The 71,158-nt window shown below is 50.7% G+C and overlaps 1 protein-coding gene across 8 annotated transcripts; it reads right to left on the bottom strand.

Moving 5' to 3' along the window:
- Nucleotides 1-22,896: 22,896 nt before the first annotated feature.
- RAMP3 (receptor activity modifying protein 3) lies at nt 22,897-48,512 on the bottom strand. Of its 8 annotated transcripts, XR_012432472.1 has the most exons (6): nt 48,417-48,512; nt 39,999-40,157; nt 33,898-34,030; nt 28,149-28,308; nt 24,832-25,248; nt 22,897-24,475 (listed from the first exon to the last, which is right to left on the bottom strand). XR_012432472.1 is itself a non-coding variant. In XM_065541996.2 (5 exons), exons 1-5 carry the CDS (start codon nt 48,472-48,474, stop codon nt 25,243-25,245), a joined length of 516 nt encoding a protein of 171 aa, XP_065398068.1. In that variant the 5' UTR covers nt 48,475-48,512; the 3' UTR covers nt 22,897-25,242. The 8 variants fall into 8 exon arrangements, 6 of the variants coding, with proteins under 6 accessions (XP_065398068.1, XP_073891151.1, XP_065398067.1 ...); XR_012432473.1 differs by lacking the exon at nt 39,999-40,157; XM_065541996.2 differs by having other exon boundaries at nt 22,897-25,248.
- Nucleotides 48,513-71,158: the final 22,646 nt, after the last annotated feature.

The following is a 71,158-nucleotide window of genomic DNA, read 5'->3' on the forward strand; positions in this document are numbered from 1 at the left end:
CCACTAAATAAATGGCCTAGCAGACAAGAAAACAACAACAAACTCCTGAGGAGTAGAGATCAATACCCAGATCTACTAGAATATATTACCTAAAATGTCCAATTTTTCACAAAAGGAATATGAAACTTCAAGAAAGGAGTGTAACGCATACCCAGTGAGGATGGGGGAAGAAGCAGGCAACAGAAACTGCCTTTGCCTTTAAGGGCTTCCAGGTGTTGGAATTTAACAGACATAAACTCAAAGCGGCTATTACAAATGTGGTCAAAAACCAAAAGGAACCATGTTTAAAGAATTAAAAGAAGGTACAATAATGATGACTCACCAAATAGAGAACATTAATGAAGACATAAAAATTAGAAACAATTTGTAAAGCTAAAAAGAGCCAAATTGAAACTCTGGAGTTGAGTACCATAGTATTTTACTGTTCTTACTGATAAGCAAAGCTAAGGGAATTCATCACCGGCAGACCTACCTTACAAGAAGTATGAAAGGAAGTTCTTCAGGCTAAAAGTAAGTGACACCAGAAAGTAATTTGAATACACAGGAAAAATCATAGAACTCAAGTAAAGGTAATGATACAGGTAATGATAAAACAAAAAGTAATTAAGTTTTTCTGTATTCCTCCTCTTAGCTAATGTAAAAAAATTGCATAAAATAGTATCTACAAAATTGCATTATTGGGCCTGTAGCAACAAGAATGTAATACATTTTACAATAACAATACAACAGAAGGAGTGAAAACGAAAGTGGCGAAAGGGGTAGAAAAGGAAGTGGCATAAGAAAAGGAGAGCATAGGAGGAAATGAAAAGAATCGGAAACGGTAAAAAATAATGTAACTATTTTTAAAACCCAATAAATCCATTTGTGTTCTTTTGTCTCTTAGCTTCTTTAAAAGACATGAGATCATACAAAGCAATCATTACATCAGTGTATTGTTGGGTTTGTAATATACACAGATGTAATATGTATAACAGTGATAGCACAAAAGAGGAGAGAGAAGGGAGCAATATAGGAGTAAGTTTCTATATCTTATTGGAATTAAGCTAGTATAAATCCTAAATAGATTCCACATTAAGGTATATACCTAAGCCCTATAGAACCAAAAAGAAAATAACTCAAAAATACACTTTTTTAAATGAGTAAAGAAGTTACAATATTATATTTAAAACATCCATTTAAGACAAAAGGAGGTAGTAAAGGAGGAATAAGAAATAATGCAGTAATGAGACAGAAGTAAGCAAAGAGCCAAAAGACGGAGATAAAACCGATCATATCAACAGTAACATTGAAGAAGGAAAAGCAGGGAGACCGAGTCAGAGAGGAGCAGGAGCTGGGTGAGGTTTGGTTTTCTCTGGCCATTTTAACTCCCAAGAGCCCTGAGGAGGCTCTGCCCCACCAGGCATGCCCTGAGGCTTCATACACATTTACCTCTTGATAGGCCTGGAGAGAGACATTTGCTTTCATTACCCTTGGGTAATATCCTGAGTGCTGTTTTTAGTTTCTGTTTCTCTTGTATAGAGTCTAGTCTCCAAGGAAGCCTGCAGAACTTTCTGAGTGTTTAGTTTCTCTACATTGTTGCTGTTCGGAAGTACACTTCAGCCTGAACTGGGAAGTCTGATGATGCCATCTTCAACTGTCTTTTCCTTAGTTGGAAAAGACACAAGGCTTGGAATTCAGTGTGATTATTTGTGAATACCGCTCCCCTTGCTTTCCAAGCTTCCTTCTTTCTCAAGCCAAATATTGGACAGAGAGTTCTTATAACAGCTTTGTCCACTCTATACTGTCCTGAGCCTCAACCTCCCTACCCCTGGGGAGCAAAGTATACCCTGAACCAGAGCTAGAAACTTCAGGGACAGACACATCAGTGTTCTCCTGCTGCCTCTTTTGGAGAAGGGTGTCAAACTAGCGTACCTAGCCAAGATTTTCCTCTCCTCCTGAGACCTATGTGGACCCCTGTTCCCATGAGTGGGCTGCTGCTGCCCTGGACTGTGGGGCTTTGGGAGAGCTCTGGGTTGAGGCACATGGTCCTACATGGGCAGACCCCAGACACTAGGAATGACAGCAGCCAAGCCAGAGAGGCACGCCTTGGCCAGAAGTTGCTCTGGAACACGCATTATGGAGTGCCAATCAATAAAGGGCGGGAATGCTGATACTGCCCGCCCAGTCTGGGCACCAGAATCTCGCCTGTAGCCATCAGACAGGACCCGTCCTTCCTGACCAAGCTTCCGGACACTTCCTGGAAGAGCTCTTTAATTTGGCTCAAATGAAAACAACAAAAATGTTCCATGCTGTGAACTGGGCTCTATGCAGTTTACCACACACAGTTAACACAACCAAGATTATTTCCAAAAACCACAGGAAAGGTAGAGTGAGATTCCTCCCCCATCAGAGTTACTGGAACACGACACCAGCCATGACTACAGAACTGCGTGGGTCCAAACTAGTGGGAATTCCTCTTCTGGCCTCCCTGGTTCTTGTGTGTTCTCATTCCCAGCTTGTCAGTGCTATGTTTGGGTCTCTCTCCATCAGCTCCTCACAGTCTGCAGACCACTTAGAGTGTTTACCCCGCAGCGGCCCCAAGTTCTCTGTAAGGACTGAAGCCTGACCTGCCAACACCTGAAAAGGCTGTTTTGTGCCAAAGCCCAAAATGCCACTTGCTGATTATTGATCCCTAGAGGACAAAATTAGGTGACAGAAGTTTAGAGAGAACTACAGTTTCCTTCTCATTTTACCATGTCTATATATTACTTTAAAATTTTAAAATAACTTAAGAGGAACAGATGGGAGCAGATGGGGACGTCCACATTGCCTCTGAAAGTCACTTTCATGTATTTGTCAGATGCTCATCGACCGCCCACAAGCCAAGCTCGTCCAGGTTGAGAGATACAGTCTCCAGGCATCTTCCTCACAGGCAGCTCATCACAGGAGTCCCTGCCTGGCTGGAGGCTGTGCGGGATGCAGCGAGAGGGTCCCCCTGGTGGGGAAACAGTAGGTGGGGCTGCAGGGAGGAGGAAGGCCTGAGTATAGGCTCTGGGGAGGAGGAGGGACGGGGCCTGCAGGGCCTGGGTGACCAGAAGCACCAGGTGGCCAGAGGAGCTGGAGTTGCTGGGGCTGGGAAAGCAGAGACAGAAGGCACAGGCACCAGCACCTTGTCCAATTGGCACCATAAATCCAGGACATCTAAGCGCAAGAGTGCCTTGGCCACCCCACCATTTGTGAGTGAGCTGCTGGGGCCATTCCCTGGTTCAGTCAAAGGCACAGGCAAGGAGCCAGGCCCTGGGCCTGTGGGGCTGGAGAACTCCTTACACCACTGCTGCCCATACTCCTTCCAGGACACTGCCCTGTGTACCCCAGGTCACCTGAGCTCATGCACCTCCCTGACATCAACATCTAAGGCATCACCCAGCAGAGACTGGACACCACACTCCCCGTTCCCCTGACCCACCACAAGCCAATGTCCCAAAGTGCAAAAATGTCCTAAAATGGCTTTTCTTTGAGAGCTATTTAGACCATGCCTTTCCCATCCCAAACAGGGACTTCTTAAAAAATCATAATAGATTTAAAGATGTGGCGTTGGTAAGTCCCTGGCCTTCCCTCGCCCCCAGTGTCCACCTCCCCATCGATAGCATGCATAGAGGTAGGGTTGAATCTACCAGTAATCAAAAAATGTCCTTCCAACTCTGACAATTTGGGGTTCATTGGCCTTGAGGAAGCAGCAGTTGTCTTTTTAGATGGGGCCCACCCCATCTTACCTCTCAGATAACTCAAGGGTTCCAACTGGAGCTCACAGGATGAAAGGCAGCATGTCCCCAGTGAGCCAGGGAGACTGAGGGCTACCCACTGCCCTCCTGAGAGAAAGAGGGTCCCTGAAGAGGGTCACAAATCCAGGCTTCCACTCAGTAATAAGAGCAGGCACAGTGACCACACAGATACTCACCCTTGAACTGGTGATGGAGATGAATATTCTGCTCTAAACTGAATACCAGGCCAGGCACAGTGGCTCCCACCTACAATCCCAGCATTTTGGGAGGCCAAGCCTGGTAGATTGGTTAAACCCTGGAGTTTGAGACCAGCCTGGCCAACATGGTGAAACTCCATCTCTATTAAAAATATAAAAATTAGCGGGGCATGGTGGCATGCCCCTGTAGTCCCAGCTACTCCAGAGGGTGAGGTGGGAGGATCACCTAAGCCAGGAGGTCAAGGCTGCGGTGAGCAGTGATTGTGCCACTGCACTCCAGCCCATGGTTGGGAAAAGCTAACCTAGACTTAAATGAGATGAGAAAAGAGGCCGTGTTCTAGAGAAAGAGTCCTGCCCTGGAAGATAGGACGCCAGGAGCAAAGTTCAAATCTGCCTGGGCCTAAAGTGGACAGAGCCCTGCCTATTGAAACCACCTTTGCAGAATTATGAGTAAAGAGAGAAATCTAACACGACTGACTCCATCTTGCTTCTGACCTCACAGGCTAAATGGGTTTGTTTGTTTTTTTGTTTGTTTTGCTTCTTCTCATGCAGAGGCCAAGATAACTATGAGAAGAATTTAGTTTATAGTTAAACTTTGAGGCAAGGGAAACTGATCCCCCTCCTTGTTTAGAGACTGAAGCTGCATTCGTAAGACAAGATTAGAAATATGGTAGGGGCTTGAACTTTGCTAAAGCATGGGCATCATTAACGATGACCTGCCATTGCCTAGTTTGTTTTTCTACAGGATGCTTCTTGCCCCAGAGTCAGGCAACCAAGGGTTGCAAGATTTCTAACTTCTCCAGGTACTTCTATAGAGAACATCACTATTGCGAAACCTAAACTCTTAGGCCTGGTGCTGTAGCTTACGCTTGTAATCCCAGCACTTTGGGAGGCCAAGACAGGTGGAGCACTGGAGGTCAGGAGGTCAAGACCAGCCTGGCCAACATAGTGAAACCCCATCTCTACTAAAAATACAAAAATTAGCTGGGCGTGGTGGCACAAGCCTGTAATCCCAGCTACTAAGGAGGCTGAGGCAGGAGAATCACTTAAACCCAGGAGGCAGAAGTTGCAGTGAGCCAAGACTGCCCCACTGCACCCCAACCTGGGGGACAGAGCAAGAATCCATCTCAAAAAAAAAAAAATTGCTCTTTGAGATAGTTTTCAGATTTAGCATTTTGGTAGAAAAAGAGACACCTCCTTGTCCAGAGACCACCTTCCCTCCTGGGAACTGACTCAGTTGCCCAAAGACAGTTTTAGCTGCCCCTGTGATTTCATCCCCAGCCAATCAATTGTCTCAGTTCTCCAGCCCTCTGCCTGCCAAAGTATCCTTAAAAAACCCTAGCCTCTGAATTCTCAGAGAGGCAGGTTTGAGAAGTTTCTCCCATTCTCCTCGCTTGGCTTGCCCTGTGATTATTAAACTCTTTCTTTGCTGCAACCCCTGCTGTTCTCATTGGTTTTTTCAGGACAGCAGGCAAGAAGGACCCGTCGGGTTGTGATACTATCTCACAGGGTCGGGAGAAGGGATCCCAAACAGAAAACTCATCCAGCTTTCTACCCACAAACGTTTACTGAGCACCTACTTTGTGTATTATACTCGTTGCTGGAAATACAGAAATTAATCCCTCCAGAAGCTCACCCTTTAACAGGCTCTGCCTTTGTCCCTTAAGAGTTGAATGGCCTTGGGCAAATGGCAGCCTCATCATAGAAATGGAGGTAAGAGTAGAAACCTACTTTCTAAAGTTTTGTGAGGATTTAGGGAGTTAAAGTTCGCGCAGCATGCCAGGAGCTCACCGCTGGCCTCTATGACCATCAGTAGGAATGACAGATGTTATCAACAGGTCCTTACAAGGGCCGACAGAATGTGTTGAGATGGAGCTGAGAGCCCTGAGAGGAAGGAGGGGTCACCATGGAGGGCACAGGGGACACTTTGAGGGGGACCCTTTGAGGAGTTAAAACAAGAGAGAGGAATAGATACCATGTGTGGAGACTGGGCCTGAGAGAGCCCCCAAGTGTGTGAGGTAAGAAGGGTCATAAGGCTGAAGTTGGCCAGGGCGGTGTGGAGAGGAAGGCTGGGCAGGTCATGGAAGACTCTGGACCATGCTCAGGGTATGGACTTCTCTTTGTAGGCCATTGAGGAGCTGGAGGGAACCTCTACACAGGGGGTGTGACATTCTGAGACTTGAGTTTTAGGAAGCCAGCATCAGTTGCAGGTGAAGGATACATACAGGATGCAGATCTCAGAGCAGGAGATGAGTTAGGAAGTGGGATCCGAGTTACACTCAGGTGGGACGCTCTCTGAACACCTGCCAGAACATTTTTGTTTGTGGTTTGTGGGGAGGGGGCGGGAAGTCCCTAAAAAAACAACCGGATTGTTTCTACCTGTAAAGACTCAACTTGTGAGTGGGTGGGTTTGCAGAATGTTCATTGACATCACTAGGGCCCCCGGTCAGCCGGTGCAGACACTTGACCAGCCCACAGAGACAGGTGCCTGAACCAGAGCCAGTGGGTTTATCCACAGTGACAAATGGGGCTGCCAAATGGCTGGCATGCCACACCTCAGGCCAGTGCAGCCCATCCCAGGGGAAAGTCTAGGTGGAAGCCAATGCTTCCCAACTCAAGCTGATTGGCGAATGCAAAGCCAAGTCCAGAGAATAGGTGGGGCCATAGCCACAGCCAGGGTCCCTGAGTGGCTGCCCAATCCTGGAGAGCTCCACCATGGGGATAGGCCTGCGAGTAATCAGCTGTCCACCAGTTCCTACAGACTGGTTCACCCCGAGGGCTCCTACCCTAGAACCCAACGGAGACGACTCCCTTTACTGTTCACCATAAAGACGTTCCCTTCTGCTTCCACTTTGCTGAGAGTCTATCATAAATGAATGTTGAGTTTAGTTGTCCACATCTATCTGAAATCTTACCTTTACTCTCTGAATGTGGTGATTGACATTTATTGACTTTTAACTTAAAACCAACTTTTCATTCCTGGGATCAAACCCACTTGGTTGAGGTGTATTATGCTTCTTATATATTGCTAGATTCAATTTGTTGATATTTTGTTAAAGACATTCACATCTATGTTCATAAAGAATATTGGTCTATAATTTTCTTTTCTTATAATTTCCTTGTCAGGTTTTGGTATCAAAGTTATGCTGGACCCATAAAGTGAATTAAAAAAAAAAAAATTCCTGGGTGGGCCACAGTGGCTCATGTCTGTAATCCCAGCATTTTGGGATGCTGAGGCATCCAAAATAATAATAATAAGAAGAAGAAGATACAAAAACATTATTTCCTCTTCTGCTTTATTAGTTAAATAATGGTGTTTTTTTCTTTTCTTAAATGTTTGACAGAATTTACCAGTGAAGCCATCTGGCTCTGGAGTTTTCTTTCTAGGAAAGCTTTTTATTAATTCGATTTCTTTAATAGCTACAGTGCCATTCGGATCTACTATTACTTCCTTTTTTTTTTTTTTTTTTTTTTTGGAGATGGAGTCTCATTCTTTTTCCCAGGATGGAGTACAGTGGCGGGCGCAATCTCAGCTCACAGCAACCTCCACCTCCCAGGTTCAAGAGATTCTCCTGCTTCAGCCTCCCAAGTAGCTGGCACTACAGGTGCACCACCATGACCGGCTAATTTTTGTATTTTTAGTAGAGATGGGGTTTCACCACGCTAGCCAGGCTGGCAGGCTGGTCTCGAACTCCTGACCTCAGGTGATCTGCCTGCCTCAGTCTCCCAAAGTGCTGGGATTACAGGTCCTTAGATAGAGGATGTTGAGTGATTATCAAAATCAATATATTTATCCTTACTAGAGACATAGCAATAAGTAAACAAGGGCTGTTTCTTATATACCACTAAAAAGAAGCAAATGTCTTCATATCAAAACACAAATCAGCCCCAGAGATGCCATTAATAATACCAGAGAGTCTTGCTGGTCTGGTGTAATGAAGGTAGATCTTTGGATATCGAGAGGCATAGATGTTGCCTTCCAGCAATTCTTCATAAATATTGCATCTCTCTGCTACAAGTGGATAGATCTGGAACTACAGTCAGTTTAAGATCACTGGTCAATCAGGGAGCCATGTCCCAGACAGTTGATCAAGCTTATGTCTTGCAACCAGCGATAGGATGCAGGCAGTGCCAGACAGTCACACATGGTGAGGACAGTCCCCCTCCTCATGCCAAGAAAGCTGCAGACAGATTAATGCCCAAGCACCTAGCCAGTGGGTTTTTAAAATGGGGTGGTTGGGGGACATCATAAGTAAAGACTTGAGCATCACGTACAGAGTTGTGGGAAATGGAGTCCGGGATGGGCCCTAGCTCCGCTGCTGCTCCCTGTGCAGCCTTAAATGAGTCTCAATACTCTGTGCCTCAGTTTTCCTACTAATAAGTGATCGTGAGGGTGGGGACACTGGACCGGACAATTCCCCTGTGTCTCCCTGCTTAACATCTAGGACGATATCAGAGGAAGTGGGCAAGCTTATGCTCCAAGAATGCTCCAGCAATTCAAAGACAACCCCCCTCCCACCGCCCAGCTGATGGTGGAGCATATTACTGCGTGTCCCATGCAGGCTGGAGAGGCAGAGCCTCTCAGAACTCAGCGGATGCCCAGTGGAGGGGAGGCTGAGCTGTCACTTTGTCTGTCCAGAGGCATTTGTGATTCTCTCATGCCCAAATCAATTCAGGGGTGGTTAAAAGCCTAGGCATTAGGGATCAGATAAAACCAGGGATTAATCTGTTCTCTACTGCTAACCAGCTGTGTGGCCTTGAGGATGCTACCTAACCAAGTGAAGCCTCAGTTTCCTCGTCTGCAAAATAGCAGTAAAAAATAGAATCTGCCTCAGAGAGTCGTGGCAAGATTACAGGCTCTAAGACACTTGCATAGGGTTCCCAGAATGCAGCCAACACTCAGGATTTGCTATCGTTGGTTCCAGGAAGCCAGGATTCCAAGTTCCTATTCTAGTACCTTTATTGTCAGGAAACCCTTTAATTTCTGGTTAAAGAGGCTGCCAAGATCCCTTTCCCATCCCCAGACCTCACACATACCCCTCTTTCTCCCTCCCTGCAGGCCCAGGCACTCAGCCTGCTCCCCTCTCCTGAGCCACCTCACTTCCTCCATTCCGGGAACCGGTTCATAGGAATGGAAAGCTGTCTTCCCAACCCTGCTTTTTGGTGTCCTCCAAATGTGTCCCATGAATTGAAGAATTCATTTTTAGACAAGGAGCAAGAAAAAGAGAAAAAAGAGAAACAGTGAGTTTGGAATATCCCCAGCTGCTTGGCATCTTTATCCCTGACTCCTGAGCTCCTTCCAGAGGGTCCTGCTGCTGGCTTCACCTGAGGCTGATTCGAGTCAGGTAACAACTGGGATTAGGGGAGTCCTCCATCCCTTTCTAACCTTGGTTCCTAACTCCTACAGCAGGTGCTTAGGTCTCAAAAAGAATTTATCTCTGTCCATTGAGTTCTTCAATTATCATTGGTGTTTTAGTCATTTACTCTTTCTTTAAAGAAAAAAAATGGGGCTGGGCATGGTGGCTCACGCCTGTAATTCCAGCACTTCAGGAGGCCAAGGTGGGCAGATCACCTGAGGCCAGGAGGTTGAGACCAGCCTGGCCAACATAGGGAAACCCAGTCTCTACTAAAAAATACAAAAACTTAGCTGGGCGTGGTGGCACATGCCTGTAGTCCCAGCTACTCGGGAGGCTGAGCTGGTAGAATCACTTGATTCTACTCGGCAGGCAGAGGTTTCAGTGAGCCGAGATCACGTCACTGCACTCCAGCCTGAATGACAGAGCAAGACTCTGTCTCAAAAAAAAAGAAAAAAGAAGAGGAAAAATGTTATGAGCACCATCCTTCGCGAAGCTTCTGCCGTTGATCTTTATCTATTTAGTGTATGGTTCCTTATATCTTACCACCAGTTACGGGCCATGAGGGGCAGGGAATACTCCCTCTGAGTTCGGGATTCCCGAATGGAATGCACTTCTCGTGTACAGCACATCTATCCTGCTGTATTGCTGAAGAAGTAAAATCAGAGAGGTACAGTGACTTGTGCCAAGGTACCCTACAAGTTGGCCATGAGGGGGACCAGAACCTGGCAGTGGTGGTGGAAGTAGGAGGGGAACCCTGCTCTGCCTAAACAGCCCACTGTATCAGCCCCCTAGGGTTGCTGTAACAAATACCACAGACATTTACTTCCTCATGGGGCTGGAGGCTGGACGTCCAAGATCAAGGTGTCGGCAGGCCTGGGATCTCCTGAGATCTCTCTCTTTGGCTTATAGACAATGTCTTCTCCCTGTGATCTCATATGGTCTTCCCCGTGTGTGTGTCTGTGTCCTCATCTCATCTTCTTATAAGGACACACCCTAATGACTTCATTTTACCTTAATCACCAAATACAGTCACATTCTGAGGTCCTGGGAGGTAGGACTTCATCATATGAATTTGGTGGGGATACAATTTGGCCCATAACACCCAAACACCCTCGTGTAAAGGCAGCAGCAAAGCTACCACCAGCTTCAGACAGTGGATTATTTTCAGCCTGCTTGGTCTCCATTCCCAAGGCTAGACCCCCACCCTCTCCCTTCCACCTCTGGCAAGCCCAGATTAAGAGAAATGAAGCGAATCTCATGAATCTTGAGTAGGTGAGCACTTCGCTGTGGAGTTACCTGGATGACCCTGTGCTCTTGGGGCCTGCATTACCAGCTGGTGACACCGTAGTCCTGCAAAGCAAGCCATCCAGGGCTGTGCAGCTCAGAGGCCTTCAGGAGCTTAGATCCAGACCTCAAGGTGCTCCTGGCCCTGGGGTCCACTTTTGGGAGCAGCTCCGCCCAGAGCAAACCTCTCACAATCCCACGTCCACAGTTTCCATTTGAGGCTGGTCTCAGTGGTACAAGTTACAACGATTTCTATAGGTGAAAGAGATGGTGAAACCTGTTGCTAGTCCCCCAGGACATAAATCAGCCAGGTGACTGACAGAATGTTCCACATCACTGGAAGGTTTAGAATGTTGGTCTGGCACGTGCTCCCCATTTTCACACACATACTCTCATCACCCCCTAGCACATGAAGGGAACAGCCATCCCATAGGTCTCATCCACGTCCCTGGTGTTCTTGGTGGAGTCCTTGATATATCCATTGTCTCAGTTGTATGTTGCTAAGGTAGAACCACATTGCCTCATTCTGTTGTATTTTTAGGCAACTATTATTGCATTATCTTGGAGTGAGCTTTTGATTGATTGTTTTGTTTTGAAATTGACAAAAACAACAAAGGTGTCGCTGGGGCTGCAGGTCATGGGGTCAGCACATCTCCTGGGGTGTGTTCTGGGCACACCACTCAGCTGGACAAAGTGAGGGAGGAGGACCATGAGACCTGGAGGAGGCTTTGCACTTCACCCCCAGGAAGCCAGGAGCTGGGCAATGGGAAAGTCTCTATGGCATATGAAGCGACAGCAGAGCACGTGAGACCAGGTGGGAGAGGCTGCTGGGGTGATGCAGGGGCAGAGCACAAGTGCCAGACAAGGCCACCACGGGGCACTCAGGGGAGGGCAGAGTCCAGAGCATTCTCAAAGAAGAGTGGACAGGGTTTGGGAACTGGCGATAGCAGGTGGTCACTGGCTATACAACACAGCCTGGATAAGCACGTTGGCATTCTGTGATCCCATTTCACCCCAGGAAGCCATTGCATTCTGAGTTCAGAAACAACCCAACAGCTGGATGTCTTCTATTTTCTCACAGAATTCAAATTTAGCCCCGAACATCTATAAACAATAATCATCAGAAATATTGTCATCATAGTACACTGCAACTCTCTAATTCTAAAAAATCCTGGGAAAGTATGCAGTAGTAGGTAGATAGATAAATAGATAGGTAGATAGATAGATAATGAGAGAGGAAAGAGAATGTTTATATACACAGTGTCATGCCTAGGTGTAGAGTTGGAGATGATTTTTATTTTCTGCTTTATATTTTCCTGGTTTTTCATAACTTTCTCCAATGAATGTGTATTACTTATAAAATAGAAAACGTGTTTCCATTTAGCTAAAACAAATACATCAGCACTTTATGTCTGTACCAAAAAGGGTTGCAAAAAGACAAGCAATTGAGATGGAGCGGGGACCCCTCTTAGGGGCCTCTGGGCCCCTTAAGGATGGAAAGAAAGGAAAATCTTGAGTTTCTTCAAGGGAAGTTCCAGACACCTAGCTAACCCTGAGAAGTAAATAAGCAACGTGATAAGCAAGAAGATAATTGTAGCCTGAAACAATAGCCAAGGAAGCCAGAATCAAGGGAAGTTTGGTTCTCCACAGAAACTAAAAATAACGTCTTAATATATGTCTTGAAGTGTTTTTCAGTAACTCAGACCCCCACCAAATGGGTTCACCAGCACAAAGACTTAAGATAAAGGGGAACTGGGGACTGAATTCTGACTTCTGTTCTTTCTTTTGTTTTTTTTGGAGACGGCATATCTCACTTTGTCACCCAGTCTGGAGTGCAGCAGTGCAAACTCAGTTCACTGTAACTTCCACCTCCCAGGTTAAAGCAATTCTCCTGCTTCAGCCTCCCAAGTAGCTGGGACTACAGGTGCACGCCACCACACCTGGTTAATGTTTGTATTTTTAATGGAGATGGGGTTTCACCATGTTGGCCAGGCTGGTCTCGAGCTCCTGTCCTCAAGTGATCCGCCTGCCTTAGCCTCCCAAAGTGCTGGGATTATAGGCATGAGCCACAGCACCCAACTGTTCTTTGTCTAAATTTCTTCCTGAGGGACCTGGAGAAAGTCACATCCACAAGCCAGAGGTGACATTTTCTTCTGCTAATCCCAGATTCTTAAACAAAGCTTCTCTTGCTTAACCAATGGCAAATCAGAAAATTCTTTGAATCTATCTGTGACCTATAAGCCCCCTCTTCAAGATATCCTGCCTGATACGGTTTGGATATGTGTTCCCTCTAAATCTCATGTCGAAACACAACCTCCGTGTTGGAGGTAGGGCCTGGTGGGAGGTGTCTGGGTGATGGGGGTGGATCCCTCATGAATGGCCTGGTGCCCTCCTCTTGGTAATGAGTGAGTTCGCTCTGTGAGTTCACCCAAGAGCTAGTTGTTTAAAGAAGCCTGACTCCTCCTCCTCTCTTGCTCCCGCTCTCGCCATGTGATGCTGTGGCTCACCCTTTGCCTTCTGCCATGATTAAAGCTTCCTGAAGCCCTCACTAGAAGCTGATGCGGGCACCATGCTTCTTGTACAGCCTGCAGAACTGTGAGCCAATAAAAACCTCTTTTCTTTATAAATTACCCAGACTTCACTATTTTTTTTATAGCAATGCAAAAATAGACTAACACACTGCTTTTGTAGGCCAAATCAATGTATAAACTCCATGTATTGATTTACAATTTTGTCTGTAACTTCTGATTTCCTGAAAGTTATCCCTGCCTTTAAAAACCCCTGTTTGAAGGGTGGGGAACATCACACACCAGGGCTTGTCAGGGGGTGAGGGGTAGGGGGAGGGATAGCATTAGGATATATACCTAATGTAAATGACGAGTTAATGGGTGCAGCAAAGCAACATGGTACATGTATACCTATGTAACAAACCTGCACGTTGTGCACATGTACCCTAGAGCTTAAAGTATAATAATAAACAAATAATAAAAAATAAAAAGTCCTGTTTGCAAGCTATGGGGGAAGTGAGGTCTTAAACATGAGCTGCCTGATTCTCTTTGCTGGGCACCATGCAAACAAATACCCTTCTTTCTCCCACTGCAAACCTTGATGTGAACGTTTGGCCTCACTGCACTGGGTGAACAGACTCAGTTCAGTTCAATAACACCTCAGAACTGGACTCCTCATTCTGATTTCATGGAACACTCTCATCATTGGTGGTGCTGGCTTCAGTTTATTTAGTGGTTTTGTTCTGTAGTTACATGCTTTGAAGAATGTACTAAGCTCCACTCAGACCAAAGCCAAGCCCCTGTCATGGTCATCCAGCCCTCCACAGCCTTCCCTGTTTCCATTTTTTTTTTCTTTTTTTGTTTGTTTTTTGTTTGTTTGTGATGCAGTTTTGCTCTTGTTGCCCAGGCTGGAGTGCAACGGCGCAATTTCAGCTCACTGCAACCTCCACCCTCTGGGCTCATGCGATTCTCCTGCCTCAGCCTCTCAAGTAGGTGGGATTACAGGCATGCACCACCACACCCAGTTAATTTTGTATTTTTAGTAGGGACGGGTTCTCACCATGTTGGTCAGACTGGTCTTGAACTCCTGACCTCAGGTGATCCACCTGCCTCGGCCTCCCAAACTGCTGAGATTACAGGCATGAGCCGCCACACCTGGCCTCCATTCTCTTTTTATATTTTAGGTTGATTGTAGTTTTTTGTTTTGTTGCTGTTGTTTTTGTTTTTTACAAGCCAGGATGTGTGGTCCCTCCTGCTTCCTTTTCTTGGAAGCTGTATCCACGAATTTACAATGTCAAGAGGAACAGGAATGCACCTTAGGACCTCACTGTGCACCTAGTTCACGGGGATGTACATCACAGGATGTACACCTGGGCACGGGTCCAGCTGGACACAAGCCCGACTCTTCAGAGGAAGGGAACCTGCGTAGAAAGCAGCTCCTCAATAACCATGATGACAATAACTGAGACATCCTCTCAGAACCAGCACAACGTGGGCATCCAGTAAACATCACCCAACACAGTGATTGAAACTGACTCATTCCCACCCACATGGAAACCCACGAATGAAAAGAGCAGTCTGAGCAAGTCCTCTTGTGTCATACAGCCCTACTCACCCCTCCACCTAGTTCCTACCATAGCACAGTTCAGTTACGGGTGGACATCACTGTTTCCCCTACCGGATGTGAGCCATTTGCAAATGGTAGACAGGTAGATAAATGACAATGAAGAGGCAGTGGCTTTTTAGGAAAAGTCCTCCTCACATCCTTAGGTAATACCTCCTCACATCCTTAGGCACCAGCTGGCATATGATAAACTATTACCTTGACCTTCAAGCCATGATCTGACCTTCAGGCCCCGGTTCACCATTTGGAGCTGTTTATCAAGGAGCTTAATTCCAGCAGAACATCTTCACAGACAAAACCCCCAGAAACGCTGCATTCTCCCATCAAATTCAACGTTACCCGAGCATCAGAGACAGCAGTAAACCCTGCCAGACCATCCTTACCCAGGGACCAAGAAGATGACATCTTTATGATTTAAGAGAACTAACCTTAGACCATCTTTTTGTCCCTTTTATACTTGAATAATTTTTACAATAAATGGTATCTTAGATCCATGACTACTGCTGAATAGGACTTGCTGGAACATTATTCCTAAACCAAGTTTTGTCCCAGAAAAAAATCATTTCTGAAAAGCTGCAACACAATGAAATATTCTTCAACATTGTTATAAAATTCTTAAGACCTTTACAAATGCACACATGGGTTCTGGAGGCTTCAAAACTAGAAGCCCTGACTACTTTTATTATGATTCAAAAAATGGTCTGAAACTACCGCATTGGAGATAGTTTTATTTTTAATTAACCCTAGAACAGTCAATCAACTATGTTACCCTAAATACCACTCTGGAGTCTGAGGACCCACTATTAAATTTAAAGGTACAGATAACTGTCCAAACTATGGATGCCTCAATGTGGAGTCTGGAGCTGTTAACGTCATCTCTGTCATGTCCCCCTCTCATTGTTTTTATTGTTGCAAAGTTGGAAGTAGGGTGAGTCATATCCCTCCCATTCAGGGGCCCTGTCCTCATCTGCAGCACAGACTCTGCAAAGGCATCCAGCAGGTGCGCTCTAATTCTGCAGGTCCTGGCAGAGGGAAGGTATCTCACACTCCATAGACTGTCCACCCAGACCAGAAGTCATAGCACCCAGTGAGCTCACTGTGGGTCACCTGTCTTTTCACTGGAGCAGTCAACCCTAAGAGGAAGCTGCAAGTCCATCATGCACACACAAGTCCAGCGGGCTGCAGCCAAGCACTCCATGCAAAATGACAGCCGACTGACATCCTCGAGGGAGAAAGGATCTCTCAGAAATTGTGCAGCTCTTCTGCCCCCTCCCTCTAAGCCAAGCCCCCGCATTCACCCACTTCGGCCTCCACTCAAGAACAAGGGCCTCAGCCCCTCCTGTCCCACTGGCTGCATCTCCTCTTCCCAGCCTCAGGCCTCAGCCCCAAGTGAGCTCTGGGCTCTTTAAAGCCCATGGCTTTAAATGTCCACATCCAGCCCAAAGCACCCTGAAGTCTAGACTCAGCTGTCCACCTGCTCTGCTGGCTTCCCTCACTGCCCAATGTCATCACATCCTGTGGCTGGAGCACCTTCCGGACTGGAAGACTTCTGTCCAGTCTTCACCATCTCAGAAAAAGCAAGGCCCAGGAGACAACCTTCATCCCTCCCTCCTCCACCATCAACCCACCCCTCTGCACCCCCCACTGTGACACCAGCATACCTGTTGTGGTCTCCCCTGGACTCCCTGAGATCCCCCCCCAACCTCCTTGCCCTGCATTGCATCCTGCATTCTCCACAGGGGTCACAGTGGTCTTCTAAAGTGCAAATCACAGAGGCTGAAACTTGCAAATGCTTCTCCCCACACTAGAAAATAATCTTGCCCACCCCATCCCATCACTCGCCCACCCCTCACCCATTCCTTCTTCAAAGGCTCAACCCTCACCCTCCTTTTGGGGACACTCAGTCCAGGGTGAGAACTGTAAGTCTGCAGTAGTTCTCAAACTTTAGAATCACCTGGGGAGCTTGTAAAAAAAAATACTGGCTGGGCGCGGTGGCTCAAGCCTGTAATCCCAGCACTGTGGGAGGCCGAGACGGGCGGATCACGAGGTCAGGAGATCGAGACCATCCTGGCTAACACGGGGAAACCCCGTCTCTACTAAAAAATACAAAAAACTAGCCGGGCAAGGTGGAGGGCGCCTGTAGTCCCAGCTACTCGGGAGGCTGAGGCAGGAGAATGGCGTGAACCCGGGAGGCGGAGCTTGCAGTGAGCTGAGATCCGGCCACTGCACTCCAGCCTGGACGACAGAGCAAGACTCCGTCTCAAAAAAAAAAAAAAAAATACCAACTTCTGGGTGGCTCTGCCCCAGACCAGAAAAGTGGGCACCAGCCAGGTGGACCCCGGACACCCAGCTGAGCTTGATACCTGCAGTCATGGAGCCCGGTCTGAGGCCCTGAGGGCCTGAGGGTCCAAGGGTCCTCAGTCTTAGTCCTACTAAAGTCACCTGCTCACACTGGGGCGCCACACACTGAGATTTTGATGTAGTTGGTCTTTGGGGATAGGGCCCCAGACTGGAACTTTTGCAAGCTCTGCAAGTGACTCTAACATGCAACCAGGGCCGAGAACCTCACTGCTGTGGACCACTGGTACCCAAACCTGAGCCTCAGGACCCCCTGGAGCACTGTTAAAACGGCAAGTGCTGGGCCTGCCCCAGAGTTTATGGTCCAGTGGTCCGGGTGGAGCCAAGAATCTGTGTTTCTAACAAGCTCTCCAGCAATGCTGCTGGTCCACAGACCCCCCACTTTGAGAAGTGTTGCCCAGATCTTTCCCATTCAGGCTGTGGCTCACACTTGAGCTTTTCAGAAAGGCCCAGCCACCTTAGCTGAACATTGGGATAGTTTCCAATCTGTTGCTACAGCAACAGTGCTGAAGGGAACATCCTCATACATGTGTCTTACACTGGAATATTTCTCTAGGGCTGCTGGTTTAAACAGAATGCCTCTCTTTTTCCATAGAGACTGCCAAAAGGTTCACCAAAAAATAAATTAATTTATAATCAAACCAGGACCCTTTCAACACACCCCTACTGTATTAGTCTGTTCTCGCACTGCTGTAGAGAAATACCTGAGACTAGGTAATTTACAAAGAAAAAAAGTTTAATGGGCTCATGATTCTGCAGGCTGTATAGGAAAGCAAAGCGGCTTCTGCTTCTGGGGAAGCCACAGGAAACTTTCAATTATGGCAGAAGGCGAAGGGGAAGCAGGCACATCTTACATGGCTAGAGCAGGAGAACAAGAGAGAGGCGGAAGGTGCCACATGCTTTTAAACAACTATCTCCCCATTGACTGGTCAGTGCCCTTGTCGTGGTCATGCTGGGTGCTAGATACTTTACATACTAATCCCTTCACATATGTATAAACATATCTCATGTATTTTGATATAAGGCTGGTGCTTTTCTTATTATTAATTTGTAAACAGTTTGTGGTTTCCATTTTTATTTCTTCTTGAATCCAAGATTATATAGAAGGCTTTTCTAAATTTCCAAGTGAAAATGAAACCAGTCCAATCGTCCCATAGAACTGATGTTTTTGGTTTTTTGAATTAAAATAGAAATTGACTGTCCCAGTCTTAAAAATTTGAGAAATGTACATTTGTCTTTCCTGAGTTTCTTTCTCAGAAAACCAACCATCAGGCTTCCCAGATAGTATCAAGGACCTGAAACTCAGCAGATCACTGCATCTGGACAATGAGACACCAGACCCCTCACACATCATGATTGTTGATATGGTTAGGCTTTGTGTCCCCACCCAAATCTCATCTTGAATTGTAATCTTGATAATCCCCATATTCCCCACGTGTCAAGGGAGAGACCAAATCGAGGTAATTGAATCATGGGGGCGGTTTCCCCCATACTGTTCTCGTGACAGTAAATTCTCACCAGATCTGACGGTTTTATAAGGGGCTCTTCCCCGTTCGCTCAGCACTTCTCCTTCCCGCCTGGTAAAGAACATACCTTGTTTCCTCTTCACCTTCCACCATGATTGCTAAGTTTCCTGAGGCCTCCCCAGCCATGTCTCACATTAAACTGTGAGTCAATTAAACCTCTTTCCTTTATAAATTACCCAGTCTCTGACAGTCCTTTATAGCAGGATGAAAATGGACTAACATAATTGCCTAACTGACCACCTGCTTCCTGTTGACCAACTCCTCTTCCTTAACCCTCCCTAATTCCTATTTTCCCACACATAGTCACATTTCTTCCCTGCTCTATAAACCCCGAATTTTAGCCAGTTGAGGAGACAGATTGGAGACTGCTCTCTCATTCTCATCAGCTGCAGCACCCAGGTAAAGCCTTCTTCCTTGGCAATACTCCATTGTCTCAGTAATGGGCTTTCTGTGTAGGCGAGTGGCAGGACCTAGACCAAACCCCTGGTGTTTCAGTAACAAAAAGATTTTTTTCTTTTGCCTATTAGTCCAAGAATGTGGCCAGCATCATTTTAACTTTTGTCAGTTTCTCATGGATATTCAAAAACAATGAATATTTCCCTTTGGGGTGTGTTGACAGACAAATGGAGAGATAGATGATAAATATTAGATATATATTATATGAAGCTTATTATTCAAAACTTATATATACCTACTTTTTAATGTGTGTTTACTTAATTCATTGATCTTTTGATTCCTGAAAGAGATCTGTTGCAAATCTCCCATGGTGGTTATGAACTGGTCAATGTCTCCTCCTGTCTCCAACAATCCTGCTCTGAATCCTTTGAAGCTATGATGCTATACGTAGCTGCTTCTCTGCATCCTCCAGTCCTACCTATCAGCTAAGACCTGGCTTCAATGCCACTTCCCTTGTGGGCTCCTCGAGGGCACGGAGCTGAGCCTAACCTAATCCTCCAAGGACGCCCTCTCTCCACCTACCTCTCCGAGGGACTGGCCTCATTCTGCTCCGTAGGGAGTGGTCTGTGTACAAATCTCATCTCCAAGGCTCCAAGACAGACAGCCTTTGAGAGAAAAGCGGGTGTCTTTATAAGCCTCTCCCCCTCACAAGGCCAGGCACTTGTTTAATTGGTGCTAGGTAACTTAAAGAACATCCGTACTTCCCAGATAGCTAATTGATCATACCTAATATCTATTTGCTGCTGATCCCTTAATTGAGAACTCAATCCTCCAACTATAAAGTTAAAAGAGTGCCCCTAGAGCAAAGTAAATCCCTATAACAAAGAGGCTTCCATGAATGCAGCGTATTGTGAGCACAGTGCCTGACTTTGCTGGAAAAGCAATGATAGATTGTTTTATCCTGTGATTATTCCGCCACCATGAACCAGTGCAGCTGTGGAACAGAGTCCCTTTCACATCCTTCTGAATGAAACTGCTTGGAAACAAAACATATGGAGCATAGATGCTTAAGGCAAAGGAACATCTTTCTCTCCAGTTGGATCCATTCAACATTTACTAATGTTTAATTTTAGGCAAACCCATGGAAGGCATTGGTGGGTAGAGCAGGAGGGTTGAGTGAGGACGAGGGGCCACAGGCTGAATCCAACACAGTGCCTGGAGGCAAGCGGCTTGAGTGCATGTAAGTTTACAGACCTACGGGAGGCTCCTAGCAGTGCCTGGTTCTTCATGGGGCTCGGCAAATTTTAATAGACATGTACTGGAATAGGGACATGTTTGATTCACTGAGGAGACCCAAAGGAAGGTTCTGGGCCACACAGGGTCAGCAGCCCCAGAAGCAAGGTATACAATGACGTTGGCATGCAAGAGGAAGATAGATGCCTCCAGTCAAGGTGGGAACAAAGGGTCCAGGCCCCTTCCTGTCTTCCATTCTGAGTTCCACAGGCTGTCACAGCCAGGGACAGAGAAATACATCAGAAAACCTAACTGTGGACAAGCACGATCGCCCCCCAGGTGTCCATGACCGGCCTGCCGGTTCATTACCATGTTGATAATACCCGGAGCCCCAAAGCCCAGGGGTCACTCTGCCAGTGAGTGTAGTTTGTGGAAAAGCAGCCATAGAGGATTCCAGACAGAATGAGGGTGTCTCAGGGAAGGACAAGAAGGGTGGGGTCCCAGGATGCACTGAGGCCCCCTGGCAGATCCACTGCACAACTGACAGGAAACTGAGATGGGACAGGGGTGTGAGGGGATTTCCTGCAGCTCCTCAGCAAGTCAGGAAAGGAGCCAGGCCCCAGTGCTGAAGCCAGCCCAGTGCGTGGCCTCCCAGTCCTGCGAATGGCTGGTGGCCTAAGGCAGGCTCCCTTCAGGAGGCGCAGGTTGGTGGGGTCCACATGTGGCCAGCGATGTGCTTGGTACCAGTAGGTCAGAGGTGCCAATTCTGGCCTTTTCCGGTCATCTCCTCCACTTTCCTGGACAGCTCCTTGACTAAGGCCTGCACCTTCAGGAGGCTTCTTCCTCCCAGTGGCCTGTCCTCGCCACCCAGCACTGACAGATCACCCTCCATTTGCTGGATTCATTTCAACGATATTTCAAGTTGACTGAATCCAATTTTAACTGAATTTGATTTAAAAAAAAAAAGATAAAAAAAGAAAAAAATGACAGGAAGATTTTTTTTGGTTTGGTTTTTGTTTTGGTTTTTTTTGAGGAGTCTTGCTGTGTTGCCCAGGCTGGAGTGCAGTAGCACGATCTTGGCTCACTGCAACCTCCACCTCCCAGGTTCAAGCGATTCTCCTGCCTCAGTCTCCCGAGTAGCTGGGACTACAGATGCCCACCACCACGCCTGGCTAATTTTTTCTATTTTTAATCGAGACGGTGTTTCACTGTGTTAGTCAGGATGGCCTCGATCTCCTGACCTCGTGGTCTGCCTGCCTCGGCCTCCCAAAGTGCTGGGATTACAGGCATGAGCCACCGCGCCCGCCAGGAAGTTCTTTTCAACCAGCTCTCTCCTCGACCTTGCTTCCTTGGTAACCATGGCCAGGAGTGGGCCTCCTGAACATCAGGCGGTTTTCTGGTGGGCAACAGTGCAGGCCCCATGCTCCTGCGGTCCTGCTTTCCTTCTTCCCTTCAGTTACCCCAAAGCAGGCTCTACATATTCGGCCCCCACTTCTGCTCCCTAGTACCAGGTCTTGTGCGCCCTCCAGGGTGGCTGCTCCATCGCTGTGTCTCGGCATGTGCCAGGCGTGTAACCAAAGCTGACATATGCATCACAGGCCACCTGGACACAATGCCTGTGACGCACAAGTGCAGGCCAGTCCAAGCAAGGACACGGAGAGGAGGTCTGTAGGGGCTTGCAGAGAAAGGGCCATCAGGGTATTAAGACAGTACCTTGAAATGCCAGCTGGCTTCTCTGTGTGAACAGAGATGGACACAGAGCTCACAGCCCTGGCAGCGGGGGGTCAGGACGGAACATTCTCCCACTCAGTGAAGAAGGGTCATGCTGCCTCGATGGCCAATAGAGCAGAAACCACCAAGAGAGGTGGAGGTTGGCCCAGGGCCTGAAGGAAACAGAGATGCCTGTGCGGGGAGGGGCCCTCCATCCCCTGACAGACCTATCAACAGGAAGCTGGAGTTGAAGAGGATGCCCCCAGATCCCTGCCACTGTCCCCACCCATGGGGTGAGGTGGGGCTGGTCCTTCTGCCCAAGACCCCTCAAGATCCTTGGCTTCTGCCATGTGCCGCCCCCATCATGCAACCTGCACCCCTAACACACCCTTCCCATATTTCCCGTTGCTTTCTATAAAAAGGCCTGGGCCAGCAGCCTCTGGCCAGCCCACTTCACTCCTCAGCACCCCTCAGGAAAATCCAGGCCCCCACCCTCCAGCCCACTCCTCTCGCCCATGAACTCTCGTGCTTCCTGGAACCTTATCCAGTAGTCTCACGGAGGTGGGGGATTTGAGTGTGTGCTGGTGCTCATGGTCTGCTGTGCCAGTGGGCATCAAGACGGCCAGTAGCTGCCCAGTGCATGGCTCTCAGCAGGCAGGGATGAGGCTGTAGACAAGGAGTGCCTCGCCTTCTCAAGGATCTGTTGGAAGCCAACTCCTCACTCCTGCCTGGAGCTCGGTCTCTGCAGCGCAGAGCTGCGGTGGGGGTGAGCAGTGCTGGCAACCTGCCCCTCTCAGGGGCATCGTGTCAAGATGCCTTGTTTGGGAGCTGGAGAGAGGGAGCCCTGTCTTCTGGGACTCTGGGATGGGGGCGGGGAAGGGCAGGTGAACCAGTCACAGCTCCAGTGCTACAGATGCTCCTGTTCTTATCCAGATTTGACACATTTTCTGTAGTAAATGTTTCATTTGCTGTGTAGCCTTAAGACAATTTCCAGAGACTTTAAACAGTTGTCTGGGGTTTTTTTATGATTTGCACTAGGTATGGTTGTTTGGTCCATGAAGTTCTCATGTCATTTCAGAAGCAGTTCCTCTACATTGTTTTATATTCTACTTTTTCACTTTATATATATGAGAAGAAATTCCATGGGCTCTTCAAGCCTCTCCAACCCACTGGGGTCTTAAAAGTGCACAAAATCCCATCAGTTGAAAAAGTCAAAATCTATTTCATCAATAAATGCCTCCCCCAGTGAGTAAGGACAGGAGGGCCCTAAGTGAGCATCACTGGCCACGTCCTCAGGGCTGAGTCTCAGCGTGGACTTGAAGCCTGTTTTACAGCACGCTGTACTCAGGCCTTCAGAAACCTGCCAGACAGGGTCAGAAGATTTCCTTCTCAATTTCGCACAACCACTCTTCAGATGGAAGTCAGAGTCCTCAAGGACCCCGTTCACAATGCAGCTGCTTGGCCCCCACGTTGTCTGGACTGCCCCGGGTGCCATGAGTAATTGCCAGGGCCTGATGGAGATGCAGGTCTGTGTTCTAAAGATCTCCCCTTTTGGCAACATGACTTCTGCAGACCCTGGCAAGTCCACTCCTCAATGATGAGAACTGGCTTGCAGACCACACATGGGGCAATTGCAGGGAATAAAGGTCACCTGCTCCTTAACAAGATGCTCCCATAGGCTCAGCCTCCAGTGAATGAGGTCAACAGCTGCCACCACAGTGACCTCAGTGGCAGGTCCCATAGACCCCCGCAGGATATCCTCTGCCAAGGATAAAGGCAGCTACCCTCTAAGAGCTGCCCTCAGTACAAACCCTGTGTACTCCCAGGTTTTGTTTGCTGAGTAGTCAGGGGTGAGGTGGCCAAAAAGAATTCACACTTCCATTGACGACCCTTTGCAACCCACAGAAGTGCCTCTGCTAAGGCCACTGTACAAACAGCAGCTGCTTGTTCCGTGTCGTGTTTTGATATGGACAGTCTCTCCCTTTCCTGCAGGGCAGAAACAGCGGCTCCCTTCCCACTGTCTCCCAGAGCCTTGCATGGCACCCAGTGCAGAGTGGTTCTGGAATCAGAATGGGCTGGAGGGAGCAAGTTACACAGAGGCCCCATGAGAGAAGCCATCAATGACTTAAATAATGTGCATTTGCAGACACCTTCATCCCCAAACCATCCCCTCTTGCCTCCCCAAATTGGGCCCTGCTCACATTTTCAGTCCCACCTAACCCACACAGCCATGTTCTTGCACATCACTGGGCTTTTGCTCATGACACTCTTCTCATGCAGTGGAAAACTCCTACTCGCCCTTAAAGATTCAGCTTAAAAACCCTCTCCATCAACCATCAACATTCCTCAAAGTCCCCGGAGGAACCTACCTCTCATCTGCCTCACTCACTGTGCACACTGCATTTGGGCCTTGCATAGCTGCCTCTCCAACAAGTCTGGGAACCCTTGGGGGTCAGGCTGTGCCCTGTATGTCTCTGTGATCCCCACAGCTCTCAACACAGTGGTGCAAAAACCTTGGCGGACTGAAATGATTAAAGACACACCCCACCCCAGCCACAACAGCCCCCATGAGTTGCTGGCATTCACTCTCCTCTCTTACAAGTAGTAATGTTTTCACGTGACAAAGGGTATGGACTGTGGCAAATGTGTACAACCCACACAGGGCTCAGCCATCATCTGGCCGTAGTTGCCAACACTTTGTACACACAGTCACACACACACTCAGGAATATGCACTCACATGTACACACATGCACACTAATGAACATATGCTCACACATATACACACAAATATACACTTTCACACACACTTATATACACATGCATACTCATGGCGTCTGCTTCCTATGAGCAGTCATTCCCACACGAATTCTAATCACCTTTGACAGCCAGTCCAGGCCTGAAGCTGAGCCACAGGGAGCCTTTCAGGGCTAAGGGTTGATTCCTTCTTCAAGGGGTGAAGCAGGTGGGGTCTTCCAGAAAAGGAGGTGGGTGTGTCCAGAAAGGGAGACCTGTGGGCCACAGCTGGGTTTGCCCAGAGAAAAGACTTGGGGAAAAGTCCTCCACCCCCATGAGGCAGGGCTGTGGCTGCACTCCACCACAACCACCATGATGACCCGAGTACTAAGGCTGCACCAGACTGAGCGCTTGGGCCAGTCACCCTGTTAGAGGACCCCGGCAGCCTTCTGCATGCCCGAAACTTGCCACAGTCAGGAAGGGACCCGCTCTGGCTAGAGGAAACTCATGCAGATCCGGGGTCCAGAGGGGCTCCTCAAGGCAGTTGTCACCTCTCAGGGCTGGAGTCAGAAGGGCAGCAGGCCGAGAAAACAGAAAAGACCACTCATCAGCAAGTCCCCTTATATTTCTGAGCCTCAATTTCCACATCTGCAAAATGGGGCATTAATAATGATTGTGTAAACTGATGAAATGTAAGAGATTTTTAGATAAGGAAGCTCCTAGAATACACACACTATCCCTGCCTCCAATGCACACTCACATGTACACACCAACACACATACACCCTCACACACACGCTCACACACATACACACATACACCCACACAAGCACTTTCCCTTTATGGGCCTGGCACCCTAGATGCTTCGTGCCCTGGAGAAAACACATGGAGAAGTAAAAATTGAAAGAAGATTCAGATAGGAAACACGAATAGATACCCTCTTACTCCCTAAATAATTACTTCTCTTTCACCTGATCAAGGCTAAGTGAATGTTGATGTCCCTTCCTTCCTTGTGAGCCTCTGCAGGGTTATGTGGACAGGCCTCCTGGCTCCCTATCCAGCTCCTTGATCTGCCCACACAGCAGTGTAGCTGCACCCACTTGCCCTGTCCCTCGTGAGGGAGCTCGAAACTCCTGCCAAGTTTGGAGTCTGCATAGCAGAAAAACACAAGCTGTCTCCAGAGTGCATTCCACAAGAGCAGCATCTGGCTGAATTAGGGCCTGACGCTTTACCTAGCCTGGAAACAGTGTTTGAGGGCCCTGCCCTGGGACCTCCCAGCCTCTAGGACACCCCTTATTGGACCCTCACCCCATCCCCAGGAATCCAAACCCTCACAGAAATCTCACCAGGCCCCCCAGGACCCCTGTCCCTAGGGAGGAGGTAGCAGGTCAGAAGACAGTGCCCAAGAGCTTGGGAGGTGGCCAGGGTGTGACTCCAGGCTCACTCCCTACTCGGAGCAGCTTCCAGGACTTGGGTTCCAGGGCACCTAGGAGGTAGCTGCAGGTGTCCCAGTCCGCTTTGCGGGGGGGGGGTTCCATCAGCACATTTCAAGCTTTTCTTCAAGGATGCACAACCAGGAGGTGCCTAATGCGAGCCAAGGGGCAGGGCTGCACCTCTACCATAGCAGCCTGGACCCCAGTATCCACTGAACACAGACGCACCACTGCAGGCCAGATGGCCTGACACCTGTGGGCACGCTGACCTCCCAGGCTCCACACAGTCACCACATTAGGCAGATGGTGTCCCATCTCAGAGATAGCTGGCCAAGGCTTGGGTGGTGGGGATCCCAACCATTCATGCCTGGCCGAGGCTGCCCCAAGAACGTAGAGTAGACTCAGATTCTGTCCCCCACACTGTGTTCCCAGCGGGGTCAGGCTCGGGCCACCCACCCAGACCTCCAGTCCAGTGGCATCCACCATTCAGGTCCCCAGTGCCAGAACCTGCCTGCCTGGGCATCGAAGGGGAGCTGGTCCTCTAAGGGCAGAGGAACTACCAGGATCGTATCTGTCTCCACTCACAGGGATCCAGCAAGAAGATGCTGGATCCAACAGCCCACATGCAAAAGACGCAAGTCCACAGAACTGGAACCTGGACAAGACCCTGGCCAGAGGCCTGGGGATAAAGCCTCTCCACCCGCTTGAGGGACCCCCAGGACCAGCATCTGCCCCCAGCCAGACCTGGCCAGGGCCTCTCGGTCCCCAGAAAACCCAGGCAGGGGTCCTAGCAAGCCCAAAGCAGTTGCAAAGAGAAAACAGAAGAGAAAGAAATCTTCCCCATCATCCTCAAACCGACGGGTCAGGGGTGGGAAGTTCCCAGGGGGCTGCCAATAACTAGGCAACTTTCTCCTCCTGACAGGCCCCTCTCCTATTGTAACACCCTCTGAGCCCCCAAGCACTGACATTTTGGGATTCCGGAACCTCAGGAGTTCCCTATCTGTACAATATGTACAGGGGACTCATCAGACCCAAGAGACGCACCATCTCTCTGAATAACACGAAATAAAACAGGAAATTCCAGAAGTAAGGTAACTTTACTCAGATAAAATGCAGATGGTAGCAGATAGAGGCCACAAGCTCATGGTATGCCATTCCAGAGGGCCCCTCACCCACAGAGGAGCCCCAGTAGGAAGGAGGCCCAGGCCCCATCCACACAACAAGCCCTGGTGAGGGGCTGTGACACACCCCCACTCCAGCCTCTGGTCACGGACACAGCCCATAGTGGGCACAGCATCATGATGGAATGGACTCTGCAGGCCACGCGTGGCTCCTGGGAACCCCCCAGCCCCTCCCTTCTCCTCCCAGCCTTTCCAGCTGTCTTCCCACCAGGAGGGCCCGGAGTTCACAGCACGGAACATCTTCCACAGCATGGAACGTCTTCCAAGATCCCCTGTCTTTCTGTCTGGATGTAGGCAGGGGCCGGGGCTGGGGCAGAAGCCAAGGCAGGAACCGGAGATGGGGTCAAGCCAGGAGTTCTAGTCTAAGCAGGACCTAGACTGCAGCTAAGGCTAGGCTGGATTCTGTGCTAAGAAATGGCATAGAAACCTCCGGGCAGAGGCTGCGGCCCAACCTGCGGAGCACAGGACACAGCAGGTGATTTCTGCGCCCAGCACATAAGCTCTGGCCTTATCACATTTTCCTTCACTGGCCCTAGAATGAGCAAAGAGCTTGGGCGGATAGCCTGAGCCTCGGCCAGGGAGCAGGCTGGCCTCAAGGGAGCAGGTCAGCCCAGGAAGGGAGGGGTCTGCCCATGACCACGTGGGGTGTGGCCACGGTAGCTGGAGATTGGCAGCACCCATCCGTTCTCCCATCCCCAGGGAACTTTCTTCCAGCTTGCCAGGTGTGCCCCACTCCATCTCACCCAGACCCTCACAGCAGCGTGTCGGTGCGCTTGCTGCGCCACACCACCAAGCCAGCCATGGCGACAGTCAGAACAACAGGGATAATGATCAGCGGGATAAGAACCTCATCTGGGGGGTCCTCCAAGTGGACCTTGTCCATGGTGCAGTTGGAGAAGAACTGCCTGTGGATGCCGGTGATGAAGCCCTGGGCCAGGGGGTTGGGCCAGTAGCAGCCCACGATGTTGGCCTCCATCTCAGTGCAGTTGGTGAAACTCTCATAGTACCTGCAAAAGCAGAGGGAGTGAAAGCCAGGCTCTCGCCATCCCCCCTCACACCTGACCTGACCTGAGGCCAGGAAGATGGGTGGGGTGGTTTGGGTCCAGTCCCATTTGACCATGACTTGCTGCCTTTGAGGCCATGAGCTCCCAGGATCCAGGGTCTCAGCCCAGCTCCCCTGGACCTCCAAGCACTACCCAGGTCTGCCCAGAGGACACACCAAGCCACGCTTCTCCAGGGTCAAAGGGTGCCTGGATCACGGCCGCTTGGACCTGCAAAGTCTTCATCATCCAGGATACCCTAAGAGCCCAAGAGGAGGTTCTCTCTGAGGCCAGGGGCAAGCCACCTCCTGATCAAGTCAGCCTGCCCTCATGTGCCAGGTGGTGGCCAAGTGGGAGTCACACCTGTGAGCCCCAGTCCCTGCCTCTTCATCTCTCAGAAGTTGCCTCCTTCGCCCCATCTAACAGGATATGTGGAGCCCCCTTCTGTGGGTCCCCCCTGTCCATGAGATCAAAGATGGGAAGGGCACTCAGCAAACCACCCATGATGCTCCATGTCCACCCAGCATAGGCTCTGGACAGTCCTCATGCTGACCAAGGGCTATAGCCACAGAGACCCAGAAGTCAACTCAGCATAAAGGACTTCCCAGCCACCACCTGGTCCAATGGGCAGACTGTGGAGGTGATGACCTCCCTGTCATTGGGGTCTGCAAGGCCTAGAGTGGCAGCCACTCATTCAGGATGTTCTAGAAGAAGTTAGATGAACTCTTGCCCAGATGCCAGCCCCTCTGTCCAGGGCCAGCACTTCCCCACGCCTGTGCTGCATGAGGACAGATGCAGGAGTGTGAAGGGTCCTGCCTTGGCTTCCCCATGGGAAAGTAGCCCATCTCCTCCTTCCTGTGCTGTCCCAGGAGGGAGCCACTGATCCGGCCCATCAACAGGAAAGAGCTGCTTCCTGCATGGAACATTATCTGGGCATAGATTTCCCAAAGCATTAGAAAGCGGTGGGAAACGGGGACTCTGACCCACTCCACCCAGGGTTCTCCTGGTCTCCCAACCCCATGCCCCAGGAAGGGTCTGGTGAGCCAAGGTACAGTTACTCAGACCAACTCCTGACTGATCCAAGGCTGGCTCTCAGCACCTTAGAATGTAGGTCAGACACACACCTGTGCCTTTCCAGGTAGTGTCGGCAGAGAACAGCCAGAGCAAAAGGAACAGCCTCGAATCCAAGTACAGAGCTGTTGGCTATCCTGGGCCTCAGGCACGATGCAGCCCCTAAAACATGCCCAGGCTTTAGAGGCACCTCAACAGCTAGGTCCATGGACAAACCCTCATCTCCCCTGACCTGCTTCTCCCACAGGGCCTCAGATTCAGTGGCCTGCTGTCCACCCCAACCCCCTGCCAGCGGATCCAGGAGCTGGGGAGCCATCTAACAGCACCGTGCAACAGCCTTCACCTTCTGAAGTTCCCAGCATCTATGTGCGTGATGAGAATCACATGCGGTAACCTCTGTGCCTCCGAAGTCATTCCACTGAACTGCTACCCAGGAATGCCACCCCCAACAACCATCCCCAGGGCTGAGACGAGCCAGACAGACCCTGGAGAAGACTCTCTGTGGACAGCGAGTCTACAGAGCAAGAGGAGTGATGTGCAGCCCCAGAACTGTCCCAAGAGGAGGTGAGGCAGGGCTGAAAGCCCTGCTGTTCCCAAACCCTACTCCCAGCCAAAGCTAGGCCATATGGAGAAGCCCACGGAGCAGAGGTAATCCCAGAAGACAGCATGGACAGTGGCTCCAGGCCCAGGTTGCAGAGCCAACGTGACGGGGCCTCTCCAACTCCAGCTCAGCCACTCACCATCTTTGTGATATGGGCCATGTCATTTAACCTCCCTGGACCTCAGTTTCCTTGTCTGTAAGTGGGTTTAATAACACTTACCCAATCAGGTGGCTGAGAGAACCAAATGAGTTGAGGTCCATGTGCCCCAGCAAGTGCCTGGCACAGAGCAGGTCATGGGGTGAGCCCACCCCAGCTGTTAGGTTTGGGGCAGAGCTGAGCACAGCACCCATCTCTGTGGATCCACGAAATCTGCATGTTTGTCACATTTCTAGAGAAGCCCACACTCAGTGCTTCTCTAGAAAACCAGGAACTATTTATGATTTATTCATCCCCTGGATAATCTGGGGCCTCCCCACTCCTCCTTCAGTCCGGCTCCCGAGAGCACTCTCTCTAAAAAAGATGCACCACAACCCAGGATGGGAAGGAGAGGAACCCAGTAGACTGGATGCCGGACAAACCCCCCAGTCAGACTCCCTCTCCCCCGACCCACCTCTGGGGGGTTTGCCCACCTTGCTTTAGGTTTCACCACCTGAGTGTGTGTTCCCAGGCAATACAGTGTTGCATTTGGAAATCCCATAGCAATGCTCCTTAAATGGGTACAGAAGGAGCCCATTGCTGCTGTTGGAGGGAGGTTCCCCGAGAGTACACACTTTGGTTGCCCCGAGGGGCAATGAGACCCCTCCCCAGGGAAGGCCACAGGCAGACAGGCCATGGGCGAGTTTGGGGAATAGGGTCTTCGCAGCCATGACTCCTGATGGGACCGTCATGTGGACCAGTCCTACTGAGGGGAGCAAGCCACCTCTCCTCTAAGCTCACCAAGGCCCCCCCTGCTTCAGTGGGAACCAAAGCAGAACGAACATTCAGGGGAAAGAGAGGGGTGTCCTTCGTTCTTGACTGAGCTGGGTTACAGGGCATGGGCAGGCAGTCGCCGTGTCAGATAAGCATCGGGTGCCCTCCACGTGGGCCAGGCCACCTCCACCCAGTGCGTGCTGCCACGCTGGGGCACTGCCCTCGCTGAGGCTTCCCTCTCCTGCCTTGGCTCTGCTCCCCAAATCTCATAGCTTCCTTTGTCGTGGTTTGCTCCACATCTTGGTGCACAGCCGCCAGAGCTTGAGAAAGGTATGTGGGAATAAGATGCTGGAGATGCCACACATCTGACAGTATTTTCGTTTCTCTCTATTTAGTGGACAAATTGGCAGGAAATAGCACACTAGCCGAGAAATCACAGTCTGAAATTCTCAGGTCCTTGCATCCCACAGTCCTCGGTTTCCAGGGCTGCTGTAGGGGAGCCTGAAGGCCTCTGATCCCCTCATCTCCAACCTGGAGCTCATTTTTTTCCTCCTTTTGGATAGGTGTAGAAGTTTTCCTTTGTTTCTACAGCTCTGATATTCCAGGATCCATGTGGGACTTTTTCCTCCCTCGTGTCAGCACTGGGCAAGCCCTCGCCGGCTGCAAGCTCATGCCCTCAGCCCCTGGCAAGGACCCTTTATCCCTCCATTCTTCTGTTCTCTTTCTAGAATTCCTACTATCTTGGTGTTACACCTGGACTGACTACTGACCTCCTAATCGTCTTCTCTCTCTCTCCTATTCTGGGGAGATTTCCTCAACATCTCCCTTCCAATCTTTCTATTCCATTTCACTTCTGTCGCATCCTCCATTTCTAAGGCTCTTTCTTTGTTCTCATTCATCACATGAGAGATAGTTGTTTGCCCTCTGAAGATACCAGTTGTGACGTTTGGCGTTTTCTTCTTGGTGCATGGTCCCGGGGTTGCTTGGTTCCATCTCTCTGGTCTCTGTCCTTCAGGGTCAGAGCCTTAGATCAGATGTCCAGGGACCCCGCTTGGACACTTGTGACGGGGAGTAGGGACTGAGAGTTGATGAGACACTGGGACCCTGCAGAAAGGCTTGTTCCCAGAGCTTCCAGGAGTTGGTGGGGGGTCACTGCTTCTAGGTCCTTCCTCTTGGATGGTCTCACTCTTCAGAAAGGACAGCTCCAATCCTACCCTAGACCACCCTCCTGGACCCAGTGGCAAAAGACAATGCATGTCAGCCGCTTTCTCCAGCCTCCCTCTCTGGGACACTATGACACGTTCTCAATTACATGGGAAGGCCCAGAAACCCTGGTGTCGCCAGCTCCAAGAATACACCTCCAGTGTCCAGCTGGGGTGGAGGAGGGCTCTGGACACCTCACTGCTTCTCAGCCACTCTTGCCACTCTCTTGGGAGGTGATGCTGCCAGCCGGGTCTCAGGAGGCCTCCACAGTGTCAACCTGGCTGTTCCCAGCTCCCCTTTTCCAGCATCAGGTCTGACTTCACCAAGGGCGCTCAGTCAGTGGCTCTTGCCCACTCACTTGCTGACTCCTAAATGCCCATCGGGTTGCCTCCACTCCTGTCCTCCCAACCCAGGGCTGGACGTCTCTATTTAGTCTCTTTACCGAGGCTTTAGCAGGTTACAGAGAAGAGTGAGACCAGAAGCTATGAAGCTATGACCTCCTCCTCCCTGACTCCACCCCCACCTGTGGCTCCATTCCACGCCTGTGTCCAGGCTCACCGAGGACCAGGAGGAGCCTGCAAAACCCTTTCCTGAATCCCAGCACCCCTTCCCAGCAGACTCAGAATTCCGTTCCACTTGGTTCAGCAAGCAGTTCCCCCAGGCAGTGGGGCTGCAGATGTGACAGCCTCAAGGAGCCCCCATCTGCTGGGCCACCAGAATGGCCAGGGCCAGGGAGGCTTCCTGGGGCAGGGCCATGGTCAGTGTCTCTACAGAGGGCAGAGGCTGGGGTGCTAACATGCAAAAGCATGAAGCCAGCACAGTTTGGGTCTGGCAGCAGCCACCAGGGAGTGGCACAAGACTGCAAAGCCAGAGGTGGAGTGGGGTGGGGCAGAGGACTGTGAGGCCATGAGTGATTTCCAAGGAGGTAAAGAGATAAAAAACTTGGGAAGCTTCTAGAACAAGGGGCCCTCCCTTCGCTATGGGGTGTTGTCCACAATTGCACCTGGTATAAACCATTGGAACTCAATTCCTCTAAGTCCTCTGACCACTAAGAACAGATCCAGCCGTGACTGGTGCTGTAAGAAAGACACACATAACAAGGTCCACCCAGCTCCAGCTGCAAGAAGAGGTGGAACACCTTCCAGGCAACGCATCCCCCAGGCCAGGGCACCCCCCGGGGTAGGGTAGCACCGGCCCCAGGCCAGGCCACTCCCAAACTGGACACTCCCTGGGCAGGGCACCCTCCAGGCAGAGCACCCCCCAGACAGGGCACCCCCAGGCCAGGGAACCCCCGAACTGGACACTCCCAGGGCATGGCACTAATCTGGAACAGGAGGAAAAGCAGGCATGGGGAGGATTCCCAAATAACAGAGGAAAGGGAGAAGCAGAGACACAGTGTAGAATTGCTATAACATCAGAGTGAGGATGCGGAATGGGGGATAGGAAGCTGGCAATACGCTGTGGGTGTGGGGAGCACAAATGCCGCGGGCAGGGGTGGGGCACGGGTGGGGCCATGAGTGATGTGCCAGCGGGATGTGGGTGGGGTGGCCAGAGCCAAGAACCAAGGGCAGAGTGTGAATAGGGGCGTGGTTGGGGTCCTGGGCAAAGTGTGGGGCAGCACATGAAAGGGCTGTGGGCAGCCTACAGTGGGTTGTGGGTGGGGCATGGGTGAGGCCTTGGGTAGAGTGCGGTCGGGCTGCAGTCAGGCAGTGATTGGGCATTGGGCAGCCCTGTGGTCAGAGCAAATCCCACGCCCAGCAGTGGCACTCACACGATGAACTCGGACAGGTTGCACCACTTCCAGACGTCCACCTTGCCCATCATGTCTGCGAAAGCCTTCCCACACAGGGGCAGCCTCTCCAACAGGCCTGTCTCGTTGCAGCCGCCCGCTCTGGGACACCCACCTGGAGAGGGGACAGTCGTGAGAATTCCACTGCAGTTCACACTGGGGGTGCCAGGACAGGGGAGGCCCGAGGGGCCATAACTTGAGGACTCACTAGCAAGGCTCCATTTGCAAGCCTGAGACCTTTCCAGTGGGGTCCTCCACCCTCCACCCTGACCTACCTGTCAGTGCAGAAAGGAGGCTCCACACAGGGACCTGTCCTCAAGACAGGACAAGTCCACCTTTTCACTTTACCGCCTCGCAGGCAGTGACACAGGGAGGCATCAGGCAGTGAGACCCTGGGCCAAACTCCTTGGGAGGTGGTGAGAGGGTCTCGGGCAGATCAGGGCTGGCAAAGAGGCTCCCGTTCCAGCTTAGGAGTCCCAGGAGCCTGGGAACATCCTGAGGACTCTAAGACCTGGGGACCATCCCAGTGCCTGCAGGGGCAGCAGAGGAGGGCTCCAGGCCAGTAGGGACCACCCCCTCCCGGTCAAAGCCCCCCTCCGATTCTGGGAAAAACCAGGGGCTGAGGCTACTGCAGGGACTCATATTGCCAGCAATGGGAATGAGTCCTTTGGACTTTCTCAGGGTCTGACACGAGCTGCTTGTCCCAGGATATCCCCACTGCCCTTCCCAACCTCTGCCCACCAAAACATCCCCTCCCCTTCCACCTCATGCCTTTGCTCCACACATTTCCCCATGGGGGACATCCTCCCTCTCACTGAGCAGCGCCCCCTGCCCTTCAGGGGCTGTCTCCACGGTCATCCCATTTCCAGATGACAGGACCTCCCTGCTCCTAAACTTCCCTCACCTGACCTCTGCTTTGGCGCTCATCATATACTCAAGAGAGAGCCCAGGCATATGTGTCTGGGGTGTGTGTATGTGTGTGTGTGTGCGCGCGCGTGCGCATGCACAGCCCTGCTGTCTGTGTCTTGGTGTGTGAGCATGTGTGTGTGTAGGTGCACAGCCCTGCCATCTATGTCTTAGTGTGTATGTGTATGTTTACATGTGCATGTGCATACACAGCCCTGTCATCTGTGTTCCCTCGGCTGGTGCTGGGCTAGAGGAAATACCATGAAGAAGCAGACAAGAAAATGGTTCCAGATTGACAGGGGACAGACCTGGCTCACACCCACACTGCACTGGTTACCAGCTCAACCTCAGTTTCCCCATCCGCAAGATGAGGGATACAGGCCCCACCTCACAAGGAGGTTGAGCTGGCTAACTTAGGTCTGAAATGCTTAGTGCCACCATCCAGGAATGTATCATTCATTCATTCCCTCAATAAGTCTTGGCTCAATGATAGGGAAAGCAGTGAGCATTTCAGAGTCTGATCTTCTTCCATGCATGTGGCTCACCATGGGCACTGAGCAAGTGCTGAATAAGTCACTTTAATATGGAAATGGCACGTTTAGACAGGACCACCTTCTGGTGCAGTGACCTTCTCCACCAGACCACAGCACCCCAGACACTCCTCAAGAGGCATAGCCTGCTTAATCCTAACATCAGGGAAGACCCTGGGAGCCCCTTGGTTGAACAAGGGCCTGACGCCAGCAAAAGAGAGTGGCTTGTCTGAGGCCAAAGGAAGGCTGGAGGGGTCCAGATCCCAGGGTTAAGGGAACTGGCATGCTCAGCCCACCCCCACCTGCAGCAGGACACCTGGAGCACATACGGAGGACAGGTGTTAACTGGAAGCCCACAGAGGAGAACACAAAAGGGCTTGCCAGCTGTTCAGGGTCATGGGTTCCCAGACTCAAGGCACCTTCTTCCCTTTGTGACTGCCCAAACCTATACCTCAGAATACAGGCTGACAGCACTGAGAAGGGCCCCTGGGGGTCACAGCTGGTAAAGTTGGATAGGGGACTCGCAGGTCCCAGAAGCCTGTGTAGGCACTCGCACCTCCCCTTCTGTCCATGCAAGCTTCCCCAGGACCCAGGGCATCTTGAGGCCCCAGGGAACCCCGGGGATGGGAAGCACACAGACTATGGCTCAGTGGTCGGCCCGCTGCCATGTGTAAGCAGATGGCAAGGACACAGGCTGGGTGAAGTCCCCACCACGGCCCCTGGACACAGGGTCAGTGACTGGCTCTCCCAGAACAGGTCTTTCAGGGCCTTCTGGCCACTCTGCATGGTTTTCAGCACCTGGAATGTCCCTGACCCCCACATTCACTTGTCTCATCAGCACAGCTGCAGGCCTGGCTTCTCTGAAAGGCCACATACCCCACTTAGGGCCCTGGTCCCCTGAGTGAGCCTCTGGGGCGCTCACATCTCTTCACAGAAGGGCCATGTGCTCATGTGGTCATTCTGTATCTGTCCCATCCCTGCATGTAGCACAGGTCCCCCACATGGTCCCACAGGGTCTGCACATGGAGATGGTGGCTCAGTACCCACTGTCAACCCAGTGAATTTTATCCAAAGATTAGCAAAACATGCTGGACCACCGCTGTCATGTGTTGCGAACTGTGTTGGATCCTTGGACAAGGGGAAAGGGAGAGGATCTGGTTCCTGTCTTCAGAGGACCTGCCATGTGGGGTCCAGGGGGCAAGAGGAAGACATAGGGATCTCAGTCCAACTAGGGGAGTGATTGAAGATACAGCATATAATAGATGGGGCAGAATCCAGGACAGAGTGTCAGGAAGTCTTACCAAGATGCACAGGCCACACAGGGGCTGCGTGTACAGGCAGCCACAGTCAGAAGGAGACCTGAGCTCCGATGTCAGTGGCAGGAAGGGGGCATGACCAGGGCTGCATTAGGGCCACTGAAGGGGATGGTGCAGTAGCTATCGGGGGCTAAAAAATGCACAGGCCCCATCAGGATCATCTAAGAGGACTTGAGCTGCCCAGGTAGCAGGAGGAGCATGGAGCAAGATGGGTCCAGGTGCCCAAAGCAACACAGCTTCAGCAAATACCAGTCAATGGCCCAGAGACGGGCCAAGAACAGCAGCCAGTGTGGGGACAGTGGCCAGTCGCACACCTGAGGGCTTGCTGAGGCCAGGGGAGTCAGGAGGTCCCTGAGGACCCAGCCTGTACTTTCCCTGGCCCCTAAGCCCCATCACCTGTCCCAGGCATCACAGGAGCCCCCAAGGGCACTATAACAGCCACTACACAGATGGGGAGGCTGATGCCCAGAAAGGTCTCCCAGGGTCACACAGCTCTGGGGTAGTCATCTGTGCATGCCGGCCTGCTGTCTTCACCCACAGCACCCAAGACCCTCCTGGCTCACTCCTCCAGCCAAAGCAAGGTGCTCCTCATCCTGTCTGCTCTCATTGGGCCTTGTCCACTTCCTCAGCTGGGAGTGCCCACTCCCATCTCCCTAGGAGGAAATCCACAGCCTCCACCAACACCCCCACCTCACCCCTCTCCTTGGCGGCTGGGCCCCACTGCGCCCCTGCTGTCGAGACTCTGCTATGTGCATCTCCCCTCCTCCCAGCTCAGGCCTGGTGTCAGGAGGTCCACAGCAGCATTTGTGCCATGAATGCGAGGACCCCAGGATGGTAGCCGTTGAAGCAGTGTGAGCTGTGGGCAAAGAAGCTGACAGTCCCCAAGGGAAAGCAGGTGCCCTGGACAATCAACCCCGCTCCTTGCAGTCCTCCCCACATTATCATAAGTGGCAGAAGCCTACAGAGGCTAGCTTTCCCACAGTGGGCAGTCAGCTCCATGCTGGGGTTTCCTCCGCTTCCCAAAGCCCATCAGGGCTCACTGGGCACTAGGAAACTTGGGGGTAAAAACCACTGCCCACCACCTCCTGCTCAGCCATCCACAGACACAGCTGGGACCTCACAGGGACAAGCCCACTTGGCCCCCAGCCACCTCAGGGCATGTGTCCTTCCTTCCATAAAAGCGATGTTAGAGAGGCCACACCTTCACCCAAAATCCCACAGTTTGTTAGCGACAGCCTGGACAATAGTCCAGGGTCCTGACACCCGGGCACCACCCACAGCTTCTGATGGACACCACTTGCGGTGGTTTCTGTAAAAGCCTTATACAAGCCTCACTATATCCTTGTAGAGAAGATAAGCAGACACACGTCCATGTCCAGTCATATGGCAGATGTCTGGACAAACTTTCTACTGAAAACAACTGAAAGCCTGGATAAAGTATAAACAATACATTCATAAAATCATCAAGGAGCTGACAAGATGGCAAGAAATTATCAAGCTAAAGACGAGATGGAGCAGAACCCAGGGGGCCATGGATTTGTTGCCCTGGAGGCATCTTCCCAGCCTGGAAAACTGGGGGTGGATAAAGGCCAAGATGAGAAGTCCAATGAAAGGCCCCATAAACTGACATTCAGAGGCAGGTGAACCAGAAATAACTCTTCACCCTCGGCCAACTAGGAGGAATGGGACCTGGCACTGAGCAGGGAGGGGGACCCCTCTCTGAGAGGTCATAAGCACAGGCTGACCTTCTTGTGGATTCATAGCCCAAATTCACATGACCCGGATGGACCCAGGGAAACCCCAAGTTTAAACTGATCACCATGGACAGGCCCCCGCAGAAGCAAATAAGCCCAAACCCTCTCTAGAGGGGGGCACCATCATTGCAGCCCTCAGAAAACTGCCATCATTAACTTGTTGTAAGTTGTAAGTTGTACAACTTTGTTCTTTGTTTTTTTTTTGAGACGGAGTTCACTCTTGTTGCCCAGGCTGGAGTGCAATGGCGTGATCTCAGCTCGCTGCAACTTCCACCTCCCGGGTTCAAGCATTTCTCCTGTCTCAGCCTCCCAAGTAGCTGGGATTACAGGCATGCGCCACCACGCCCGGCTAATTTTGTATTTTCAGTAAAGACGGAGTTTCTCCAAGTTGGTCAGGCTGGTCTCGAACTCCTGACCTCAGGTGATCCACCCACCTCAGCCTCCCAAAGTGCTAGGATTACAGGTTTGAGCCACCGCGCCTGGCCAACTTTGTTCTTTTTCATGATTGTTTTGGCTATTTTGTGTCCCTTGCTTTTCCATAGACACTTTAGGATCAGCTCATCAATTACTGCAATGGGCCAGCTGCGATTTTGATAGGGATTGCATTGAGTTTGTATATCACTTTAGGTAGTACTGACATCTTAACAATTAAGTGTTCCAATGTGTTAACATAGGATGTCTTTCTATACCAATCTTACAACTTACAACATGGCAACAGTAATCAAGATAGCATGGTACTGGCATAAGGTTAGATAAATAGACCAATGGAATAGAATTCAGAATCCAGGAATACACCCTCACACTTATGATAAATTGATTTTCCACAAAGGTACTAAAACAATTCACCAGGGAAAGAATACTCTTTTCAACAAATTGTACTGGGACAACTGGATATACACTTGCAAAAGAATAAAGTCGGACCCTTCTCACCTCATACACGAAAATTAACTCAAAATGGATCACAGACCTACATGTAGAGCTAAATTATAAAACTCTTAGACCACCCAGCTATTCGGGAGGCTGAGGCACAAGAATCACTTGAACCTGGGAGGCGGAGGTTGCAGCGAGCTGAGATTGTGCCACTGCACTCCAGTCTGGGCAACAAAGCAAGCCTCTGTCTCAAAAAATAAATAAATAAAAATATAAATGAATAAATAAAACTTTTAGAAAAACACAGGAGAAAATCTTTGTGCCCTTGTGTGAGAAAAAGTCTTCTTATACATAACACCAAAAGCCCAAGAAACAAAAGAAAAATAGATAAATTAGACATATCAAATTTTAAAACTTCTGTACTTCAAAGGATAGCATCAAGAGAGTGAAAAGACAACACACAGAATGAAAGAAAATATACGCAAGTTGTATATCTGACAAAAGACTTGTATCCAGGTTGCATAAAGAATTCTTACAACTCCATAATAAAGGGAAAAATAAACCAATTTAAAATGGGCAAAGGATATGAATAGTCATTTCTACAAAAATATATACAAATGATCAATAAGCACATGAAAAGACAATCAACATCATTAACCATCAGGGAAATGCAAATCAAACCACAGTCAGATACCACTCACACCCACCAGAACGGCCATCATCAAAAAGGCAGTCAGACGTGATAGCACACACTTGTAACCCCAGCCACTTGGGAGGTTGAAGTGGGAGGATGGCTTGAGGAGTCTGGGGTTGCAATGAGCTATGATTGCACCACTGCACTCCAGACTGGGCAACAGAATGAGACCCTGTATCAAAAAAAAAAAAAAAAAGTGTCAGTGAGGACATGCAGAAATTGGAACCCTTATATACTACTGCTGATTGGAATGTGAAATGAAGCAGTCACGTTGGAAACTAGTCTAGCAGTTTCTCAAAATGTTAAACATAGAGTTACCATATGACTACACAGTTCCACTCCTAAATTTATACCGCACATGTTCGCACAAAAATTTTTACATGAAGGTTCATAACAGCATTATTCATAATAGCCAAAAGATGAAACAATGTCCATCAGCTGATGAATGGCTAGAATGTGCCATATCCATGGGATACAATATTATTTGTACATAAGAGTGAAGTGCTGATACATACTACAATATGAATGAACCTTAAATACATTCTGCTGTGAGAGAAGCCAGTCACAAAATCTCACATATTATATGATGCCATTTACACTAAATGTGCAGAATAAGCAAATCTAGAGACAGAAAACATATTAGTGATTCCTTAAGGCTAAGGGGGTTGGAGGAAATAGGGAGTGACTGGTAATGGGTAGGGGGTTTATTTCTGTGGTGACAGCAACGTTCTATAATTGATTATAGTGATAGTTGCAAAATTCTAGGAGTGTACTAAAAAATATTGATGTATACTTTAAATGGGTGAATTGTGGGGCATGTGAATTATATCTCAATAATGCTGGCTTTTTAAGGCATAATAAAAACTTTTTCAAACATACAAAAGGTGAAAGGAAATATCACCCACACACCCAAACTACAAGTAATGTTTAGGATGTCATTCAGGGACAAGGGAAGCCTATCGGAAGCCAATATGGACCTATGCAAAGGAATGGAGGACATCAGAAATTTTCACTATGTAAGTAAATATATAGAATTTTTCTCAATGTTTAAATTCTGTAAAAGATAATAATCATGTATTGTGAGATTTATAACTTTGGTTTAAGTAAAACTTATGACAGCAATGGCACAAAGTTCAGGCGGGGAGAAATGGCAGGTTCTTAGGCTATCAGTGTAATGTCACCTGAAGATAGACTGATAAGTTAAAGATGTATACCATAAACCCTGAACCAACCACTGGAGTAACAACAACAACAAAAAATTACATCCAATTAGCAAGGATGGAGGAGGAGGAGAAGGGCAAGAGGAAGAAGAAATGGAGTAATAATAATAAACACTAAGTCCAAAAGAAGGCAGAAAAGGAGAAAAGGAAGGAAAAGAATTGATGGTATAATGGTAAATTTAAATCTAACCATATCAATAATCAGACTGAAAGTAAATGGTCTAAGCACTTCAACTAAGAAGCAAAGAACAAACAGTAAGGCCCAACGGTAGGCTGCCAACAAGAATCCAACTTTAAATGAAAAGACTCAAATGTGTTCAAAATAAAAGAGTGGGAAAAGATACATCTTGCTACCACTAATCAAAAGAAAGATGGAGTGGCTATATTAATATCAGACAAAGTATGTTTGGAAGCAAAAAATATCACTAAAGAGGGTCTTTTCAATACAATAAAGGGTTCGATTCATCAAGATGACATAGCAATCCTAAACATTTATGCACCTAATAACAGCATCAAAACACACAAGGCAAAAACAGAACTACAAGAAGAAAATGACAAATCCACAATTTCACAATTACAATTGGAGAATTCTTTTTTTTTCTTTTGAGACAAGGTCTCACTCTGTCACTGCCTCCTGAGTAGCTGGGACCACAGGCATGTGCCACCACACTCAGCTAATTTTTTTGTTGTTGTTATTTGTACAGACAAGATCTCATATCACCCAGGCTAGGCTCCAGCGGTCCCTTGCCTTGGCCTCCCAAAGTGCTGGAATTACAGGCATGAGCCCCGCACCCAGGAGATAGTTGGAGAATACTCCTCTCTCAATAATTTACAGAACAAGTAGATAAAAATCAGGAAGCTATTAGAAAACATGAACAGCAGAGGAACAGAGGTGTCCAGGGCACAGGCAGGAGCACAGTGGAGCTGGGTATACTGTGTGTGGAGGGGTGGGGTACACACCTTTGTGGGTGTAAAGGAAAGAAGTGACTTTGGAAAGGTAGACCTAGAGCGAGGTTGGAGCAGGATGTACAGGTCTTCAGAGTTTATTTAAAGTCTAATAGAAAGGCAGAAGTGGGTTTTCAGTCACAGTACTCTCCCACTTAACCCAAACAGGCCCTCAGGCTTCACATCATGGAATCCTGGGCAAGCACCAGCCAGGAGTGAAGCCGGTGTCCCTTCAAGAGAAGCCTGTACCATCTCTGCAGGAAGGGAGGCCTATGTCCTTCTGAAGCTTGACCATGCCACCCTCCAGATGCCCCACAGGTACATCTGCCAGAAGGCAGAGACCTCATCCCATTTAGTTTCTGATTTGCTGTGTAACTCCAAACCGGGCCCTTCACCTTTCTGGACCTTTGTCTCCCCATTTGTAAAAAAGAGTGATTCTGATTCTGTGTGTTTTCATTGGTTAATAATTGTGCACCTACAAAATCTCTGTCAAGGTTAGTCTCCATCGGGCCCCAACTTCCTATTCCCACCACTGCTGACCCCAGCCTCCAGCTTGTCCCAGCCATGAGCTGCTGCTCCAGGACCCTCTGGCTGCTGGCAGCACCTGCCCCTCCTCCTCCACAATCAGACTGTCCCCCATCACCACAGCCTCCTTCCTGGACACCAGCAGCTCTCACTTCTGTGGGTCCCAAGCTGTTGACCCCAGGTTCTCTTGTAGCACAGCTCTAGACTCTGAAGTGCTTTGAAGGAACCAATGAGTAATAAGAGACTCAAAAGTGAAACCATTCTTCTATGAGGCTGGTGGGGACTACCATTCATGAACCCACCCAGAAAGCCCTGAGGCTTGGGGGCTCTATCCCTAGTTCCTCTGAGCACTGTCATCTTTCAGGACAGCCACCAGAGATAGGACAGACCCAGCAGAGTCAACTGTACAATAGGCTCACCCAGGCCACAGCCCAGGCCTATTGCATGGGAGCCTCCGGAGTGTGAAACCGAGAATTCATGTTTGTTAAAACCCCCAAGTGATTCTGACGTAGGGTCAAGTCCGGGATTGAGAGATGGAAAGCAATGTGTCTCCACTCAGATGTGCAGACCATCACCTGAAGACCTCAAACAACGTAGATTCCAGTCCAGCAGGCTTGGAGGCCAAAGCACTCCTCTCTGCAAGCCCATTCTGCAGGTCCGAGGACCACACTCCAAGGAGTAAGGGCATGGGGGATGGAAGAGCAGCAAGCAGGAGCCAGGAGGCCCTAGGTGCTCACCTTGGCTCTGCCCCTGACCCTGACACTCACTCACTTGCCCCCCTGAGCCTCAGTGTACCCATTCAGAAATGGAACCAGTGACACCTACCTGGCAGACCCTTGCCACATTTCTCTTTCCCTTCAGCCTGGCTCTCCATCTCCCTCAGTATTGACCAGTGCTCCCTGAATGCCCTGTTCTAAGTGTGGCCCAACCCACCAAGCCCTACAACAGCCAGACAGGGCAGGTACTTCAAGACTGAAACTCTGTGGCAGGGTGGGTCAGCTGCCTGCTCAATGAGACACGGCAGGGGAGTCAAGGTTCAAAGCCGGGGCATCTGCCCACAGAGTTGTCTCCAGGTGGCACGTCACCATTGCCTCAGACTGACGCCCTCACTTCAATTCCCACCCTTGGTCTGCCAAGCAGGGCTTCATCCAAGGCTCACCTCCTTGCCCTGAGGGCTCCTGGCTAGAGTGGCCACACTTAGCCCTGGCCCCCAACCCCCACCTTCCTTTCCTTCTCTCCCAGTGGGCATTTCCAAGCCCCACGCCAAGCCTGGGCTCTGCATCAGATTCTGGAGTACAGGTCAGCATCGATTCTGGGAAGGGCCTGAAAAACATCATGCCCTCTTCATCACCTCCCTCGGTTTAGAGATGGGGCGATGGAGGCCCAAAAGAAAGCAACTTTCCCAAGGCCTCCTTCTGCCACCCTGCTCAGCGGCACCTGCCTGCAGGTGAAAAGACAGCCCTGGCATAAGTGACCAAGGGATGCAAGCCCCAGGGACCACGTGGAGCCAGACGAGAACTAAGGCCTGTGCACCTCCACCCTAAAGCTGCCCCTGCCTTGGACTCTGAAGGTTCACCTAGCTGCTCTCCACATCCAGCTACTGTCCTCATCCCTGGGCCTGGCGTCATTCCCTAACAGATTATCTCAGAACCCTTGGGTGGGTCTCCTGAGCTCGGCCCACCATCCCAGTGGGCACGAGCCAGGCTAGCCCCACCCTGTCCCTCCTGGCCAGCGCCCACACCTGCAGCCTGGTCCACCTGGACCCCTAGGTCTGAATCTGAACCCCTAGACCTGGACCCCTTGGCCTGGTGCCCCCTCAGCGTGCTCTGACTGTCACCTATCAGACCAAGACCCAGCCCAGTTCTTCTTCCTCCTCCGCCTCCCTCTCCTTCCCCTTCTTTCTTTCTTCCTCCTTCCCCCGTCCTCTTTACCCTCCTCTCCATCCCCTGTTTCCTCTCCCCTCCTTCCTTCCTCCTCATCCTGGAAGTTAGAACGAATCTGAACCACTGCCTTCTCCCCCCAAGCCCATTCCTAGCAGGTATTTGCCGCAGCCAGCCCAAGTTGTGGCTGTTCCTACAGCCCACCTCCCTATACAGGGCCTGCATCTGCCGCATTTTCACATTAACCATGATGCTCTGAAACACAGCTCTGGGACAAGGTCCTGGTAAGTATCCATTACCCTCTGGCAACTATTATTCTCCCTGAGCCCCTGATCTCCCCCTCTGAGCCAGGCAAAGATAGCATCAATTCCACACCACCCCCAGTGCCAGGGCATTGCCCAGCCCCTCCCCCAGGACTCTACAAACACGCACCCAGGTGGCATAGCTATCTAAAGAGAAGGAGGGGTCCCTGACAACATGCCCCTCCCTGAATCTCTGCATGCCCCAAATCTCTGCATACCCCAGAACCTCCACATGCCCCATGGCAAGGACCTGGCCTGGGCAGATTGTAAATGTGCCTTTGAGGACCACAGGCCATCCTCAGGCAGGTGTTCTGAGATAACTTCTCTGCCCATGGAGGTGCTATGAGGATGCCTGTGACAGCGCCAGCCCTGGGCCTGCACAAGGCAGGCACCCTGAGAGACCAAGTGTCCTCCCAGGAAGCTCATTTCTAGTGCACATGAGGCTTGAGGGGCTCCCAGCAAAACCTGACAACCCACCCAATGTTAGAACAATGGTGTAAAGACAGATTCCTGGCAACACCACAAAAGAGGGTCATTGCCAATCAAGCTACTGGCTGCATTAGTAAAGGTCACAGGAACTGAATCAAAATAGAAATCCATTTTGGTTGGTTTCATTGGGAGACAAAGAACATGCCGGCCTGTGTTTCTTTTGTCTCAGGGACTTCCAGACGCCGAGAGATGATAAACAGCCAAACAGATGCACTTCCGCGAGAAAGGGCTTTTGTGGCTAGTCATTTGGAAATGAAACGCAGGCGCTCTCCCCATCCTTAACAGAAAGAGCATCGATCAGACTGGCAAGTGGCTGCCATGGGCCATGGTCAGTCGACCTTGGGAGGCTGTGGATTCTGGGTGGTTCTGCCCCTGTTCTCTGTGGTTGGGCAACTTCCTCTCAACCCTCCAGACTTCTGTTTCCTTATGAAGAGTAGGTAAGAGCATGGAGGTCAGATAACCTCCAAGGAACCTCCAGTGCCAAAAATCTATGGGCCTCTTCTTGGCCAATCACCACCATCAAGTCTTCTTTTTTTTTTTTTTTTTTTTTTTTTTTTTTTTGACAGAATCTCGCTTTGTCACCAGGCTGGAGTGCAATGGCACAATCTCGGCTCACTGCAATCTCCGCCTCCCAGGTTCAAGTGATTCCCCTGTCTCAGCCTCCCGAGTAGCTGAGACTACAGGCATGCATCACCACACCCAGCTAATTTTTTGTATTTTTAGTAGAGATGGGGTTTCACCATGTTGGCCAGGATGGTCTCAAACTCCTGACCTCGTGATCTGCTCGGCCTCCCAAAGTGCTGAGATTACAGGCGTGAGCCACTGCCCCCGGCCTGCCACCTCCAAGTCTTTAATTCACCAGAGTTACTGCTATCCAACCACGGCCCTTGGGCCCACTTGATTCAGCAGAATCAATGTGACCACAGGTAACATGGTAGCAGGACATCATTTAGTGATAAAAATGGTGGTACCATGCTTGCACACACAGGCACACACACTATGGTGCTCCATCTTTGGGTGCTGTGAGTGAGCCTCATGAGGCCCAGTGCAGTCACTGGTGGGTGCCTTCCTACACCTCCCCTTGTTTAAGCATGAATCCTTCCACCCCACAATCCCATGCCCAACACAAGACGATAAAGACTAAACTGAATGGAATCAAACTGACGGTCTCAGCAGCCCTTTGCAGGTTGCTACTATTACATCTACATTGCAGCTGGGAAACTGAGGCCAGTGAGTGCTTTGTAATCTTGGGATCATGATCGGGATTTTCACCCAGACCAAAAGAGTCCAGTCAAGGGCTGGACTACTGGCTGCATTAGTAAAAGTCGCAGGAACTGAATCAAAATAGAAAACAGCAAAGCATCCTGCTGAGTAGACAACTGCTGGACTTTGCATCCCCACAGCCCTGCACAGCATCAAATGCTTTCTGGAAAAAGGTTTGGAATTCTCAAAGAAGCCCCAGAGGTCAGCACCCTCCCTGCTGGTCCCCCTGAGCCAGTCCTCACTCAAGAGGAACCCACCCAGCTCCTTCCTTCCAGATACAGCAGCATCCAGGGCAGATGTGGGCTCCAGTCCCACCTCTGACACATCAGCCTGGAACCATGAGCAAGTTTTACCTCTCTCTGAATCTCACTCTGGCCAGGCAAACACTGGGAGGGTCTGCTGAGAAGCTGGGCCTGGTCCCCATTCTGGCCAGGGAGCATGAACCCATGTCCCATTGGAGGGGGACAGTCAGGACCAACACAACAAGACAAAGAAGTGACCCTCAGGAACTGGGTCCACAAGAGACAGGATTATTAAGAGGAGGGATTCTGTGCAGGCGGAAGCCTGTGGTCCTTCTCAATTCCATACTGGAGATGGTTAGGAAAGCCTCAGCTTCTCCCAGAATGAATTCAGAGGACCTTCCTTCCATTATAGTGACCAAGATCTCCACCTGAGGGGAGCTCACTGGAAGTTTGCTGAAATCCCAAATCAGCATGTTCCTGATTTCAGAAGCTGCCACGCACCTTTGCACTTCAACACAAAATGAACCACGTCCTAGGCTCCAGCCCTGGAACACCAAATGAAGCCACACATGTTCTGCACACCAAGACCTCTTCAATGGAAGGAAAATGAACACTGAGTTTGGTCCACCCTTTTCCCACCTCCCTTACCAAATCCCAAATCATCAAAACAGGCCCAACGCTGCATCTTACAGTCAGGGAAACTGGGGACCACCAGACCAGGGCCCTCCCTCACCAGTGTCCCCCCAGAACTGGCCAGGCTCAGTCGCCACTTAGTGTACTCCAGCCCTCAGCAAGCACTCTTCCCCAACAGCCCTTACACACATTCTCTCTCTCTCTCTCTCTCTCTCTCCCCCCCCCTCCTCTCTCTCTCTCTCTCTCTCTCTCACTTTCTCTTGGATAATTTCTTTAGTAAGGTAGTTCAAAATAAGCTTTTAGTTTAATCTGTTTCCATTTTGTGAGCAACGGTTCTCCCCAGAGTCCTGATTTATTGCGGAAGAAGACATTAGGAGAGGATGGCTCAGAGAGTCGCCCCGCTTCCCCTGTCAGCCAGTTCCAAGACACACACAAGCGTCCACACACTGAAGGGCCCTGCTAGGACCAGCTACGCAGTCCGGAGTCCACCCGCCCACGCCCCTGTGAGTGGTGGGCAGGCACTCAATGCCAGGACAGGGAGCTCACTACCTCACCGACAACCCATCCTAGGGGGAAGGGGGAAAGAGCCAGGCCTGGTCCGCCTCCTCTCTCGCCCACCCTGAGGCGACCCCAGAACTGGGGCGTGGGGGGACATCACAACTAGGAGGAGCGGGGACTGCCGGACCCCGCCGGCAGAAGAGCCCGGAGGGGACCCTGTGCCTCCCTTGCCCGCCAGAGTTCTTTGCCTTCAGCTTCTCCCGGGTGAACCCTCCCGCAGAGCCTGGGGAGCCCGCCAGGGTCGCTGTGCGCCCCTCCCGAGCTCAGGGGGAAAGGAAGGACTGCGGCGCAGGTGCAGGAAGGCGCGGGTCCACGCGGGTCCGATGAACTCCGGGAAGTGGGGGCGCCTCCGGTGCGGGTCGACGCCCCCTTACCGCAGAGCAGCAGCAGCAGCGGGAGAAGTTGCGGGCGCCGCCGCGCTCCAGTCTCCATGGCTGGCCGGCCGCGGCTGGGTCACGCTTGGTCCGGCTGGGGGTGCAACCGGGGACGCCCGGATGGGATTGGGGTGGGGCGGGGCCTCAGGGAGTCCGCCCCCAGGCCGCACCCCCCAGACCACGCCTCCAGCCGTGCCCGTTACCTCCAGATGTGGGGTGCAGGCCTTGCAGGCGCGCCGGGTGGGAGGGACAGGGGGCGGCTGGAGTCTGGGCTGGAATCTCAGCGGGGGTGAGAGTGGGGTGAGGGCTGGGTTTCGAGCTGGGGACTAGCTGGGGTAAGGTGGGGTGCCGGCTCTGAGGGCGGGACTGGGGTGCTGAGCTGCAAAGGAGCGTTTTGGGAGCAGACTGCAGGGGCAGGCTGGGAGGTGAGCTGGAGTGAGAGTGGGGGCCGGCTGATGGTAGGCTGGGCTGCAGGCTGGAAGGACTTGGGGAACTTCCGTCCAGGCTGGGGGCAGAGTGTGGGGGTAGACCGGGGAGGGAGCTGAGGTGTGGATGAAGCGCGGACTGATGATGGCCTAGAGGAGGCTGCGGGTAGACTGGAGGAAGGTGGACCTGGGGGTGGGCTAGGTGTGCCCTGGCCGAAAGTAGACCAGAGTCCAGAGCTGCCCCCAGGCAGGGAGGGGACCTTTGAGCAGAGACACATCTAGGAGCCAGGTCTCCAAGGGTCAGGAAAGTGCATGAAGGAGGTTGGGGTGTGTGTGTGTGTGTGTGTGTGTGTGTGTGTGTGGTGTTCATGGAATATGTGTGTGATGTGCATGTGGAGTATGTGTAGATGCATGTGTGTGCATGGAGTGTGTGATGTATGGTGTGTGTGTGGCATGTGTGAGTTTGAGTCTGAGACAAGGTGTGTTTGTGAGTGTGTGCTTGGGAAACAGTGTGTATGAGAGAGACTGGAGGATGTGGCAGCTACACACAGAGATATATCACACATCAAGGACCAAGCCACAAGCAAACCGAGGGACAAGAGTATCTGGCGCCCCCAAAGACCTGGCCTCGGAGAGTGTCAGGGTTCCTGAGGGGAAGGAAGGCCTCAGTTTCTCCAGCCACAGGTCACTTAGCCAGATGGGTCGCCTCTGTCATCCTCAGCCCCTAGCACAGGCCCTGGCTCCAGTGGACACTTGATGGTGTCTGCAGAATTGTCACTGGCCAGGACTTCCGAGAGCCAGCTAGAGGCCCCTCTCTGCCCTCCAGGGCCCACCCACCACCCCTGGGGGCGCATGCTGGTCTGAGGTTGGAGCACAGGCCCAGGCTCCCACACGGATGGGCCCTCCACTCCTCTGAGCCGTAGGTACTGCTACCTTCCCAGGAGCTGAGCTGACCTTCTCCTGGCTTAGAAAGACCCACTTTATTTAACAAGACCCTTATTTGGGAGCAGAACTTTCTGTGCTTTTTTACTGAAGAAATTCTGATTGCAGCCAGAATTAATTCAAAGGAGTCAAAACTAATTAAAATTGATCATTTGTCCTGCCTTCTGCCTGAGGGGTGGGCAGCAGGTGCAGGGGTGGCCACAGAGCCTCCAGTGAGACTGCTGGTGCCCACAGGCAGGGGCCACAAAACAAGCCGACCAGGGCAGCAGGGGTCTGGCTCACACACACACATACCCTACACCAGCCACGACAAACCAAGAGGACGGTCCGGGCCCGGGTGTCCACCCACATCCCACACAGACTCGGCCTTATAGCTCTCTCCAGGAGAGTCTTAGTCCCCACTCAGTCCCACAGCCCCAAAGGCAGTTGCACACAGCTTACAGGCTGGAACAGGAGGATGGGGTCGTCAGGTGGGAGCGGGGGCAGCCAGTTCCCCCAAGCCTGCACCAGGGAGCAATGCTCCCTTTCCTGGACTCCCCACTCTGACTCTGCAGTGGGGAAGCCCTGGCCATCCTGCAGAGTTGGTTCCAACACCTCTTCTCCAAGGAACCAACCATGCCCTGACAAACTCCCAGGGAGTTGTGTCTACTGTCCTCTATGTCCCTCTAAGACAGGGCCCTCACTTCTCCTTTCTGCCCAGTGCTGCCCATGGCCTCTGCAGGGCAGGTGGGTTTAACACAGGCTGTGAGGAGCTGAGCATTGGGAGAGGGGGACCTACCCCTTCCACAGTGCATCCCCCCGACCCTGCGAGTGGAAGGGCTGCCACCAAAAATGAGACTGACCATGAGGTGTACCCTGGACAACACCTGTCTCCCTGCTTGTCCCTCGGTGGGTGCTGGCCCTGGCACCATTCTCTATGCCTGTGATCCTGTGAGCACTGGGGTCCTCTCAGGAATCGCCTCTTATGGTTCATAATTCTTTATTTTTTTAATTTTGTATTTTTTATTTATTTGTTTATTTATTTATTTTTGAGAAGGAGATTCGTTCTTATTGCCCAGGCTGGAGTGCAATGGCATGATCTTGGCTCACCGCAACCTCCGCCTCCGGGGCTCAAGAAATTCTCTTGCCTCAGCCCCCTGAATAGCTGGGATTACAGGCTTGTGCCACCACACCAGCTAATTTTTGAATTTTTAGTAGAGACGGGGTTTCTCCATGTTGGTCAGGCTAGTCATGAACTCCCAACCTCAGGTGATCCTCCTGCCTTGGCCTCCCACAGTGCTGGGATTACAGGCGTGAGCCACCGTGCCCGGCCGGTTCATAATTCTTTATACCAAATTTACCCATTCAGATTGCAGTGTAGTCTCTCTCCTGATCAAGTCCTGATTCACCATTATCCTGATATTTACTCTGTGATTCCTTTTACTCTTAAATAGTTGTAAGAGAACATTTTCTTGACACTCAAGTGGCCTCTTCTAAGAGGAAGAAACAACATCCTGGTGCTTCTACCAGATCAGAGGAACACATGGCCGCTCGGCCTTCACTGTCCCTGGAATTAATGCTTCTGCCCAGTGTCCACGTGTCCAGGCGAGGGCCTGAGCACAGAACCAGGTGAGGTTTGGGATTTGGCTCTGCTTGTCCTGGGGCTAGACCTCGGGAGGGTCGAGCTTGAGAAGGCGCCAAGGGGAGCCATTCCCGGACACCTTGCTCCCCCTGCTGGACAGACACTGAAATAACGGTATCATCGTCGATGAGGCGCCTCTGTCTCCGACGCAGCAGAAATGCCTCGGTGACCCCTCTCCAGGGACACAGAGGACCTATCTTCAAAGAAGGGGAGATGAAGGTGATTCCAGGAAGGAGTGTCTCTGACCATCAGCTGTTTTCCACCTTCCCACGGATCGAGACACAGCCTTCCATCTTCTGTTGCGTTTGTTTGCTCATTTGTTTAATTGCAATAAAAGACACATCAAATCAAGCATTTTAGGATGGGTGTGTTGACTTATGCCTGTAATCCCAGCACTTTGAGAGGCCGAGGTGGGCTAACTGTTTGAGCTTAGGATTCTAGACCAGCCTGGGCAACATGGTAAAACCCTGCCTCTACAAAAAAAAGTACAAAAATTAGCCATGTGTGGTGACACATGCCTGTAGTCCCAGATACTGTGGAGGCTGAGACTGGAGGACAGCTCGAGTCCAGGAGGTCCAGGCTGCAATGAGCCAGGATGACACCACTGCACTCCAGTCTGGGTGACAGAGTGAGACTCTATCTAAAAAAAAGAAAAAAAATAGCATTTTAACCACTTTCAAGTGCATAGTTCAGTGGCAAGTCCTGAACCACCCAGCTCCAGGACTTCTTCATCTTTCCACACTGAAACTCTGTCCCCATTAAACACTCACTCCCCATCCATTCTCCCTCCCCGAAACCCCTGGCAGCCACCATTTTCTTTTTGTCCCTCTTTCGTTCTCTTCTTTGTATGTCTCCCTCTCCCTTCCCCTACCTTTCCACTTTCTGTCTCCATGAATTTGAGTACTCTGGGGACCTCATTTAAGTGGAATCACTCAGGATTTGTCCTTTTGCATCTGGCTGATTTCGCTGATAATGTCTCCAAGATCCATTCATGTTGTAGCATGGGTCAGAATTTCCTTTTTTTTTTTTTTTTTTTTTTTTTTTGAGGCATAGTTTTGCTCTCGTCACCCAGGCAGGAGTGCAATGGTGCCACCTCGGCTCACTGCAACCTCTACCTCCTGGATTCAAGCGATTCTCCTGCCTCAGCCTCACAAATAGCTGGGATTACAGGCCCCACCACCACGCCCAGCTAATTTTTGTATTTTTAGTAGACATGGGATTTCAGCACGTTTGGCCAGGCTGGTCTTGAACTCCTGACCTCAGGTAATGCGCCCACCTCGGCCTCCCAAAGTGCTGGGAATACAGGTGTGAGCCACCGCGCCGGGCATCCTTCCTTCTTTTTTTTTTTTTTTTTGAGACGGAGTCTCGCTGTGTCACCCAGGCTGGAGTGCAGTGGCACGATCTCGGCTCACTGCAAGCTCTGCCTCCCGGGTTTACGCCATTCTCCTGCCTCAGCCTCCGAGTAGCTGGGACTACAGGCGCCCGCCACCACGCCCGGCAATTTTTTTGTATTTTTAGTAGAGACGGGGTTTCACCATGTTAGCCAGGATGGTCTCGATCTCCTGACTTCGTGATCCACCCGCCTCGGCCTCCCAAAGTACTGGGATTACAGGCTTGAGCCACCGCGCCCGGCCTCATCCTTCCTTCTTAAGGCTGAATAATATTCTGTTGTATGGATAAACCACATTTCATTTATCCATTCATCTGCCATTCATTTCCTTTTTTAAGGAAAATTTTATTTTTGAAAAACCTATCAGAAAATGTCTTGAGGAAAATACATTAAAATGTTATCTGTGGACATTTCTGGCTCTGGAAAGATCTGAAGGGGTGTTTAATTTACATTATTTTCTGCTTGTCTCTGCTTTCTCGTTTTGCTACACTGCTGTTTGTGGCAAGTGGTGGGTTTTATATAACCTGTGTGCTGTGAGAGTTTATGTGTGTGCACTGAGGAGTATGTGTACCTGTGTGGGTGTGTTATGTGCAGTTCACGAATGTGGCATGTGTGTATGGGATGGGTGTGTACATGCTGTGAGGTGATATGTGTGTGTGTGTGTGTGGTGTATGGGTGTGTGAATGAGTGGGTGTTCATGTGTGTTGTGTGTGGAGCATATAAGAATCTGTGTGACGTGTGTCTCATGATTGTGACTGTGGTGTGGGGCATAAGTGTGTGCGCATGTGAAGAATGTGTGAGTGCGTTCAGGCAGAACATTGTTGGCCCCTGCTGGACAAAATAAGCACAGTCATCTCCTGGAGCGCAACCTCCCCTCTCCTACCGCATCACCTGACCCCAAGCGTGCTGACCCCATCCCCCTCTGCCCTGCTCCCACCAGGTGACATGAGGAAAGACTCAGAGCTGGTGCCTAGGGCAAGTTTGGGGCCCTGAATACCTCTTGGCTTCTTTGAACCTTGGTGAGCTTGAAGTTAACTGCAACAATTAAAAACACCTATGATGATTATTTGGGGTGTGAGTTATGAGTTTTATTGCCTGCACGTGACAATAAAAACAATGTCATTTAGGAGGGGGTTTCCTGGGCTGCTAAGAAGGAAAAGTACTTTGGAGACTGGAGAGCACAGTACATGATAAGGGTCATTCTCTACAGAACATGTTTGCTGTCTCCTCTAAGGGAGTACAGCATAGTGACAGAGGGAGGCAGGCAGGAAGCCCCTTCCTACATGACATGGTGGAGCAAGAAACCACGAGGCCCCAGGGTGCCAGCTCTGTGCCCAGGACCACTGTCTCAGGGTGAGGCCTAAGGAAGCACTTACCCCAGAGAGCTCAGTACCACGTGCTCCCTGTTGGTTTGGAAAGCTCAGGGCCACGCACTCCATTGGTTTGGTTGTGTGTCATGAATCCCTGAGGAAAAGACGAAGCTCTGGATTTTAATAGAAGAGAGAAAGGGAAAGATCAGTATGGTTCACAGAATAACGGCCCCCAACGATGTGCGCACCTGATCTCCGGAAACTTTGTCACCTTACATGACCAAAGGGTCTTTGTGGATGGATTAGTTAATTTCATGTGTCAATTTGGTTGGGCCACGGTGCCCACATACATGCTCAGACACTATGTTGGGTGTGCTGTGAGGGTATTTTGGATGAAATTAACATTTAAATCGATGGCCTCTGAGCAAAGCAGATTGCCCTCTTTAATGTGGGTGGGCCTCATGCAGTCAGGTAAAGACCTGAAGGTAATGAAAAGACTGACCTCCTCCAAGAAAGGAGTCCCCCCTACAGATGGGCACTGGACTTGAACTGCAGCCTGGGCTCTCCCCTGTGTCCCCAGCCTGCCAGCCAGCCCTGCAGATTTTGGACTTGCCAGTCTCCATAACCCCATGAGCCAGTTCCTTAAAATAAATATCTTTCTGTATATCCACACATCCTGTTGGCTCTGTTTTAGAGAACCCTGACTGATATGAACACAGAGGTGATGAAGGGCACAGACTTTGAGGTGAAGAGATGATCCTGGATTATCTGGGGACAGCGGGGAGGCCAATTTAATCACATGAGCCTTCAAATCAGAGAACCTTTCCTGGCTGGATCAGAGAGATGAGACCGGGGAAGAGAGGTGAGATATCACAGCTCTTCAAAGACCTGCCGTGGCTGGTTTTGAAGATGGAGGAAGGAGTCATCAGTCAAGAAACGGGGTGGCCTCTAGAGCTGGGAACAGCCCCCACCGACAACCAGCAAGGAAGCAGAGGCCCAGGGCCTATAGCCACGGAGAATTGCTCTCTGCCAACTGCCTGAAAGAGCAAGAACACAGACTCTGCCCTGGAGCCCCTAGGAAGGAACACAGCCTGCCAAAACCTTGACTTTAGCCCAGGAGACCCACGTCAGAACTGTAGGATAACACATTCGTGTAGCTTAAGCTGCCAAGTTTGTGATAAAATGTTATGGCAGCCCTAGAAAACTGTACCACCTAATATAACCTAAAACTCATACAACTAAATCGCCTCATGTCTTAGTTGGGGCTCCTCCAGAGTAACCCCAGACACCAGGAATGGAGGTGGAAAACGCACACAGGCAAATCTCGCAGAGTGGGAGGTACACCCAGCCCCAGCAGCCCTGCTTGCATCACACACGGCTCCCCCCGGAAGCCGCCCTCCTGCTGGAGCAAGGGGTCACCCTGTTGAAAAGCCAGCTTGGAGGTGATGCCCTGTGAGAGTGAGGTCCCATCCTCCAGAATGCAGTGTACATGTGCCATGTTACTGTGCAGACTCCACAAGGCTGGATATCAAAGAAGAAGCAGGAGGTCTCTCGCCATCACTCCAGTGGCCCACGTGGGGAAGTCGTGTTGCCTGTGCCTATAACTCTGGCTCTGCAGGTTGGACATCCTGATCCCACCAGGGGGAGAACAGTAGTGACCACTTTGATGGGAGGAGCTGACCCTGATCACTGGGGAAGGAAGGGCTGTGACTTTATACCGGGACCAGGAAGGAAAATAGGAAATCCAGGCAGTCAGTCCGCTTAGGGGCCTCTGGGTCCTTCCAGGCTGCGCTTTGACAGTAAATGTGCAAGTGCTGCAGCTACGACCTGGGAGAGGCTGGTGAGACCAGAAAGACACTGTCCAACATGCTAGCCAAGAGTCAGGGGAACCCAGGAGGGAGAGTAGAGGACAACTGTATGTGAGCAGTGGCGGGAGCTGTAGATGACCTCACGATCTTCCTCTTCTGAGCTTCCCCAGGGAAGAGGCCAATAGAATCCTCTCCCTAGGTCCTGCGCGGCCCACTACAAAGGATGCATTCTGAAACCATCAACTCCCTTAGAACAGTTGGAAACCCCTCTTGTTGTGCTGCATTGCATCCTTGAAGTTAGGCCTCACTGATCTCAATGTGTAACTACTTCAGATACTCAGTTTACCATCCAGCCTCAAACCTGATTAAAGTGAGATGATAATGACATCATCTAGCCAATGACAGATAAGATTAGAATGTATCTTAAAAGAGGAGATGGATAGTCAGTAATGGAAAAAGAGTTTAAATTATTGCCTGGGTCACTTCAGGTTGAATTCCAAACCTCAAAACCCATCGCCAGAACTCAGGACTTTAGTGTGTAATACCAAGGAAATGGAGCCTCAGAGAGAAGACTTTGCCCCAGGGAACCCAGCTGGACAGTCCTCAAGTCCATCCTCCCCTCATGTGCGCTATTATTTATTCTCATTGGTCACCCTTTGTTCATGCCTGGGTCCTGGAGGACAATCACCCACCCCCTAGGTCCCTCCCCCAAGAACACTCCACTGCGGCCGGGTGCGGTGGCTCAAGCCTGTAATCCCAGCACTTTGGGAGGCCGAGACGGGCGGATCACAAGGTCAGGAGATCGAGACCATCCTGGCTAACACGGTGAAACCCCGTCTCTACTAAAAAAAAAATACAAAAAAAAAAACTAGCCGGGCGAGGTGGCGGGCGCCTGTAGTCCCAGCTACTCGGGAGGCTGAGGCAGGAGAATGGCGGGAACCCAGGAGGCGGAGCTTGCAGTGAGCTGAGATCCGGCCACTGCACTCCAGCCTGGGCGACAGAGCGAGACTCCGTCTCAAAAAAAAAAAAAAAAAAAAAAAAAAAAGAACACTCCACTGCATGCTTTCTCCACAAACAGCTTGGTTCCCACAAAGCCACACGGAAACCACAGGGGACGGGAAGGCAGTGCAACAATGGTGCTGGCCGGGGTCAGCCGATGATCAGGCTCTGTGATTTTCAAATTTCAAAAGGTCTATGGAGCCCAGACTTAAGGTGAAAAACCTTCAAAGCAAAGAGAGAAGAGAATCCCTCTGGTTGCGAAGGAGTCACACAACAAAAACCCCAAGTCACCTTTTTCTAGGTGGAAACCCCTTTTTCCTTTTTGAGTAATTCTACTCAAAGAGATTCTGTCAGGCTAAAACTACTGCCAGTGACTTCTCCTGCTACCACTCTCCACTTATCAGTGTCCTTCTCCACACCCCACTGTTACAGAGGAGGACGAGGTGAGGTCCTCTCTGTTAGCTGGCAAGAAGGATGGAGAGAAAGTTTCTGTCCACGCTGGGCACTCACATCTGCCCCCTGGATCGGTGCTGCACGTGATCTTCCACCCACGCTAAACTTCAGACACATCACAGATCCTCAACCTTTGCTTTTCTGGCCAATAGGAAGCACCAGTGGCGGATGAGAGGGTTCGATGCAGCCCTGCCAGTGGCTTCTAGACCCAGCCCCTTTCCCATGCTCCCTCAGGCCTGGGGCTGCAGCTGGATGGCTCCCTTTCTGGTTGGCAGATGTCAGGTGTGCTTCCCTATACAGCACTGGCTCCCTGGACACCACAGTACACAAACATTCCCTGCTTCACTCTGCTCTTTGGAGAGTATGTCCCATCTCCAGCTAGCACGCTGACTGACCTGCCATCTGAACTCCACGTTTGTGACAACAGACCTGATCCTTCAATAAAAAGTAATGTCAGAGCTGGGTGCAGTGGCTCACACCTGTAATCCCAGTACTTTGGGAGGCTGAGTTGGAAGGATCACTTGAGCGCAGGAGTTCAAGACCAGCCTGGGCAATAAAGCAAGACCCTGTCTCTACAAAAAAAAAAAAATTTTAAACTCAGCCAGGCATGGTGGCATGCGCTTGTGGTCCCAGCTAGTCAGGAGACGAAGGCTGCAGTGAGCTGTGTTCGCACCACTGAGCTCCAGCCTGGGTGAAAGAGTGAGACCCTGTCTCAAAAATAAATAAATAAGTTAGAGAACAGCCTGGGCCACATGGCAAAACTCCATCTCTACAAAAAAAAAAAAAAAAAAAAAAATTAGCCAGGCATGGTGGTACGCGCCTGTAGTCTAGCTACTTAGGAGTCTGGGGTGGAAGAATCACTTGAGCCTAGGAGGTCAAAGCTGTGTCGAGCTGATATCGTGCCACTGCACTCCAGCCTGGGTGACACAGTGATACCCTGTCTAAATAAATAAATTTTTTTAAATGTAATTTTCTGGTTAATTACCTGATTTGCTTTACTTGAAGTCCCCTCAAGTAGTAGTTGGGGAGCCCCTCTTGCACTCCAGTGCTGACTTCCTATCGCACCCCGTTTCCCCTTCGCGGGGTTGGCTGAGGGGAATGAATGATGTTCAAGTTTATTGTATGCCTTTCTGTGGAATGCATGCTCCCCGGGGGCAGGGTCCACATCTGTCTTGTTTATGATCGTAACGCAGCGCCCAGAACAATGCTGAGTACAACGTGTGTGCCTGATGTATACTTGTGTAATGAGCAAACGAACAAATGCCCTCTGCAGGTTGCGCCCGTGCATCAGGAGTGTGACATCACATGGCACTTTGAGAAGTAGTGCAGAGGACCTACCCGAAGCGCAAGGACACACGCCTCCGCAGGGAAAGAGATGGGGAGATGGTGAGCCGGTGAGATGGTGAGCCGGTGAGTTTAGAGAATAGCAGCTCCAGGGCTAAGGCTCAGCTTGTCTGCCTAGGCACTGGATGGTGGCAAGGAGCAAGCAGTAGTGGAGGGAAGGAGCCAGGCCTGGCGGTCAGTGCTATGAGGCTGGCCTGAGCTCAGAGAGAGGCGGGTTGCCGACTGGACCTGGGCAGAAACCCTGCAAAAGCACGGGGCTCGGCAGGCTCGACGTTGCAAGGCCAGGACAGGAAGAGAAGCCAGTCAGGCTAAGGGGCGAGGTCTGTGGCTGCCACTCGGCGGTGTCTGACCTACAGGAACGCTGTTCTTCTCATGTGTGCGTGCGGTTGCCGCCGAGGAGCCGAGGACCGGCTGAGCCTGGCCCGCTTCTCTGCACAGCTCAGAGCCTAGAGGAGGTGAGCCGCGCGTACCCTCTCTGAGCTTTCAACGGCTCACTTCTGCCTTCTGCTGGAATTAACCGGCTCCTCATTTCGCTCTGAGACCCTACTCCTCCAGGTCAGCTCCCCCAGCTCAGTCTCCTCCTGGTTCAACTTCACCTGCCAAGATGGAGCTGCGGGGTCACCTCCTCCGAGGAGCCTTCCTTGACCCTTTTCTCACATCTGATCTCTGGGCTGGGTGCCCTCCTGTGCTCACCCCCAGTCCCCAGCTCGGGAACTGGGTTTCACCATCAAATGCCTAGAACAGAACTAAATGAACTTACCCTCACCCAAACACTCTGTACCTTTTCGTAGCTTTGCATTTTTTATACTTATGTATGTCTTCATTTTCTTGTTTTAAACATTGATATACTGTGAAGTGTTTGTCACTTTATTTTTTTACATATTTATTATACAAATATTTAATATATATTTTATTTTCAATTTCAGCATCTTTATGATAAATATTTTTATTTAAAATTATTTTATTATGAAACGTTTTATTACAAAATAATGTTTTTAGTTACAAAAGTGCTAAATGTTAACGCCTCAGTCCCACTTGTCCAGAGATAATCAGTTAAGTTTCTTTTGTGTCTTTTCTGAACTTTTAACAATATTTCTATTACAAAATTTATTTTTATTACATAATTTTTGAAGTTTTCACAGCATCCCCACACACGCATGTAGGGCATACATGTATGTACATATCTGCACATGCATCTTCTGGACACGTGACATTCCCCATGTGCCTAGGAGCTTCCTGGGACCACTGGCCAGTGTGCAAACCAATCACCTCCAACCTGCATCTCCAACCTCCCAGGTGAGTGTAAGCTAGTCACATGGTGCCCCCCCCCCCTTTTGCATGGTCAGATGGACATAACACCCAAGTTCCTGCTCAAAGTCTCCTTGCTGGGAATCTGAAATTGGACTGAGACTTCAGTTCAGCCTGGGACAGTTTCCCGAAACTCAGGAGTAGAGAACCCTGGCACTGCTGAGAGATGCAGCCAGAGAGGAGAGGCAGAGAGAACTCCAGTGCCCATGTACTCCCATGCTCCAGTCCTTCTTCAGATCCAGCTGCAGGGCCAGGCCTCATCCGAGGCATGCACCATTTCTTGTTGGGCTTTAGGCAAAGTCTACTTTAGGACAGCCTAGGGGGTATTCAGGGGCAGCAACAGGGCATGCTATTCCGTGCCTAAGGCCCGACTCTTGCTCCTGTCTGGTCTCAGAAGCCAGTGACTGTGTGACTGCTGCCCCCTGGCCTCTTGCTCAGTAGGTGACCCGCCTTGCCCTCCCTTCCACAGTCATCACTGAGTCACACTTGGGGTTCCCAGAGCATTTAGTGCTTCTAGCCTTATCTACTTCTCTTGCCCTTTGACCTTGCTGCAACCTCCACCACAGCTGGCCCCAGGACCAATCGTGGCCTGAGATGGAGAGGCCTGAGACACTCAGTGTAGCCCAGTGGGGCTCAAGCTGAGCCAGTCAACTCCTATCCACCCCCTGCCGGGACTCCTCACTTAGGGATACAGCCCACTTTGCTCTGCGGTTTCCTCCCGAGCCCAGGCCCATGGCCCTGCTCCCGGCCTGCCTTCATTCATACTGCTCACAGCACCTGGCTCCACTGTCTGTAAAAGCCCCTTTGCCCCATGTTGGGTACACTGCCTGATGTCCACCAGCCCTCCAGCCTTATGCTTAGGAGACAGACAACGCTGAAGAGGACACCTCAACTACAAGTTCTAGCCCTGGGTGAGCCTGGCTCCTTTCCTAGAGGTTCCTAGGCTAGCCCCAGCCTAATGCTGTTCAAAAGGGCCCCTCAGAGACTGTGTCTGGGCAGCCCTCAGAGCCTCCCTGACTGTATTTTAAACCTTCCTCTCCAACCACACGGGCCCAGCCTAGGGCCTCTGCACCTCCCACCCCTCCCATTTGGCTTTCTGTCTGGGACTCCCAGTCTCACTAGCCATAGTCCCCAGGTCTGCATCAGGCTGTCCCAAGCCTTCCAGAAGAACGGAGGCTGAGAGGACACTTCTGTAGGGTCCCTATAGCCATGGAGGAGGAGACCAAATCCAAGGGCCTGGGTGCAGAGGCACAGCTGGAGAGCCCCAAGCCCCAGACCAGAAGCTGGAGCAATCCCCAGCACAGCAGCCTCTCCCACTGTCCCAGAGATGGTGGCCCCCATCAGCATTCCCTGGCAAGCTTTTCCCGTGCTCTGGTTTTCAGTGGGTGGCCACAGATGCCAAAGTAGCTCCCATTACCTTGGAGCACAGAGTTGGGTTTTTTTTTGTTTTTTTGTTTGTTTGTTTGTTTGTTTTGACACAGGGTCTCATTCTGTCACCCAGGCTGCAGTGCAGTGGCACCATCATTGCTCACTGCAGCCTCAACCTCCCAGGCTCAACCCATCCTCTTGCCTCAGCCTCCTGAATAGCTGGGACTAAGAGCACATACCACTATGCCCACCTAATTTGTTTATTTTTTCTAAAGCTGGGGTCTCCCTATGTTGCCCAGATTGGAAAAGGTTGTCTTGAGAATGTGTTTGATGAGCCCCGCCTACCCATGGGGCCTGTGCTGCCCTTACCCGGTAGAACTCGGGGGCCCAGAACATTCCTGATCTGATTCTCCAAGATAAGGCAGCCCTCCTTGCATCAAATCATGTACTCTGGACTCTCTAGAATCAAAAATAAAAGTCTCAGCAATACTTATGCCTGCCTTATGGGTCTCTCCATTTCATTATAAAAATGGCGTCTCCTCACCCCTGCAGCAGCCCAGCGGTCCTGCTGTGTGGGCAGCCTCGTCGGAGGGCTCAGCATCTCCCCACAGCTGATCGCCTCCTGGGTATGGGGTTAAATGTTCAGGTCATGGCTTCACATCACCTCCCAACTATGTCACATGGAGAAATTACTTAGCCTTTCTAAGCCCCAGTTTCCTGGTCTGTAAAATGAGGGTAATGTCTGGTCTGGAAGGGTTTTGTGGAGATAACTAAGATAATGATGAGGTCTAAGGCCCTGACCACAAAGCTCAGCCCAAAGCCCCACGAAGGACAGCTGCCTGCTATTCACAGAGACCTTCCAGTGCCCCAGGGCATCAGCTGCATTCCTGTCCCTATCACTTTCTATGGATGGTCCCGTTGCCTCCTGTACTGGGTAAAGGTTGATGCGCTCTCTGCTCCCCTGCTTCATCTTTACACACCTTGTCTTCATCCTCCCTCCACTCCAAAGAAGGTATCTGGGGTTCTCAGTCCGTTTCCTTATCTGCAGAACATAGATGACCCTACTCATAGGGCTGCTGGAAAGAGCAAATGAAGAAATGTTCCTCCTCCACTCCTGAACTGGCAGGAGCAGTGGCTGCCCCATGACTCCTGCTACTGGAGGGCAGTCCCAGTGCGCTCCATGTTGGCCCAGCCTAATAAGGTCTCAGCCTGCAGTTTTGCATGCTTCTGAGGAGTATGGTTTATACACACGGGCAAGCAGAGGACAGAGTGAACCCGGGTGGACTCAGGCAGGAAGAGACACTGTAGGAGAAGAGATGGATGTCTGGAAGACAGAGGGACCTTGTTTGGACGTTTTGATGCATGAGTCTAAGAGCTTGAGGAGAGGAGCAACCTGAGCACCTGTGAGCAAGGACAGGGAGCAATGGGGTCCATTGATTGGAACACAGATGTCCCCTGGGCACGGGTGACATGGCTCAGTACAATAATCAGCCATGCAGGACAGAGGAAACCCTACTGAAACACACATTTCATTAAAAATTAAGTCAGGCCAGGCACAGTGACTCACACCTGTAATCCCAACACTTTGAGAGGCCAAAGCAGGAAGATCACTTGAGGCCAGGAGTTGCCCAGCCTGGGCAACATAGTGAGACCCTGTCTCTATAAAACAAAATAATAAAACAAAAAATAAAAATAAAAAATTGTCAGAGTTCATTTGGGAGGCCGCGAATCACATGGGCATGGTCATGTGCACCTGTAGTCCCAGCTATTTGGGAGGCTGATCTAAGGGGATTGATTGAGCCCAGGTGGTTGAGGCTGCAGTGCACCATGATTGGGCTGCTGTACTCCAGCCTGGGTGACAGAGTAAGACTCAAGTCATAATTCAAACTTGAAATCCCAAAAGCATGTGTAGGAAGGAGATTCTGCAAATAACTCTGATTGTTAAGTGAAGAACTAGTGTGCTCAGCCATCCCTTCTTAGCAGTGATAAATGTCCCTTCTACTGAAATGGATTTATGGAGGGCTTTCTAGAAGTGTATGTACCACATGACAGGCAGTGGGGAGCCTTTTCCACTCCTGGTAAGATGTGCCCACTGAGAGCCATGTTTGAGGAACATACGCTACTTGAAAGTTTACTTGAAGACTAGAAGCAGGAGGCAGGAATGTTTCAGCCTACAGAATAAAGGCAAGACAGTGGCAGCATGACTGGACAGGGAGACCAGAGGAGGGGCAGGAGGCTAGGGGGACAGAGAGAGGGCAGAGGGAGGGGGCAGGCAGAGTTATCAAAGCATTAATAATCCACAGTAAACCCAACCTAGCCAGAGCCATTTTTTGGAGGAGTGGGTACGTATGGAGCCACGCCAGGCAGCAATGAGTGAGGAGGAACAGGTGTTCCAGATCCAAGTTAGGGTGGCCACAGGCAGCCCTTGGGACCTCCTGACTTCCCTCACAGCCTTGCAGCCCTAGGTGTTTTCCAGTTGACATTCTCAGACATCGGGGTGCAGAGAGAAAGAAGACACACTCCCTGTCTAAAGTTCTCAGTCCATTTCCTCATCTGCAGAACGTAGATGACCCTGCTCATAGGGCTGCTAAAAAGAGCAAATGAAGAAATGCTCCTCCTCCACGCCCGGCCTACATGTCTATTTTCTTACATCCCCTTCTTTCCTACCTGAAGGATAACATTTTATGGATACTTGTTTGTGTTTTGCCTTTTTCACTTAAAGTATGTCTTAGAAATACCCTTACCTCAGTTGTGGAGCTCTTCCTCCTTTTTAACACCTAAAGAAATATGCTTCTAATAAACCATGAACAAAAGAAGAAATAAAAATGGGAATGATAAAATATTTGAACTGAACAATAATGAAACTACTACATATTAAACGTGTAGAGTATGGGCCAGCGCAGTGGCTCATGCCTATAATCCCAGCACTTTGGGAGGCCGAGGCGGGCAGATCACCTGAGGTCAGGAGTTCCAAACCAGCTTGGCCAACATGGTAAAACCCCGTATCTACAAAAGATACAAAAATTAGCCGGGCATATGCCTATAGTCCCAGCTACTCGAGAGGCTGAGGCAGGAGAATCACTTGAACCCAGGAAGTGGAGGTTGCAGTGAGCCGAGATGGTGCCATTGCACTCCAGTCTGAGTGACAAGAGCAAAAATGTCTCAAAAAGAGATAAGAAAATAGACATGTATGTGCTCGTTTGTGCCAGTGAAAAATAGAAAAGGATAAATGAGGAGCTAAAGAAATTGGTCACCTAAGAGAATGGTGGAAAAGGGGTACCCAGGGGGATGAGAACAAAGTGATTGGATGGGGAGGGGTACACTCTGCATCTCTAGCCTTTTGTGTGACTCTTAGAATTAGAGTTCACACACTCAAAAAACAAGCAAAACCCAAAATGGAATGCAGACAGTAGCACCTGAGTTTAACAGCACTGCAAATGAAGAGCACAGCTGCATTGAAGGGAGCAGGGAGGAAAAGAGCTCACCTAAGTCATTGTGAAAACAAAAGAATCGCACAGAAATGCTGCGATGGGCCAGGTGCAGTGTCTCACGCCTGTAATCCCAGCACTTCGGAAGGCCAACACGGATGGATCACCTGAGGCCAGGAGTTCGAGACAAGCCTGACCAACATGGTGAAACCCTGTCTCTACTAAAAATCAAAAATTAGCTGGGCATGTTAGCATGGGTCTGTAATCCCAGCTATTCAGAAGGTGGAGGCAGGAGAATCACTTGAACCAGGGAGGGGGAGGTTGTAGTGAGCCGAGATCGTGCCACTGCACTCCAGCCTGGGCAACAGAGAGAGACTATGTCTCAAAAAAAAAAAGAAAAGAAAAGAAAAGAAAAAAGGAAATACTGTAACGTAGTCAGTAAATGTGTTTCCTCCAAGGCCGTGGCAAGCAATTCTGAAACTACTTTAGGCTTGGACTAGAACTGAAAAAATTAGTAAGAATATCATAATAATGACAGCTGGGTTTCTCACTGTTGGAAAAAGAAGTACAAGTGAGGAAAGGCTAAAATGAGTCCCATTGTGTTGGTTTGGAATCAAAGGTATCAGTATAAACTCAGGACTTTAATATGCATACAAACAGATAGACACAGAAATACACATGCATGTCCACACATGGGTCAGCAGACATGCGTGTATTTCCTAGCCTGTCTGCTGAGGAGACAGCCTCGACAAGGGACACCCCAGGAGCACGGACAGCTCTGCTCGGATCTTGGCTTCTAAGCACCATTCTCCAGTAAAAAGGCACCAGGATCATTGGAAAAATGTCTCATTCCCGGGTTGAGGCAGGGAGGCTACAAGACGAGTTTGGAGCATCTTCTCATGCCAGAAAGTGAGAAAGTGCTCAAAAAAACAGCAATTGTCAAAAGAACATGGGAGCCAATCTCAAGGCGCTCGCAATGGCCAAAGCTGGAACAAATTGCTAAATAATCTAATAAACGATGGGGCAAAGGGCAGCCCTTCCTTACAGAATAATTCCAGTTAATACATGTAGAAGAACGAGGACAAAGAAAACTACCATCAGGCAAACACTACAGTAATAAGTGGTACAGACAAGATCCACCAACAAATGTTAAAATTGGCGGGCACGAGTTTGAAAAGAACAAGTTATTAGTATAATTTCAAATTCACCCCACAGGATATGTATTAACTACAAAGAGAGAGATTCGCAGAGTCACTTTTCAGTGTTAAGTCCTCCAGGCGAAGGACATCAGGTTGAACAAGTTGGGTTTATCTCTTGCTGCAGTAACAAGGGAGAACACAGGCTTTGGAGAACAATAAGGCGACTCAGGGAGCGGGTCTTATAAAGGCCTCATGAGATTGGGCCTTGATTCTGGGGGAGGGTTTAAGAAAACAGGGGTTTTTTCTGGGTGGGAGGCTATCAGGCAGCAGGAGTAATTCTGTGATGAAGTATCTTCCGCTAAAGCTATGGTTGGTAAAGAAGCAGCAATTGCTCACATAACCCAGGAGAGGGCGCTGTTGGGCCATTTTGTGGTTAGTTGATGTTCTGAGTCACACTAGATTATGGAATTGGCTTCTCTGAGGTCGATGTTTTCGGTAATTGTTCATGTTCAGCAGGAGCACCCTAAGGCATGGTCCCTGGATTTCAGGGCTGCTTGTCTCCTTCTGAGCAGTGGAGACACTTGCCAAAAATTGATCAAGATTAATATCACCAATAAGAAGACATATTGCCAAAAGAAAACTGGCAGAGCTGCATTAAAAATCGGGTGAAATTTCCTCTTACATCTTACTGGGTTTGGCATCTAGCCCTCTAACCAGAAACGAAGCTTATCTTCAGGCTAATTCCCTGGAACTGGAAATGCCTCCAGAGCAAAAGCAGCTTGGAACGTCCAGGCTCACCCGCTGGGTTCTTGTCTTCTTCCGGATCTTGCTCGCTTAGTGATGCTTTCAGTAAGACTTTTGGGGGCTATTATTGTTCAGCTTCTTGAGTCATCCTCCTAGGGAAGGTTGATCTGGATTGCCTAGCTGCCAAAGGTCTTTCTTCTGATTCCTCAGGAGAAGCCAGGGAGAGACTAAATATCAAATGGGACAATGGCCAGGGCATACATACGAGTAGAACATAGTCTGCAGCAACCAGTCGGGATGCCAGCCTGCTATTCCTGTGCAGCCAAATGCATAGGAAGTCAGACCACTCTCTAGCAACGATCCTGGGAGGCCAAACAATAACCCTTCTAACAATTGGCCCCAAATGGCCAGGACTTGATTAGTAACTGGCAGCTTCCCTAATTTTTGTCCCTGCTTCCAACTTAGGACCTGCCAGAAAAAAATATATATATATGCTCACCTAACCAAACACATAGGCAGCCCCCTTTCTAGTGAGCTGCCCCTGCTTCCCCAGGCCGGCTGCCTCCATCAGGGCTCACCTGAGCCTCCCTTTTCCACTGTGAAGCTTTCCCTCCCTTTCCCTCTGCCTGCCTGCGAGTCTTGGCCAAATGCAGTGATGGCGTCCAGCCCCCTTGCTAGAGCAGCTCTAGATAAAAAGGTTCTGCCTGTTCTCATGTGGGTGGTCTTTCTGTATTTCCACATCAGAAAGCTAGCTTTTAATAGAAAGTCCTCTAATGTTAGCAAAGAAAATAAAATTGTAAAATGTCAGGGGGGTAAGTAGGCTGAAGGACCGCCATGTCTGCTGAGTATAGTGGGAGCCACTGAAATCTTTCTAATAAGTCAAAGCACCCCAGCTCTTCCTCCGCTAGAGAAAGGACGTCCAAGGGGGCTTCTCCCAGACACCTCATCTCAGAACCAGGCCTCCGTAGGGCCTCAGACGGCTGTGGGTCTCTGACCCTGTACGACATTAGTAGTGTGGTACAGCAGTCTGGGCCACTTTTCTAAGAAGACGTAGTAGGGTGGTGCTCTGACCCCCAGCCTGGCCCTGGGGCTCCAAAGGCTGAGGGTAGTCCTAGGGCCAGTCCTCAATCCCAGTGTGATACTGGCCCCCCAGCCTGGCCCTGGGGCTCCAAAGGCTGAGGGTAGTCCTAGGGCCAGTCCTCAACCCCAGTGTGATACTGGCAAGTCCCTGACCAAGCTGGGCTTCAAGGTCCCCAGCTATAAAGGAAGGGGCCCCTCGGCTGGAACGGTGAAAAGCCATTCCATTTGGAGCTCATTACCTCCTCATTCTCTACCCAAGGCATTGACCTGAGCCTCAGAATCCCCCCAGGGGGCAATGTTTCGGCAGAGTAGGGGCATCAGTTTATGGAGAATCAAGAGTTTATGGAGATGTAGAGGCCAGGCCTGCTGCCCTCCCTTCTACAACCCCGTCCCTACTGGACTTTCCCTTCTCAGCCCAGAAGACCCAGGCCCCAGTCCCACATACCTTCCTCGCAGGCCCAGTGCCTACCATTGTCCAGACCCTCCCTCTCCTCTCCTCCCACCTCCCTGTCAGCTGGCAAAGGACCTTTCTAAAACGCATCTGATCCTGCCTTGCCACCCTGACCCCTGGCCTGGCCCCCATGGCTCTCCACTGTCCAGCCCTGCCAGCCTCCGTAGCCCTCTCCCCCCTCAGTGTCGGGGAAATTGACTCCCCCTAAAGACCCTGTTTCTCTGCACCTGCCAGGCTGCATATCTCGGCCTAGGACCATCCATGCTCCTTGTGTCCTTGTGCAGCGCTGGACTCTTCTGAAAGCGCGGGGGCGACTCGCTGTCAGAAGCCTCGCAGCTGAGGAGGAGCCTCTGGGGGTGCACACCTGGGGTCTGCATTTCATGCACCTGTGACTCTGGCCACACACAAGCATTAGCAAATGGACCACAAGTGAACAAGCTGGACAGAGATGACACCATGAGGCCTTAGCCACCAGGGCTGCGCCCAGCAGCCTCTGCAGCCCTGCTCTACCTGCTGTGGCCCAGGGCAGAAGCAGAGCCTGCGGGACATCCAACCCACCTGCCAATGACCGCCGGCCCATGAGGCCCATGGTTCTGCTGGGTACAGGAAAAGGGGCAGAGGGCCCACGGCAGCCTCACAGCCTTGCAGCCCTGGAGTAGGAGGTGGCAGTAGAGCTTTGAAAGATGGGAAGAGAGAACTTTCTAGGTAGGAGCTAGAGGCAGGAGGTGCAGCCACTGTATGCAGAGACACGACTTGGTGAGACAGGAGATGTGGGAAGGGTGTCAGAGCAGACAGACCATGATGAGGGATGAGGGCAGAGTGCTGAGGGCAGGACCTGTACCCAGGGTCGTAACCCCAATGACAAGGGCTGACCCACACCCAGGGTCATGACCCCTATGATGAGAGTGAGACCTTCACCGAGGGGTCATGACCCCAGTGACAAGGACAGGACATTCATCCAGGAGTCCTGACTCTGATGACAAGGGCCGAGGACCTGCACCAGGGTTGTGATCCTGATGACAAGCGTGAGACCTTCACCCAGAGGCCGTGACCCTGATTGCAAGGGCTGAAGGCAGGTCATGTACCCAGGGCCTGTGGCAGTCACCACAAGACCGGGACACACCTGTGGAATAGCATGGCCTCCTCCATCCCTGTCTCTACTCAGAGTTTTGGAGAAAACCCTGACCCAGCTGGCCCCATAGGACCAGGAGTGGGGACAGTGTGCTCCAGATGACCACAACCCGGGGCCTCAGTTCCCCATCCAGCCTGGGCACACAGGAGCTGCTGGGGAGTGAAAGAACCTGTGCATCTTGGAAGACAATGGGCTGGAGCCAGGTAAGCCAGGGGCCAACAACCTTCCCCTGGGCGCAAGAACAACCCTACATGTGGTGAGCCTGGAGGAAAAGCATTCCCGGAACCCTCCGGCTTCTCCATTTGGCCCTTAGGGCTCTAAGGGCAGCTGTGCACCTACCCCAAACTCCTTGTCCAGCCAACACCTCTCACTCCTCCCCACTGCCCCCCCACCAGCCACACAGAACATGTGTTCCTTCCTGGGCCCCTGGGCCCCAGCTCCCTCTGGTAGTTGAAATAGGTCTCATTATTACCCCTTTTACAGATAAGGAAGGAGTAAGCTGCTCAAGGTCATGCATTAGATTAGACTCACCCAGCCAAGATTAGACTCACACAGGCATGCACTCAAACGCTTCCTCTAGGCCACTTCATTCAAGATCATGAATGGCATGAATGCCACACCCTGCAGTTGGACTTCACCCCCCAGGTAATGGGAAACCACCAAAGAGTTTCAGATGGGGTTGTGATTGGATCACTCCCAGGCAGAAAGGCCATGCTGGGACAGAGCATGACAACTAACTGGAAAGTGGGGAGGCCTGATATAGTCTTCCCTCCCTCCATCCCTGCCTCCTTCCCTCCTTCCTTCCCTCCCTCTCCCACTTCCTCCCTCCCTCCTCCCTTCTCTGCTTTCCTCCCTCCCTCCCTCTCCCTCTTCTTCCCTCCCTTCCTCCTTTCTTCCCTCCCTTCCTTCCCATTAAAGGCTAATGCCCCAGATGCTGGGAATGTGCTGCTCAGCAAGAAGATGAGAGGGGTCCTGTGCTCTGGAGGACAGTAAACAGGACATCTCATGAACAAACGATCGTCTGTAGGCAGACAAGTGTGTTAAGGCGGTTGTTGCAGTGGCCGGCGTCACGACAGCCCATCCTGGGGCAGCAGCCCAGAAGAACCAACAGGAGCAAACTCAAGAGGGTTTTGGAGGGGCATCCACCAATGGCCCAACCTCTTGGTGACTGATTGGATGGTGAGGCACAAAAGGGAGGCTGTCCAGGTCTCTGGCTTGTGGAGGACCATTCCCAGGGAAAGGAGATTTGGGAGGAGGCCAAACTCTGCATTGGCAACAGTGGGCAGATGTGGGTCCAAGGCCTCTGAAGGCTGAACAAATGGGCGTGCGCGGGACCAGGCCGGGCCCTGGGTGTGCCTGGGAGCTGCTGCTGGGGGTGCAGGGGTGGGGGCCATGGCAGCGGGTTCAGGGGATGTGGGTGGATGCTTCCCACAGGAAGAGGGGTGGGGAGAGCAGAGAAAGAGGACAGTGGCAGTGCCATAGACATTCCCTGAGGAGTGAGGACTATAGAGGGAGGCTGGGGGAGCTGGGATGCAGGAGCAGTTTGAAGGAGGACTGCAGAGGCCGGACGCCACCGAGAAGGAAAGACCCAGCCAACCTGAACTCACGGAACTAGCAGTTACTTTACATGTGGAATAATTTTATCTGTAGGAAAACAGCCCTGGGATTTCCAACTTCATGTGAAAGTAGTAGGGCATTGGCCGGGTGTGGTGGCTCATGCCTGTAATCCCAGCACTTTGGGAGGCGAAGGCGAGTGGATCACCTGAGGTCAGGAGTTCAAGACCAGCCTGGCCAACATGG

Source organism: Macaca fascicularis, chromosome 3 (genome assembly GCF_037993035.2).
Source record: "Macaca fascicularis isolate 582-1 chromosome 3, T2T-MFA8v1.1".
NCBI classification, from domain to species: domain Eukaryota; kingdom Metazoa; phylum Chordata; class Mammalia; order Primates; family Cercopithecidae; genus Macaca; species Macaca fascicularis.

Bases quoted from the DNA above. Each gene is read 5' to 3' on its own strand.
- RAMP3 (XM_065541994.2), bottom strand. From the start codon at position 48,474: ATGGAGACTGGAGCGCGGCGGCGCCCGCAACTTCTCCCGCTGCTGCTG. The intron at 40,158-48,416 runs GTAAGGGGGCGT...TTTTTGATACAG, and splicing joins GCTGCTGCTGCTGCTCTGCG to GGTCTCATTCTGTTGCCCAG. The intron at 34,031-39,998 runs GTGGGTGTGAGT...TCCCCTCTCCAG, and splicing joins TTTTGATGATGGCCGTTCTG to GTGGGTGTCCCAGAGCGGGC.